This window comes from Vigna unguiculata, chromosome 8 (assembly GCF_037176805.1).
Source record: "Vigna unguiculata cultivar grain cowpea cultivar isolate G323 ecotype 2 chromosome 8, ASM3717680v1, whole genome shotgun sequence".
Lineage (NCBI taxonomy): Eukaryota > Viridiplantae > Streptophyta > Magnoliopsida > Fabales > Fabaceae > Vigna > Vigna unguiculata.
Genome location: NC_140799.1, coordinates 37,587,313 through 37,647,550, shown reverse-complemented (window position 1 = coordinate 37,647,550; position 60,238 = coordinate 37,587,313). Strand labels below are relative to the sequence as shown.

The 60,238-nt window shown below is 30.3% G+C and overlaps 6 protein-coding genes and 3 long non-coding RNA genes across 10 annotated transcripts; 6 read left to right on the top strand and 3 right to left on the bottom strand.

Annotated features, from left to right (window-relative positions):
• The first annotated feature begins 3,091 nt into the window (after positions 1 to 3,091).
• LOC146884453 (uncharacterized) lies at positions 3,092 to 3,725 on the top strand. The gene is made up of 2 exons (XR_014984146.1): positions 3,092 to 3,460; positions 3,573 to 3,725. It is a non-coding gene; the product is annotated as an uncharacterized LOC146884453 (long non-coding RNA).
• A 1,313-nt stretch (positions 3,726 to 5,038) lies between these two features.
• LOC114195576 (uncharacterized) lies at positions 5,039 to 5,792 on the top strand. The gene is made up of 2 exons (XR_003606512.2): positions 5,039 to 5,515; positions 5,628 to 5,792. It is a non-coding gene; the product is annotated as an uncharacterized LOC114195576 (long non-coding RNA).
• A 9,893-nt stretch (positions 5,793 to 15,685) lies between these two features.
• Positions 15,686 to 16,210, bottom strand: LOC114193136 (uncharacterized). Its single transcript, XR_003606227.1, has 2 exons — positions 15,929 to 16,210; positions 15,686 to 15,813 (listed from the first exon to the last, which is right to left on the bottom strand). It is a non-coding gene; the product is annotated as an uncharacterized LOC114193136 (long non-coding RNA).
• Positions 16,211 to 18,815: 2,605 nt separating this feature from the next.
• On the bottom strand, positions 18,816 to 20,200 carry LOC114193420 (protein VAPYRIN-like). Its single transcript, XM_028083210.2, has 2 exons — positions 19,422 to 20,200; positions 18,816 to 19,338 (listed from the first exon to the last, which is right to left on the bottom strand). The coding sequence occupies exons 1-2, from the start codon at positions 20,064 to 20,066 to the stop codon at positions 18,919 to 18,921; spliced, it is 1,065 nt and encodes a 354-aa protein (XP_027939011.1). The 5' UTR covers positions 20,067 to 20,200; the 3' UTR covers positions 18,816 to 18,918.
• A 25-nt stretch (positions 20,201 to 20,225) lies between these two features.
• SYN1 (Rad21/Rec8-like family protein) lies at positions 20,226 to 26,979 on the top strand. Its single transcript, XM_028083209.2, has 21 exons — positions 20,226 to 20,491; positions 20,586 to 20,659; positions 21,028 to 21,096; positions 21,202 to 21,260; positions 21,378 to 21,422; positions 21,554 to 21,573; positions 21,652 to 21,728; positions 21,927 to 22,047; positions 22,153 to 22,231; positions 22,311 to 22,389; positions 22,475 to 22,581; positions 23,437 to 23,510; positions 23,592 to 23,744; positions 23,942 to 24,107; positions 24,236 to 24,315; positions 24,404 to 24,545; positions 24,645 to 24,720; positions 24,880 to 24,998; positions 25,105 to 25,186; positions 25,278 to 25,390; positions 26,620 to 26,979. The coding sequence occupies exons 2-21, from the start codon at positions 20,607 to 20,609 to the stop codon at positions 26,700 to 26,702; spliced, it is 1,797 nt and encodes a 598-aa protein (XP_027939010.1). The 5' UTR covers positions 20,226 to 20,491; positions 20,586 to 20,606; the 3' UTR covers positions 26,703 to 26,979.
• A 1,187-nt stretch (positions 26,980 to 28,166) lies between these two features.
• Positions 28,167 to 29,272, top strand: LOC114193579 (uncharacterized protein At3g28850-like). The gene has a single exon (XM_028083436.2). The coding sequence runs from the start codon at positions 28,299 to 28,301 to the stop codon at positions 29,043 to 29,045; it is 747 nt and encodes a 248-aa protein (XP_027939237.1). The 5' UTR covers positions 28,167 to 28,298; the 3' UTR covers positions 29,046 to 29,272.
• A 7,212-nt stretch (positions 29,273 to 36,484) lies between these two features.
• Positions 36,485 to 40,480, top strand: LOC114195380 (putative inactive receptor-like protein kinase At3g56050). 2 transcript variants are annotated; one of them, XM_028085822.2, is made up of 9 exons: positions 36,485 to 36,954; positions 37,027 to 37,165; positions 37,455 to 37,547; positions 37,637 to 37,780; positions 37,874 to 38,014; positions 38,196 to 38,650; positions 39,088 to 39,278; positions 39,375 to 39,507; positions 39,654 to 40,480. In XM_028085822.2, the coding sequence occupies exons 1-9, from the start codon at positions 36,840 to 36,842 to the stop codon at positions 40,238 to 40,240; spliced, it is 1,998 nt and encodes a 665-aa protein (XP_027941623.1). In that variant the 5' UTR covers positions 36,485 to 36,839; the 3' UTR covers positions 40,241 to 40,480. The 2 variants fall into 2 exon arrangements, with proteins under 2 accessions (XP_027941623.1, XP_027941624.1); XM_028085823.2 differs by having other exon boundaries at positions 36,487 to 36,954; positions 37,476 to 37,547.
• Positions 40,481 to 42,586: 2,106 nt separating this feature from the next.
• LOC114195660 (uncharacterized) lies at positions 42,587 to 48,000 on the top strand. Its single transcript, XM_028086206.2, has 4 exons — positions 42,587 to 43,205; positions 43,732 to 44,217; positions 46,670 to 47,188; positions 47,630 to 48,000. Exons 1-4 carry the CDS (start codon positions 42,666 to 42,668, stop codon positions 47,711 to 47,713), a joined length of 1,629 nt encoding a protein of 542 aa, XP_027942007.1. The 5' UTR covers positions 42,587 to 42,665; the 3' UTR covers positions 47,714 to 48,000.
• Positions 48,001 to 50,038: 2,038 nt separating this feature from the next.
• LOC114195281 (U-box domain-containing protein 1-like) lies at positions 50,039 to 52,241 on the bottom strand. The gene has a single exon (XM_028085699.2). It carries the CDS (start codon positions 52,198 to 52,200, stop codon positions 50,140 to 50,142), a length of 2,061 nt encoding a protein of 686 aa, XP_027941500.1. The 5' UTR covers positions 52,201 to 52,241; the 3' UTR covers positions 50,039 to 50,139.
• Positions 52,242 to 60,238: the final 7,997 nt, after the last annotated feature.

The window sequence follows — 60,238 nt, the reverse complement described above, 5'->3', positions numbered from 1 at the left end:
TGACTATAAAATAGCTCTAATAGCTTTTCACTATAAGAGAATGTAATATATGTACACTAATAATTCAAATTAATAATCTTAGCACATCTTAACAATTTTAAGCAAGTATAAATTCACCTTGAGCATGTGTTCAAGAGAATTTATGAAGACGGATAGTAATAACTTCGTGTTTTCTCTTGGGTTGATTTGCACGGATACTCGAGCGCAGAAAAGCGGGATACATCCACTATCTGATCACGACATGCATGCAAAGATTTGAGGGTGTTGCTTAGCATTTGGCGAGTTCAACCCTGATTATTCAGAGTGTGTGTGGCAGCGGTGTGTGATTGAGTGTATTGTTGAGTGTGTGTTGCAGGGGTGTGTGTTCATCTATTGCAAGGATATTTTGTGTGTGTGTGTGTGTGTGAAAGAAGGTGTTGTGTGTGTGTGCTAGTGCTTGTGTGCGTGAATGAATAATGTATGGTGTGTGTGCACCGATTAGGTAATTGATGTTATGTGTGTGAGTGTGTGTGCTCCGGTAACCAGTGTTGTGTGTGTAATAATAATAAATATATACAATATAATAATTAATAATAATATATAATAAAAATATATATAATATAATAATTAATAATTAATAATAATATGTATTATTAATAATATGTATATAATATTTAATAATATATATATATATATATAATAATTAAAATATTATTAAAATTTAATATTTTTAACTTATTTAAAAATTATTTGGTTTTATTTTTATCATAAGGGTAATTTTAAAATTCTATCTGTTAAAACTTATTTTAATTTATCACATCAATCAAATCACTCATTAACTTTTACAAAATTCATCTCCTGATCCATCCACTTTACCCTTTAAATCTACTCAAAAAATACACATATTCATTCCCTCAAATCAACACAAATTCATCTTCACACTTGATAAGTGTCAAGAATAAGTAATTTTTCCATTTGAAATTGAAACTTATCATGTATCAAATGGTGCTATTTGAGTATAAAACAAATCTCCTTAGCTTAAGATACAAAATGATGTATATAGAATTGGAGCTTTATGAATTATAATGATATTTAGTTGTTTTGCAGTAAAAATAAAAGAAAATATCAAGTATGCAGTTGAACCACAGTACTGTAGTTGAGCCATGGAAGTAGAAAAGACAGGACACCATATTTGGACTTTCTGACTTGACACAAGAAATGGACCTAAGCCTCGTGAGGAAACCCTTCCAAATCCATGAAGCTAAGGAGCCAAAAGAACCCTTCCAAGAAGAAAAGGTCACATGCTAAGCACCGGGACAAGGGGCTGAGATGAGAAGGAAACCCACTTGTGAAATAATCCATGTGGTTGAGCATCGCCTAAAAATTCCTATAAATAAATAGCTTGGGTCCTCATTTCAGGCATTGAGTGGAGACTCCACAATGTAGCAGTAGTGTAGAATAGGGTCTGTGAGGCACGAGGGAGGTGCTCTTAGTATAGATCTTATGTGTAGATGTTACTGGAATTGCATTGTAATATTCTATGAGTAGCTGAACTCCCTCGTGTCCAGGTTTGATGTAATCAATTTTGATTCTATTCACTTATACTTTTTGGGTATTTATATTTGCTTTCATTCAATTGTTTATGGTTTGATTTATGCTTAATAATGACTTGATCAATCATCTATTTAACTTGCTTGGATTGAGTTGGGAAACCAATCTCAATATGTGGTCCAATCAAATCATCATACATGTACTGGATGCTCCATGGCATACCAGAGTGGATGCTGGAGGAGAAAGTCTTGCACATTAAATCAAGGACTCATTCTACCAGGAGTTGAGGAATCACACTGGATTTGGAGTCCTTGTCCTTAGGTTCTAGTGTATCAGGGATGAACCTAGATCTACATAGAAAGAGTACTCCCATGACATTGAATGATTTCCAAAGTAAACAAGATAGTAGTGGTGTAGTAGAAGAAGATGAGATAAATCATTACATAGCCCCTACTCCACTCAATCTATCTAATAACTAATATATATTTTTACTTGCACCCTCTATCATAAATCAAAAACTCAAAAATCAAACTACCAATGTACTTGCTAAATTCTCGTGGATACGACACTTATTGATACTATTACGTACCAGTACACTTGTTGAAAAATGATTGTTGAGAAGCAGTCATCAATACTCTTCTCCAAATCCATCATACCAAAGGAACACGACCTGAATGCAATTAAGTCGCATGCAAACAACGTAAAGCACATGCATGTAAAACTTCTAAAAATTGATTTAAGAAAATGAATAAAAATAAACTTACTTTGGTGAAATTTAAGATGTGACATAATTGATCTACTCTATTTACATATCATTTAGGTAGACTATGATTGTTAAAAAATGAAGCATCATAAAAAAAGAAAAAAAAAACTAAAAAAATAATGATATTTTTAAAGCAAAATTTGTCTAATAATTTTTTTATTTATAAAATTTTTATTTTAATAATAAGAATTTCAAAATTTATTGAAAAGAAATTAGTATTATATTATGTTATATAATGTTATATTTTTTTATGTTAATATTATGTTATATTATACATATATATTATATTTTGTTATGTTATGTTATATTATGTTATCACTATAAGAAAATACATAATTAACAATCAGTTTTATTAACTAAAAGTTATTAGTTACTGTAGTGACCATTTAAATACCAATTCACACAATAAGAAATTATTGCTTATCAAGATATTCACCGTTATAAATAAATAAATTATAATTGATCGCCAAATTAGTCACTAATTAATTAGATATTAATTTATGAACTTTGGTAGCAAAAACTTTGATAACTAATGTTTAGTAACAAATTTCTTTTAATATTTAAAACATTGGTACTTAAATTTTAGAAATCAATTAACACCAATTATAATTTTTTATTCATAATATTAACTAATTTAGTAATCAATAATGTTTTATTCTGTAAATTAATATTTAAATTAGTCATTAATAAGACATTTAATGTATGTCAGGTGTATCATAAATTTTGAAGCTGTTAGTTTTACTTTATATAAAGTTGGGAGTTACTAATTATTTAATTTGATTGATATGATACCATAGATCAGAGAATATTTAAATTCTTTCGATTGTATGTTTCGTTTATAAATTGTTTTTCTTCTTGGAAATTATAGCAAGATTTAACATACAAATAAAATTCTAGGATAGGTTTTAAAGATGGAAAGAAAAGTGATGATAAATAGTAAGATGCATAGTATTGGAGTTGTGATTATGATGATGATTATGTTGGGTTGCACAGGAGCTAAGGACTTTACTCCTAACAAAAAATGTGGTGCAAGATGTTACTTTCGATGTTTAATATCAGATGATCCATCATGTTATGAAAATTGCGAATATAAATGTCACCATCATCCTCCTCTCAATGTTTACGATGAATGCATTAATAGTTGCAGTGTCACCAAATCTAATATAGGTATTCATTGTCTTACAACATTATTGTCTATTTTAATCTTTTATATGTATTATTTATGATTCAATTTTGTTATATTTTTGCATCTTTTTAGTAACTTACTTTTGTGTATTAGGTTATCGTGTTGTTCTGACCGCTGCTATGAACTCTTGCTTACAAAATTGTCATGTCAAGATATAACTTTTTAAACAAGTATGAAATTAAGATTGTTATAAATAATATTACATGACTGTAATACATAAATAAATATGAGTTTGAGTTGTGCCCATTTTTCCTTCTTTATTTCTCAATAAACCTTTGTTCTCTTATTTTCTTTACATTTTTATGAAATGTTAAATATAAATTAAGAAACACTTATACAATTTAATGTATATTTGTTTCATTGAATGAAATATTAACATTTTCCTACTAATAACCCATTATTTTGCTTTTCTATTTTTAAGACAAATAAGACATCCAAAATGTATTTATAATAGTCATGTGGACCCATAAATTAGGCCTAAATTAACCCATATTTTGTATTTATAATAGTCACTATTTTAGTAACCAATAATTTTTAATGTTGTAAATTGGTATTTAATTGATCACTATAATGATTAACTATTTTTTGACACTAAAATTGGTTTTTAATTGATGATTTTCTTGTAATACACATATTCAGTCCATGCGGATATTTTTCATCAAAACGAATACGTGTTTTATTAATATCAATAGAGACAGATTTATTTGTCATCCTTACGTAAAACTGAATTAAACTATTTGTATGAAAAATATATTAAATGGTAATAAATGATTATTTATTAATTCATAATGATGCATTAAATGTTAGTATAATATAAATATAAGAGGATGAAAACTAAATAAATCTTGGCAATGACGTTTTATGACGTGACATAATTGATCTACTCTATTTAGGTATCATTTAGGTAGACTATAAGCATCATAAAAAAGTCAATCAAAAGAAAAAAATTAAAAAAATAATGATATTCTTAAAGCAAAATTTGTCTAATCAATTTTTTTATTTATAAACTTTTTATTTTAGTAATAAGAAATTCAAAATTTATTGAAAAGAAATCACTTTTACTTCATACTTTTATATATATATATATATATATATATATATATATATATATATATATATATATAATTATCTTATATTATGTTATATCATGTTCTATTATGTTATGTTAATATTATACTATGTCATGTGATATTATGTCATGTTATATTTTGTTATGTTATATTAAGTTATCACTATAAGAAAATACATCATTAACAATCAATTTTAGTAACCCAAAGTTATTAATTACTAAAATATTCACTATTATAAATAAATAAATTATAATTGGTTGCTAAATTAGTCATTAATTAATTAAAGATTAATTAAGAAACAAATTCCTTTGGTAGCAAAAACTTTGATGACTAATATTCAGTGACCAATTTCTTTTGGTAGTCAAAACATCGTAGTTAAATTTTAGAAACCAATTAATACCAATTATATATTTTTTTATTCATGTGATAATTTAGTAACCAATAATTTTTTATTTTGCAGATTTGTATCTAAATTGGTCACTATAGAGATTAAGAACTTTTGGTTACTAAAATTGATTATTAATGAGACCTTACGTTATATCATAAATTTTGGAGTTATTAGTTTTACTTTATATAAATTTGGGAGTTACTAATTTAATTTGATTGATATGATACCATTGATCAGAGAATATTTAAATTCTTTCGATTGTATGTTTCATTTATAAATTGTTTTCCTTCTTGGAAATAACATACACACAATTCTTGGATAGGTTTTAGAGATGGAAAGAAAAGTGAAGACAAATAGTAAGATGCATAATATTGGAGTTGTGATTATGATGATGATGATTGTGTTGGGTTGCACAAATGCAAAAAAATGTGGTGCAAAATGTTACTTTCAATGTTTAATATGGTTAGATCCACAATGTTATGCTGATTGCATGAATAAATGTCACCATGATCATGATCCTCCTCTCAATGTTTACGGTGAATGCATTAATAGTTGTAGTGTGACCAAATCTAATATAGGTATTCACTTTCTTACAACATTGTTCTCTATTTGAATCTTTTATATGTATTATTTATGATTCAATTTTGTTATATTTTTACATCTTTTTAATAACTTACTTTTGTGTATTAGGTGATCGTGTTGTTCCGACAGCTACTATGAACTCTTGCCTACAAAATTGTCATGTCAAGTTTTTAAACAATGTATAAAAATAAGGTTATTATAAATAATATTACTTGACTGTAATACACAAATAAATGAGTTATGCATATTTCTCCTTCTTTATTTCTTCAGAAACCTTTGTTCTCTTATTTATCTTTTTATTTTTACATTTTTATGAAATGTTAAATATAAATTAAGAAACACTTATACAATTTAAAATATATTTGTTTCATTTAATGAGAAAATAACATTTTCCTACACTAGAATAATAACCCATTATTTTACTTTTCAATTTTAAGACAAATAAGACATCCAAAAACCGATTTAAAGTCAGTAAACCCATAAATTGGACTTAAATCTATTCTACATTTAGATTTTGTATTTATAATAGTGACTATTTTAATAATTAATAATTTTTAATTTTGTAAATTGGTATTTAAATTGGTCAGTATAGTAGCTAACTATTTTTTGACACTAAAATTGAAGATTTTCTTGTAGTGTATATACTCAGTTAATGCAGAAATTTCTATGAAAACAAATACGTGCACATATATGGATTTATTTGTCATCTATTCATTGATAAAACTTAATTAAACTATTTGTATGAAAAGTATATTAAATGGTAATAAATGATTATTTATTAATTCATAATGATGCATTAAATGCTAGTATAATATAAATATAAAGAGGAGGAAAACTAAATAAATCTTAGCAATGAAGTTTTATATACAAAATAAATTTTAGCAATTCTCTTGTTATGATAAAATTGTCTCAAACTAAGATAATCTCTAAATTGTAACTCTATATCATATTAAGAAATGAGGAAATGTAAGTTTAAATTAATTTTAAAAAAATAACTTATAAATTATAAGATTTATAGTTATGTAAAATTTTAAATAAATTATGAAAAAACTTTCTATGTTAATAAACGATGTGCTTCGTAAATTATTTTAGTATAATAGGACTCTTCGTATTTTTAATATATTGGTTCAATTTTAAATCATATTTCTTTTTTACTATCATGTCTAAAAAATTATATGATGCATTACAATTAATTAATTTTAAAATATCTATTAACGAAAGTAAAAATATAAGATTAGTAAAAACTTTGTAGTCTTAAAAAATTATTTAACAGTAATGGGAGCAAGTAACATTTTAAGTCAAAAAATATTAAAAGTATCAACGGAATTTACTTATTGTTCCAAAAAAGAAAAACTGAGTGTTCTTTTCCGAATAAAAGATTTTAAGAATCCTCTGGCTTAACGTCAAATAAAGATTACTGAACCAAAAATAGTTTTTTTAATCCTGATAGTTAACCTTTTATTTATAGACAAAGAAGTTCCAAATATAATAATTGATTAACCAAAATATCTCTCATATACTAAATATCTTAATAAAATATCAATTGGTAATAAAGAAACTTAAGTCTGATTCCTAGGTCCATAGACTTTCATGAATTAGGTTGGATTCTGAACAATCAGGATGATACACGCCTTGAGCATCAGTATCTGAAGCGTAAAGGTCGCAAAAAGAAATCTTGATTTTGCATAGATCATCGATTTAGACTAGGGGTGGGCAAAAAATCTAATTTTCTTAATCCAATCCACTTTTGCTCCAATCCAATCCATTTATAATCCATTTTATTAAAAATCAAATCCATTTATAATCCATTTTATTAAAAATCAAATCCATTTATAATCCATTTTATTAAAAATCTAATCCATTTAAAATCCATTTAATGGATCTGGATTTCAATCTAATCTACATTTTATATATTTTATGGATTGGATATCCATATTATAAATCAAGATTTTTAAATATGGATAATCCAAAAAATCCAATCTAAAATTTCAATTTGAATTTTTAGTTGGGTTAGACTAAAGGTTGAGATGGACTATGCTAAATTCAGACTAGGACGGGCCTTGCTCGACGACCTATACGGATCGGGCAGGCCCGACGACCATAAGAGGTTGGATGACCTATACGGATCGAGCCCAACGATCCGGAAAATTTGAGTGAGCCCGATGAACCGAACAAGGCAGGTAAGCCTGAAAATCCGAACGGGCCAAGCGGGCTGGAAGACCCGAACGGGCCAAGCAGGCCTGATGACCTGAATGGCTCAAGCGAGCTCGAAGAACCGAACGGGTCAGGCAGGCCCGAAGACCCGAACAGGTTAGCGGGCCCGATGACCCGAACGAGTCAGGCAGGCTCGAAGAATCGAACGGGTAAGGCGGGCCTGAAGACCCAAACGGGTCAAGCAAACACGAAGACCCAAAAGGGTCACGCGGACCCGAAGACCCGAACGGACCAGGTAGGACCAATGACGAAAACAGGTCAGGCTGCCCAAAGACCAGAACGGGTCAGGAAAGCCCAAAGACCCGGATGAGCCCGATGACCCGAACGGGCCCGACGACCCGAACGAGCCCGAAGACCCGGATGGGCCCGACGACCCGAACGGGCTCGACGACCCGTACGGGTCTATCGACCTACATGGGCCTTACGACCCGGATGGGCATGACGACACGAACGGGTCGGACGACCCGGATGGGCCGAACGATCCGGGCGATCCGGACGGACCTGACGATTCAAATGACCCAGATGGGCCCGACGACCCAGACGAGCTTGACGACCTACACGGGCCTTACGACCTAGATGGCACAACGACACGAACGATGCGTCGACCCGGATGGGTCCTACGACCCAGACGGCCTCGACGTCTTGGACGGGGCCTACGACCCATACGGGCCCGACGACCCAAACGGGCTTGACGACCCGGACATGATCGACGACCTGGATGGGCCCGACAACTCGGACGAGCCTGACGACGTTGACATACCCAACGACCTAAACGAGCCCCACGACTCGAACCTGTATGACTACCCGATTGGGCCTGACTGTTTGGACGGGTCTATCCGGGTTGTCCGGCCCGTTCACGTCGTCGAGCTTGTTCGTGTTGTCGGACCCGTCTGGGTCGTCGGTCTCATCCGGGTCATCTAGGTCATCCGGGCCTTAATGACACAAGTTTTAAAAAATTCAATTTAAAGTTCTTTTATAAAAAATGGATTCTGGATTTTGAACTTGATCTAAATATTTGGATTGGATTAAAATCTTGATCTAAATATTTGGATCTGGATTTAAAAAGAATCCAAACTACTTTTGCTGAAGAAATGAATTTGGGTCAAAAATTTAATCCAATTATTTGGATATAAAATGGACGTGGATTGGATCATTAAAAATCTAATCCATGCCCACCCCTAATTTAGAAGGCTCTTTACCGCTTCTAAACTGAACTTGTGTCGTCAGCTATTCACCTTCCCGTATGAATTATTTATGTGGTTTATTTAATGAATTATTTATTATCAATTAATAATCATTTATTATCAGTTAATAATTTATGTGGTTTATTTAATGAGGTATTGAATGCTTACTTCACAAGAATAACGGGCAAATTACAAACCTAATCAAGTAGCAACGTTAATATTAAGACATCTTAAATTCATGGTCATATACCAAAAATCATAAATTTTGTAATATTTTTTCATTCGTGTTAATATGAGATATCATAAATTTGATATTAGAGCCCACATATAAGACTGTATAAATATAACTCTTCTGCCAGTAAATTTGGAACAAAATATTATCAAAATAAAGTCTTATAAGAATTTTAACAGTACCTTTATATTAGAGGGAAAAAGAATACAATATTCTAAAAATTGTGTGCATATTATTAGAGTATATACTATATACTTACATACATCCATATTTTGATATGAAAAGTTTGGTACGAACTTATAAAATATTGAGATATATAATAATGAAATATCTAAATATAAGAGATAATGTAATAAATCTTATATTGAAAAGACAGTTTATCTTATATAAACTTTGATATCAATATTTACAAGTTGAAAATTTCTCTTAATTATCATCGAATCAGATAAATCAAAACTAATTTAGTATTATTCATCATTTGACGCATTTTACAACATGATCGATTGACGATTGTACGTGAACGAATAAAAAACAACCATCAAATGACTTTATATTATTAACTTTTTTTAAAAATAAGGTCAACAAATTATTTATGCAATAATTTTTCTTTTTCAATTGTGAATTTAAACGAAATATGAAATTAAATTAGTATAAATTTAAATGAATATATATAATATTTACAAAATATAAAAAAAGTAAAATTAAAAACTCATATCAAAATAACTTATTATCTAAATTTGTTTTCTCATATAAAGCATGAGAATTACAAATTAAAAAAAAAAAAAACTATAAGAACTTAGGTTACCGACTAAAAAGCTGATGGTTTAAGATAAACTGTATATACGTCACTTGTTTTATTTGTTTTTGTAAATAGTGATTATTTTTGGCATATTTAATAAAGTATCAAATTCTTTCGATATGTTTTTGACAAAAATCTTATTATATGCTAAAGAAATAAGTACTCAAGATTACTCACGTAAAATTCAAAATTTCAAAAAATAATTCCTATATTTATTTACTTTTTTCAACCAACTATCCAATATATTCTTTTTAACTTTTCACATTTTCTAATCAAACTTTACAAATGGAGCTTTTTCAAAACGTTTTTGACAGTGATATTGGAACCCTTTTTTCCTTTTTTTTTTATCTTTTCTCAATCTTTTTTAACTTTTGTATATGGATTGGGTAATCCTTTTGACTTTTTTTATTTGATTTGTTATTGTTGTTTCAGAAGAAAAAACGAAAAAAAAAATTGTCAATATCAAATTTTTTTATATTATTATAATTATTTTTAAGTTAAATTACTCTTTTGGTAATTCTAGTTGTTATAAAATTTCAGTTTGTTCCTTAAATTGTTCGTTGTCTCAATTTGGTTCTCACTTCCTTAAAAATGACTCAATTTGGTCCTCACCGTTAATTTGAAACTGTCAATTTTTGATTTTTTTGAATTTTTTGAATTTTTTTAAAATTTTTTTTGATTTTTTTTTTGAATATTTTAAAAATCATGTGGTGTATTACAATTAATTAATTAGAAAATATGTATTAGCAACTGTCAACATTAAATTAAAAGTATCTATATAAACTAATTAATAAATTTTTTATTTAATAATTTTTCATTTTTTATGTAATGAGTAGAAGTTTTTGTCAGCATTAAAGGTATCAATATAAATTAATTAAGAACTATTTATTATCATATATTAATTTTATATTGTTTATTTAAAAAAATATATGTTATTTCCTTTTAATTGTCATATTTTAAAAATCATGTGGTGTATTACAATTAAATAATTAAAAAATATGTATTAGCAAGAGTCAACTTTAAATTAAAAGTATCTATGTAAACTAATTCATAATTTTTTATTAATACTTTTTCATTTTTCATTTAATGAAGTAAAAGTTTTTGTCAGCATTAAAGGTATCAATATAAATTAATTAAGAATTATTTATTATCATATATTAATTTTTTATTTTTTATTTAATGAGTTATTGAATGAAATTAGATAATAAAGATTTTAAAATTCATTTCAAAGAAAAGAATACATAATCAATCACATATATAAAATTGGTATTCTTTTTGTTGATATTAGAAGCCAATTCATATATTTTAATTTCTAAGATCAATAATAAATATATAATTAATTTTTAAAATAATTATTAAATATAAAATTAAAAAAACTATAAAAAAAGTTTTTAAAATAAGAGTTTAAGATAATTATTTTTAGAATAATAGTTCAAAATAAATTATTTATAAAATAATTAATTTTTAAATGATTAAGAATAAAACAATGTAAGGAAAAAATATCTTATTTATATATTGTTATAGATAATAATAAATAATCAGTATCTCTTACCTTATATATATATATATATATATATATATATATATATATATATATATATATATATATATATTTATATATATTCACATTATTTCTTTAAAATAGTCATTACTTTAAAAAAGAATAATTATATTTTCATTTTCATTATTTAAATAACTATTAATTTAAATTTAATTATTTTAAAATTAAAATAATTATTTTACATTTTATCCTTTTAAATTACATTTTATTTAAATAGTAATATGCTTCCATATAATTTTGACTTAAAATCAACTTTTAATACTTTTACACAAAAAATAAAATTTACTAAGTCTCTTATGATAAAATTATTTTCAAGTATGAAGGAACTTTCTTGTTAATCGATCATATAGTGCTACACTATCATACATGTAGTATACAAATTAAAATAAAATGAATGGAATTCTCCTTGTAAGTATCATTTACCATTAATGAGAATATAAAGAAAATAAGAAGATAAAGGCTTGAAAAAACTCATTGCGGATATATTACTCAAAATTTATGTTTATTTGTGTATTACAATAACATAATATTATTTCTAATAACCTTATTTCGACACATTCTTCAAATAATTATAACCTCACATGACACTTTTGTAAGCAAGAATTCACCTCATGGAACACATGATCACGGTCACCTGACAAATAAAAAGGTAATCATTAAAACGATGCTTAAACGTAATAATAAATTTGGTATTGAGAGATAATAATGTTTTATTTTGAAAAAAAAGATATTTGAATAAAATTGAAATAAATAGAATAGGGATTAAATTAAAATAAATAAATATATGTGCATACTAAATTGAAACAAATACACATATGTAAGGATTAAATTGAAATCAAGATAATAACATTTGGAATGTACTTTGCCATATGGCGATATCTTGTCACGTGGTACTGACAATGTCACGTGTCACACAAAGAATTTGACATGTGACATTTTTTTTAAATTCAAAAGTATTAAAAAATTAAAAAAATCAAAGGCCAATACGTGACACGCCGTTAACTGCATTAATATTTTTTTTTTCTGAAAAGGACCTAATTGAAATACTTTTTTAAAAATTAGGACGAAATTGAAACTTTTTTAAGAAACGGGTACAAAAAACTTCTGAATGAAAGCGACTACTATTTGACTAATTAAACCTTTTATTTATCATATGACAAGTAAAAAGAGAAAAGTAAAAAATTGAAAAACTCATAATTACTTAAACATAGTTATTGAGTCAACGACAATTTAAAAATACACCACAATAATTATTTTTAAATAAAATAAATTCTATATTGAAAATAAAAATAAAAAATCACATTAATAAATCCCTATGAAAAAAAAAAACTTATTAAACCTAAATTAAATATTAATAATAAATAAAAGAAATTAATGTTATAAGAAATTGAATACCTATATTGTTGGGAGTAAATTTGGTGGCAATGCAGCTATTAAAACAATCATCGTATAGAGTGGGAGGAGAACCACGTTTGCATTTGTCCATGCAAATAGCATAACAAATTGGATATGCAAGGTTAGCAAATACACAACCAGGAGCACATTTTGCAGAACATGATTTTTTTTCAGGTGTAGTGCCAATGGCTTGTGTGCAACCCAAAATAACCATCATCATAATCATAACTCCAATAATCTTCATCTTTTATTATTTGTTATCACTTTTCTCGTTGTCTCTACAACCAATCTTAGAATTTTGTATAGTTCTCTAAAATCTGGTTGTGTTTCAAGGAAAATAAATACCAATTTATAGAAGAAAAATACAATCAAATGAATTTAAGTATTCTCTAGTCAATGATATTATTAAATTTTTTTGAGTAAATTTGGTCAACTTGTTTTAAAATTCCAATAAATTTAATTGTTTATTTTTCCTGATATGTCTCTATTATATAATTATATAATAATTATTTGTTTTGCTACTAAAGAAAGAATTTAAAATTACAGTTATGGAATGAAATTACATAATAAATATTTTAAAATACATTTTAAAGAAGAATACATAAACAATCAAAAATAAAATTAGTATTTTTTTACCGCTAAACATAATCGTTTGTATGTATTTTGAAGTAGTTATATTTTTACTTTGATTTTATATGAATGATGTGAAATGAGATAATAATGATTCCTAAGGTGAAAATGCTACTATTTTGATGATGTCCGGAGTATGTTGACTTCAAGATTTAAAGTGAGAATATCCTTACTTTATTAAGTATTGGACTCGTGTAAAGAAAAATATTTAAAATGAGACTTAAAGGGGGTTCTTATAGGCAAATTTGGCATTGAGGATCAAATCTAAGATACTTGGTAGAGGAAGTGGACCTATCATGAGATAACTATAACCATTGAGAGGTAAGGGGAGAATATGATAGGTGTAGTATCTTAGATTTTACTCAATATACCAAATCTTATGAATGTCGTGTCTAATGTATGATTGTGTATGAAAGAGCCATAAGGACCTTTATGTTTGTGATATTCTTTGAACTTTAATTATGGAATGTGATATTTGGATTAGCAATAAGATGCTTGATTTGCAAACGATTAATACTTTAAAATAGTAAGTATGATTTAAATTACTCTAGTTTACATCGTTGTTTGTTGTGTTGTGGTTTGTGCACATGTAATGATCATATGTTATATATGAGTAGATAATAATGTACGTGAGAGAGTTGTGAAGCAATAGGACTACAATAAATATTCGCTCAAGTCCGCATTTTGATCTTAAGAGTTTGATGCAGATTCAATTGGGATGCGAACTTATGAAATTTTAAGAGTCATCTTACAATTAGGAATATTAGGTATCATATAATATAATCAGAGTATGAAATATTAGATATAAGAGATATGTTACATGAGGAGGAACTTGTTATTTTATTTGATTAGAATATAAAGTCAAATGACTTGACGTGATTCTTCTCGGACAATAAAATTACCAAATTATTGATCTGAGAATTTTTCGTTTCTAAATGCGGATATAGACAGTATGTTAAATGAGTGCGAACTTAAGCAAATGTTTATTGTACTGATGGCCTTCCGAGAAAGTAATTATTGTTTATGTACATAATTTTTGTATTGTATATATCTTCCTAGTTGATGAAGTATTATTTATCTTTCAAAAGTTTTGTTTTTTTTTTCATGAAATATTTGTAAATATATTTTATATATTTATAGGCTGATTTATGCTTTTTATTAACTATGTAATGTTTTAAATTAGTAAGGTGAACCTACTAAATTAGGGTGTAACATGTTCCAACTAATTACAACAAAGTTATTTTTTAATCTATTGGATCAATTTCATATGATATTTCTTTTAATTATCATATTTTAAGAAGAATATTGTGTATTACAATTTATTATTTTTAAAACGTGTATTAGTGAAGGTAAAAGTATAATATCAATAAAAAAATTAAGATGAATTGATATTCTATTTACATTTATATTTAAACATTAACATTCAACTATTAAAGAGACACGAAAGAAAAAAAAGATTTTTTTAGTCAAAATAAAAATATTTTTACTTGGACAAAAATAAACTATGCACTTCCATGGATTCTCACCCTACCCATCCACACATAGCCACACCAATCCACACATATACAACACACACACACACAAAGCCATTCACACCACACACATTGCCCCACACACTCACCTCAAGCACACTTACACACCAACCTCCCACAGTCACACCCATATCCAAACATGTACAAATATTCACACATGTCCACACTCACACGCGCGCACACACACATATATTTATACATGTACACACTCAATCTATCTGATATGACATGTTATTATATATTGGGTGAAGAACGTATAATATTGTATATTGTCCTATACAGTAAAAGCATTTTCTCTCTATAAACAACATTATATTTACTTCGGTCCAGACTATTTATACTCATTACTTTGTTTAGTATTTTATTCTATATTTTTATGAGTATTATTATTTGTTATTTGACTTTATAAATACTTTGTTTTATTCGATAAAGATGGCCTTAAAATTAGAAAAGTAAAATAACGGAACATTAATATCTCATTAAATGAACAAATAAAAGTATATTAATAATTAATTGTTAGTTAATTTATATTTAACATTTGATAAGAATATAAAGAAAATAAGAGAAGAAAGGTTTTTGGAGAAATAAGGAGGAAAAATCAGGATAACACATACTTAAGTGTATTTTATAATCATGTAATATTATTTATAACAATCTAATTCTGAGATACACATGGTTTAAAGTCTTATACTTTGTCATGACATTTTTGTAAGCAAGAGTTTAAAACATTCCCTGTAGCACGATCACCTAATACAAAAAAAAAGTTAATTATTAAAAGGATACAAAAAATAAAATAAATTTAATTATGAATAAAAATATAAAAAATAAAAATAAAAATGAATGGCAGAAGAAAAGTGAATACCAGTATCAGATTTGATGGAGAAGCAAGTATTAACGCATTGATGGATGGCACTGGAAGGAGGAAGACGACCACTCTTACATTCATCCATACAAGTAGAATAACACACTGGAAATGCAAACATAGATGGTGCACAAATTTTATCACATCTCGCCTCACATGAATCGTTGGCTTCTGTGAAACCCAACAAAATCATCATCACAATTGCAACTGCAATACTTTTCATCACTTTTCTCTCCATCTCCAAAACCTCTAGCTTACTGTTTCGTAGAGGTGTTAAGTCTTGTTTTGTGTTTCAAGAAAAAAAGAATACCAATTTATAGAAAAAAATATGCAAGTATATGGAATTAAATAATGAAGTTAAATGTTTTCTGGTCAATGGTATCAGTCAAATGTTACCTGGTTAATGGTATCAGTCAAATCAAATTAATACTTATTCATATTGTTATTAATTATTAAATAATTTTAAAATATTAAATTTTAACAATATTTTAATTATTATTGATGAGTATATACACAAATTAATATAGTAATAATATTAATTATATATATTATTATTTTTTAAGAGTATTTTAATTAATATTAATTATTACATATGTTTATATATAATTAATATTAGTTATTAATACTTAATAGTAATTATTATTTTACGTATTATTAAATTATTAAATATGATATACTAATATATTAATTATTATATTTTTAACAGTATTTTAATTATATATATATATATATATATATATATATATATATAAAACTTAGTTTTTTGAATTTAAATTTTATTTTTATCACGAATCATAAATTTGAATCAATTTTATTATTATAGAAATAAAGAGGGATGTAAAGGTAAAACTTTTAAGAATCTATGCAAATCTTCACAGTTTTAAGAGATGAGATTTTGATATTATCCGATAAATTTATTACTGCATTCAATCACAAATTATTTTTATTGAATACAAAATCAATTTCATATCCATCTTTTCAATATTTTTATCACGAATCATAAATTTGAATCAGTTTTATTATTATAGAAATAAAAAGGGATATAAAGGTAAAATTTTTAAGAATCTATGCAAATCTTCACAGTTTTAAGAGATGAGATTTTGATATTATCCGATAAATTTATTACTGCATTCAATCACAAATCATCTTTATTGAACACAAAATCAATTTCATATCCATCTTTCCAAATTAGCTGATTTGTTGAATCTCTTCAAATATATTATTTAAACAACTATTTGACTGATATAAATTAAAAAAAATAAAAATATATATAATTATTCTAAGTTTTGGGTTATTTCTTTAGTGACAATTTTTTAAAGGTTAACATGATTGTTACAAAAAAAGTCATATGAAATAAATAACATGATAAGTAACACATTATTATCATTTTACATTTCAATGAATTCTGAATTTAGCAACCATATTTGGTGAGAAATAAAATTCTAACTACATGGGAGTTAGAGAATAAAAGACTTAAGAGGTAATTCTCAAATATCCGAGTATCGAGAATGGTTTAAATGTAAATAAAAGTCTCACATTGGGTAAAATAGATAAAATTAAATATTATATAAAAATGAAAGGCATGTAATACCACCGTTGCCTTAAGATTTTAGGATAAAAATAATATTAAATACCTTATACATTTTAATTTCTCATTTTCCCTTTTTCATCCAATTTTGTTCTGAGTTATGTAATTACAAATTTAATAGTCTGTGTTGCTTTACAACTGTTTTCAAGTGTTCGCAGGTTTGCTCCTTGACCTAACCTACATTCTAAACGATAATATACATGTTTGAGCTTTGATGTGTGTTTTTTTGGTTAAGTTATTATTGTATAACCTCATAGTGTAGTGGCTTAAACACATTATAAAACTTGGATGTCAAAATAACCAACCAAAATCCTCAATCAGCACCCATAATCAATCAAGCCCTATTGCCTCTACCTATACCGTCAAAACAGTTCTTTAGTTTTAGTTTCTTTTAGGCGTGTATATATGACTAGCTTTTCTCCTTTTTCGTAAACAGTAGAAAGTTTTTATCTCAAAATAGTACCAGTTTGGTTTTACTGCTTTTGCTTCCATGTGCATATCATTCGTCACTTCCGCTGGATCAATTACGTCTCTAATAATGAGAATCAGGTTCTTTAAGATTGGATGAGTGTTTGCCTATGTTGTTGTGACTTCGTGCTGGCCAAAACTTATATACTTGTATTATAGAATTAGGGAGTTGTAGAAGAATTTCGAGCTTCACATGGTTTTATGCCATGTTGATGCTTCAGGAACTTATTCAAACTTCTATAGCATCTACTTTAATTTATGTTTTCAAATTATCTATTTAGAAATTTAGCCTATGAAATCTCAATTTAGTCTAGCCTATGAAATGGGAAATGAAGTTGAGGGTTGTATTTAGCTCAAGCTTTGGAATACTGCAACAGTAAAGGAAAGACATTTTACCATGATCTTAATGCTTATAGAAATTTGTGTGTTTACTTCATCTTCTAACCTTTTTTTGTGCTTTTTTCATTATGTTTTGACAACTTATGTGGTACCATTTGTGTACAGGATGACAACACTAGACTCTCTTGTTTTGGACTCATAAAAAATAGTAGGGATGACAAAAGCTACAATACAAATATAGCAACCTTGACCCTTCTTCTGGTAGAGTAGCACTTGGAGTGCACATTTCAGCTTTTGACAAACAGAACATTTTAAAATTGTATTATTTGATGTTAAAATTGTAATGCACAATTTTTAATAGTTTAATAGAGTTTTACTTTAATTAGTTATTAAATTATTACTGCACTGGACTTGGATAAAACTTTTGTACACTAAACTATTTTGAAATTGATGTAACCCAGTGAGATTTTTTAATTTCTTTTATCATGAATATAACAAAAAAAATAATCATATGAAACAATAGCATAGTAAGTAACACAATTATCATTTTACATGTCACTGAATTTGGCAACAATATTTGGTGAGAAATACAATTCTAGGTGGAAGTTAGAGAATAAAAGGCTCCCCTGTTCAGAAGCAATTCGCAGATATCATGGTGTCCCCAAATTTTGGCCATGTACAAAGGTGTAGCACCCCTCTTATTCACAACATTAAGGTTCACACCCTTCTCAACCAACACTTGCACCGTTCCTACATCGCCGCTCTCCACCGCCATGTGCAAGGGCACGTGACCTTCTTCATCTTCACATTCCAAGTCCAAACCTGCTAATTCAATAAGCACCGTCATCACATCCTTGTGCCCTTTAAAAGCCGCAGCATGAAGCGCCGTCAAACCGTATTGATCATGATACTTCACACTTCCACCACCTTTTCGCAACAACAGTGCCTTCACTTCATTCGCCTCTCCGTTCCTCGAAGCTTCAAATATTGCTTCTCCCAGCTCCACCACTTCTTTCTGAACACAAGAAAAAAAAATGAAAAAAAGCATTTTTAAGTGATGGGCCAATTATTTGGGTTGGGCTTGGCCTCTTCACTTACATTTGTGTTGGCATTTTCTGCCACGTGTACTTCATCGGTGGCGTTGGGGCTGGGGACTATTCTCAAGCCGGCTTCCAGGAGGAGGTGAACCATGTCGTCCGGCTTCAGCAGCTTTGTGGCGGCGCCGAGGAGCGATTCGGCTTCGGCCGGTGACAAATCCGCGAGCATGGAACGCTGTCGTTTGAGCAGGTTTCTAACGGCGTCCAAGTCTCCGCGCGTGACGGCATCGTTAAGGAGGAGGGGCCCCACGAAGGCCACCTTGAGTTTGATGTCCCGAGTTTTGAATCCGTAGGGGCAAGAGGCGAACCACGAGTTGATGGACTCGGGGTGAGTGGACCCGGACGAGTTCGCGGGGAACTCGGCGGTTTTCACGAGGAAGCGGTCGGAGGGGGAGCGAGGGAAGGAGCGAGGGAGATGGGACTGCGGCTTAAGGATGACTTTGAAGGTGGCGAAGGATAAAGGGGGAATGAGTCCACTCGGTGGGTTGACCAGAAACTTTTTCGGCGATGAGGTTTGGATCTTGAAGGCCACCGGTGCGGTTGGGTTTAGAGAGCGAAGCCGCACCGTGGCTCGGCATTTGCAGTTGAGTGCGAACTCTATGCGCACCTCTGCGGGCTCGCACACTTCCACCAGAGCCTCCTCCATCTACCAAAGCTCGATTCGATTCTCTCTGCGGGATTGGGATTGGGCTTGGTGGGTGAACGTGAAGTGTAGATGAGCACTGAAAGTGAGAGTCACGTGACACTGTGTTGTAAACCTAACGTCCCTCAAGGCGCGTGTCCAATTTCCATTTTACATGGTTTTCACCTTTTTCTAACGAATTCACCATCAATGGATAAAAATGAGAAAAATCGTTGATCATGTGGAGCCCACTCTAACAGGAAGAGTGAGGGAGCTAAACAACGTGCTACAGTACCTCTCCATTGACACGTGTTATAGTCACGCTTTGTTTGCTACATTCGTAGTGTTTGTTACTTGCTTGATGCGTTACATTACTACACACTGCATTTTGGCGGGTAGAAAGTGTTGCAAGGCGAAGCGAGCGCATAGTTTTGAGTCTCTTTTGCGAGGTTTACTTTCTAATTCTTCTTTCTATGCGTTTTTTAATTTGAGATAAACCGAGTTTTTTCTACTTTGGTGATACAGTTATGTATGTACATACAGATAGTTGAATTTCTCTTGAAGATGTTTTACTCTCACCAGCTTCTTGCTCGGAAGGCTCCTCTTGGCCAAATATGGTAACTCCGTTTCCATGTATTTCATTTTTGGGCTTCATGTTTCTGCTCTCTGTTTTCTGTTACTTCATCAACGATTCTAATTTTAGTCATCATGCTTGTCCATTTCTTTATTTATGTTTTCTGTTATAAAACATGCTTGTCCATAGTAGTGCGACGTTTCTATATCTATTCTCTGTAAAAATGTGATCATACAAAACTAGTTACGTCGTCGTTGATTTACGAATATTTTTGTTGCTGAGTTTTTTTTTTTTTTTTTTTTCTGTTCATTTAAGTGATTCTGGATTTCAATTTTGTTTAACATCAGCGTTTTGTTTCTAAAATGAAAAATAAAAATATTAGTCGCTTTTTCTCACCGGTTCTTCATGAAGGATGGCTGCCACTATGCACGCAAAGATAAACCGAAGAAAGCTGGACAAGCTTAACATCATTAAGATCTGGTAATGGTTACTTGCGCGCTTATTTTGGTGTAGCCTAGAGTTATATACATTGCCAACTAAAGGAGCTGATATATTGTCTTCTTGTTTCTTGTACTTGTTTTATAGCGAAGAGATTCTGAACCCATCTGTTCCTATGGCTCTTAGACTTTCTGGAATTCTCATGGGTGCTCTCTCTTTCTCTCTCTCGTTGCTATCTTCAGCTTCAATTTCTATTTCAGTTAATGGGTAGAAATGTAGCATATCTCCGCGCCTCTGCTTAATTGTTGTTGCGTTTTTATCAGGAGGAGTGGTGATTGTGTATGAGAGAAAAGTGAAGCTCCTTTATGGTAAACTTTGAATCGCTGTTCTCATGATTAATGTAACATTAAAATGTTGAAAGTCCATTTTCATTGCACAACGATTTTATCAGAATTCTCTACTTTTTGTTTATAATTTTATCTTCCTTTTTTTCTCGCAGATGACGTGACCCGTTTTCTGGTACGAAGCTGAACTTTGACATTTACTGAGAATTCAGTTTTTTTTTTCTTTTTTATATTTTTTCCCTATGGGTACAAGGTTGAGATAAACGAAGCATGGAAAGTCAAGACTGCCCCTGATCCTACATTGCTCCCCAAGGCAAAATCCAAGGCCAAGTTAGTCACATTTGTATGCTCTGTTATTCAAGTTATCCGTAATATACTTCCTTTCAGATAAATATGTGACTCAGTGAGTAATTTCATTATTTTTTTCAAAGATTTAAGGAAAATATATACTTAAATGGGTTGTCTATACATCATTAATCAATATTTAACTCACCTATGCTCTAAAGTAACTCCTTTTCTCTTTGACAGGAAAGAGGCTGTTACTCTGCCAGGAATCCGTGAGACGAACGTGGCAGATATTGAACAGTCCCTTCAGTTTTCCAACACAGGCACCACAACGGGATTCCAACATAACGCCTATTTCACTATGGTATACGTATCTGGTCTCACTGCATGGAATTAGAATGGGAAAGACCTAATCAATAAAATTGTTCGTCAATTAGGTTGAGCTAATCCAAACCCTTGCTTATTGCAGCGACTTGATAGTGTGGATGAACCCTTCATTAGTAATGGAGCAAGAGAGGACCAAGATCCATCTGAATTTCTCCATCAAGGTTTTCGTCCTTGGATTTGCAAAACATATATATGTATAGTTCATGCAAGTGTCAATTTGCTCACTCTTATCATTCTCAGCTGACGTGGAGAATATTACCTTATTTGAACGCTTTGAAACATTCCAAGCTAATGCGGATCCATACAATCGCTTTGAGAGGTTTTTAGTTTCAATCATCTTTATTTTGTATTGTAGTCTTTAGTTTCTAGCGACAATCCATTTATTTTTTGGATGATTGTGGCAGGTTTGATATTGAAGGAGATGAGGAAACACTGGTAAATGTAACTTCAGGAGATCAAATTCCAACTGCGCTTATACCCTCCCCACCTCATCAAGATGAGCCTACCAGAGGTGATTAGGATAACAATCATTTGTCTGTATGTAAACATGAAAGCTTTAAATAATGTTATAGAAAATTATATATTTACGACTAGGTACCAATAATTTTTTTAGTTAAAAAATTGCAACTATGAAGTAGTTTTGGCTGTTACTCTAATGTTATTTTAATTTTTAACATTTTCCCTTTTTAATTATTGGTAGACTTTCCCAACACCTTAACTGCGTTTTTTATTTTTTAATTTCTCAGCATTTCCCTAGTCGGTACTCTACGCATGTAGCTTATGGCACTGGGTTTTTGATGGAAGAATAATGTAACATCTAGACCAAATTGGGCCATCACCTGGTCTTAGAAGCTTGAATAGTTGAGTTTTCCGTATTGAGTTAGGCTACAATTTGAAGTGTACTATAGCTTAAGGATTGTGGAGGAGTAATGGAGTGTCAGATTACTAGTGTTGTACAGGAATAATGGAGTTTCTGTACTGAATTGTATATAATACAACTTGTGTATCTCTCAACGTCCTGTTTTACTTTTCCTACCAGAGAGGAGGTTTAGTCTTGACAAATGACTATGGAAGATAAGCAATTGTCATTTTTAGTTGGTGGCGTGTAGGTAAAAATTTATTTTGGTATTATAAGTTGACTTGTAAAAGGACATCTTTCGCATAGAAACTGAAGTCTTATTATGGAAATTTAGTGATCATGGGATTACATTTCAGCTATATTACCATTTATTGTGAAGATAATATAAGGTATAGTTTTTCCCTTATGAGTCAGTCAAATATTAAAAGTAGAAATAACTAAACACTGTCAATATAAAAATTAAAAAAGAAAGAATGAAATTTGTTTGCTGACATATAACTTCTGCAGCTGATATGTTTGAAGACCTTCATCCTGAACAACAGGACATTCGGCAACCTGATGAAGCCATGCCACCCAGACAGGTTGACTACTATTTAAAACTACAATGACCGTTACAACTGATGAGAAAAGAAATGACTAAACTTAGAAGTGCAATGCAACAGGAACCTAGAAGGCGAGGACCAAATAAAAGGAAAAGAGGACAACGCTTGCATATCGAAATGGATTATGAGCAAACCATTATTCCTGTGCACATATATCAACACTGGCTTCAGAACGCTTCTGACATTGTCTCGCGAAGGGGAAGAAAGAAACAGGTTTTGTTTCTTCCATTTGTTGTTTTCCATATTTGATATTTTAGGGAACCAGACAATTTTTTAAGGAAAGATGAATGAAGAGTCCAATATCATAAAAAATAAGAAAAATAATAAAAGTGAAGCAGATAAAAGTTGAAATCCAATAATATGTTCAATAAAATACTTCCACTATAAACACTATCTTCTCTCTGTTGCAGCAAACTAATGTTTTGTCTTCAACAAAGATAGCCAACCTCATGAAGCTGCCACCTGTTGCGCTCAGTGGTGATTTATTTACAGCTGAAAATAACGATATATATTATCCAGCACCTATTCTTGACTTATGGATTAAGAGCATTCAACCACCCCACGATTCACCTTCAGGTCAGCATAGAGTCTCTCTCTGGGATGTCCGGGGAGGGGGCGATTTAAAATGGTATTAGTTGATCGTAAGAAGCTAGCCAACCTTTATATGGAACTTAGCAGAAAGTAACAAACTCAATTTTATGCAGAAAGGATTTCAGCCCACCATCCTCCAGAACCATCATTTTCATCCCCTCCAGGAGTACACAGTGGAGATTTCATGCAATTTGTTAGTCTTAAACTCCATCTTTTGGTTTGCTTTTCTTCATTTTAGGAGGATATGTAGCTTATTTCTGATAAAATTTCCAAATGTGAAGCCTTCTGAAGATTTTGACAGTAGGCTAGACAACCAGGCACCTCCAGTAGAGAAGCAGAGGAAAAATGTCCTCATGGATGAACTGACGGCTAGCCTTTTGAGAGGGCATGACTCTACTCCGCATGTCTCATCTGTGAAAGCCGGTAATTTTCATTGATTTGTTTATTGGATCTTTCAATTCTCTAATGGACGTCCATGTGTAAGAAAACACGACATAATTGTTCTTGGATATGTTTTTGTAGGAGACAGTGCACATTCCTTTCCAAGACCAGCGTCTGAACATGGTCCTGCCTCACTTTCAGACTTTGATTCCGGGAGGTAGTTGGTTCAATTTATAACCTACCAAATATTGTTCAATAACTCATTATAGTTTCAAATGTCCATTTCACCTTGATATCTAAAGGACAAAAAGATATTATAGTTCTGCACATGTTGAGTAAAATTTGTTGTAGTCTGATGCTTCAGAAATATTAACAGATTCAAAAATAAAAGGTATTCTTCATCAGCAAACAGCAGTGGAGGCCTTGAACCACTAGTAGAAGACGTAAATTTCAAGTTAGCTAGGCTGTATGAAGATGGTCCCACACCTGATCAAGGTATATTACTTGTTAAGGCTTTTTCTAACATTGGACGAGGACCACCTGTAATGGAATATTCTTTATTCACTTATCACACACATCAGTCTCACAAGTTCCTTTTCAGAACTCCTCGTGGAAACAGGACCCACTCAAACTCAAGTAAACATCAATCATCCCAGTGACAAGATAACCGATTCCATCCAAGCGTATGAATCTCTTTAATTAATTATTAATCATAATTACATTTACAGAAGTAGTTTTGGATAATAATAATGCATATTCCTTGTATTTGAACAGACAGATGAAGGCACACTTTGACACTCCTGGAGCTCCTCCCGTTGAATCCCTCCATAATCTAGCTGCTGGAATGACACGGACATCAGCGGCACAACTTTTCTATCAAATTTGTGGTATTTATTCTTTAGTTCCTTTATCTATCCTATATTTAAAATTGGTTAAAATAAGTTTAAATTAACAATTTTTATTTTAAGCATTTAATCTTTTAAAAAAAAATATTTATATAACAAATAAATAAAAATTGATTTATGTATTCGATATTATCTCCGTTAATTCTGTTCCACAGATGTTTGTATGTTTGTTAAATACAAATAGTGTAATATGATCTTTCTAGTGTTGAGATAATATACATTACGACTTTTATGTTTATTAATAGTATATAAGGATGATGTTTGACTCTCATGATAAAAAGGACTAAAAGAGAAATTTAAAAATATTTTAATAATTAATTAGAAAAGTTAATATAATAGTTCTGGCAAAACTACAAAATAAATATTATTTAAAGATTTCATCAAAATCTTATAAATTTTTAGATTATCATATATGAAAAAAAACTTTATGAAATGCTCAAAATAAGAAATTGTCATATATTAATTTAAATCTTTAAATTAATATTTTAATGTTATATTCACTACTTTACACCGTCATTCAAGTATAACGTATGACATTTAAAATGATTATCGTAAACTTTAGAAAAAGCATAATATAACTATTTATGATCGGATAATAGTATAAATATATTTTACAATGTCAATAGACTTTTTTCTTTTCCTCTTGAAACAACGGAAAACATTATCAAAACTCAAACTTTACTTTCTTTTTTCAAATAAATATTCTAAACTTTAATTATTTTTTAAAATTTATTATCAAAAAATTTATCTTTTACAAATAGGCATATTGTATTTAACTTTTTCTAATTTATCCTTACAGTTTATTGTTTTTAGAAATAGACACCTAAATTTTTAATTTTTTTCAAAAGGTATTATTTTTTATGAATAGTTTTTCTTAAAAAGGATTAAAGAATCGTTGATTTTAATCTAAAAGAATTAACTTCGATATCTTAGAAAATAATTATTTATAAAAAGTTAAAAAAGTTTAAAGATTAACTAGGATAACATTAAAACTTCATTTCTCTATTTAAAAATACTAAAGTTTAAGAATAAGTTATAATAAAATTAAGTTTCAATATATTTATTTGTAGTAAAACAAAGTTTAAGTATAAATTAAGATAAAATTAATGTTTAAGGTTTCTATTTATTAAAAAGATTGAAGGATTAAAGTATTTTTCCTAGAATATTCATTCAAGTTATAATAATGCCTAATTTAATTCTTTCATGCATAGTTCTTGCTTCCCGCGATGCCTTGAAAGTGGAGCAAAAGGTGCCCTATGGAGAGATTCTCTTCTCTAGAGGATTAAAAATGTGATGAAGTTTTGGTTCCCCCTCAGTTATCTATATTCTTGTAATTTGCTTCTTCTCCTTTGAACTCTTATTACTAATGCAGCTTGTGCTCTTTATCAGCAAGCTGTATTGAAGTTTAATTTAGTGTGCAATCATTAGTTTCTTTTGCTAGGATTACAAACAAGTTCTTCATTCCTATCCTCACTTTTCTTCTAAATTTTCTCATGATTGCCAGTGCGGTTATCATCACTTCCAAGTTATTTGAAAATTATTTTATCAATTAGAATATTGTTTAAACAAAATACGTTTATTTGATGAAATAGGTTATTGATAGATTGAGACAATTTTTATATACTTGTTATTTATAAGAGGGATGTACCGTAGCGGTTACCCAATTTTATATCTTTATTAAACTCATTTAAACTTAACATATCTTGATCAGATTGTTTTGGCTTGAGTTAGCTACATTTATGTTTTGAATTTCTTTTAAGTATTTGAAATATGGAATAATTTAAGGCATCTGTTATATTAGAAATAAAATTAGAAAAAATGTACAATAATTTTAATATAAATCAATCTACTTAATCATATGTAAAGGAAACTGGATTGACTATATTCTATTTTATTCCGTTATAATTGGTAAGTCGATAGTAGGAGGATTTGTTTAAAATTATATAGATTTTAAATATGTCACATATCATACATTTCATCCATAATTATTCTGCAATCACTCCTTACAATTACAAAAAATGTCACACTATTAGTTTAAAACATGAAACTAAATGTTTAATTATTTTAATTGAATGGAGTCGCTTGCGTATTTCTTAAAAATTGCGAAAAAGTAATTTGGGTTAGACTATCTCACTTCTGAACAATCTATGGTGAAGCTACTCGGATAAATCATATTGATCCACTTTCAATATTATCTTAGTTATATAAAATCACTTTAAATTTGTGGATGGTAAATCTTCTCTATTAAAACCAACACATTAATATACTTAAAACTCGTATTCCATGTTAACTCGTCAACCAAATGACTTTTCTAAAATACCATGGTGAACGTTAGTGGTAGCTTCTGGCCTAAAATCTACGCCATCTATTTCCAATAATATGATTTATAAGATTTATCATATTTGAAGAAAGAATAAAATCATTCAAAATATTTATAAGGAATTCTTTAAATTTATATATACGTGTGTATATGTATATCAATAAGTATAATACTTACCGCAATACGCATGAGATAGATTTGATCCGTAAATATATACGCCCACAAATTTTTCCATCCCTTTTCAACTTATACTATAACTACTACGGTAGTATTTTAAGATTCTTTTAATTTTCCTAACATTTCAGGTTTCACGTGTGAAAGCATTGTGGAAAACTGAAGATTTAAAAACCTTGACAATATAATAAAAAAGAAAGGAAGGCACATGCAGCTGTAGGTAGGGTTATGATTATGCAGGAACAATGATGATGCATCATGGATAACACCAACCATTAATAACCCTTTTTCCATTTATAACCCCCACACTCTCAACGTTTCTTCTCCTTTGCGCAGTACCCTCTCACTCATCTTCACTACCCCCAAAACCCTTTTCCCTTTTCCTAATAACTTCTCATGTGGCCACCGTGGCTTAATTCACCCAACCGGTTCCGCAACGCTCCACCGCCGTCACCGTCGCCCTCGTCATCGCCCTCGCATTCTCGATCTCGCTCATTAAGCTTTTCTTGCTCGTCTTTCAAAGACATTCAGAGCCTCCTCCAAGAAAAGCCCGAATCCAGCCCCGCCGCCCCCAAATCTCCGTCTCTATTCCGCCGCGTCCGGATCTCCACCGCCGTACTTCGTGCCTTGGGTGCCTCGCGCGCTACCGTCCCCGCTGCTCTCCCGCCGGGCCTTGACCAAGGCGTCGTCGTCTACTTCACCAGCCTCCGCGTTGTCCGCCGCACTTTCGACGACTGCCGTGCTGTCCGATCCATCCTCCGCGGCCTCCGCGTCGCCGTCGACGAGCGCGACGTCTCCATCGATGACCGCTTCCGCGACGAACTTCACGCAGTTCTCGGCCGCCGCAGCAACCTCGCCCTGCCACGCGTCTTCGTCGGCGGCGTCTACATCGGCGGCGCCGACGACGTCCGTCAACTTCACGAGAGCGGCGAGCTCCACCGCCTCATCGAACGGCTCCCGCGCTCGAATCAGAACGCTTGCGACTGCTGCGGAGGTTTCAGATTCGTAGTGTGCGATGAGTGCAACGGAAGTCACAAAATCTTCACCGAAAAAAACGGATTTCGAAGCTGTCCGTCTTGCAATCCCAACGGCTTGATTCGGTGCCCTTCTTGCTTCTTCGTGCACCCGCGCCACACCAAATAACTTACTTCATCGGTTAGTTACTGCTCACAGTTCACAGACAACTCACGGAAGAAATTAAATTAATAATTTATGTTTATAAATAATGACTTTCTCACTTGCATTTCATCAATGCGACTACATTACATATATTAATTGAAATCGTGTACTCTGAGGATCTACAAATCTGAATAGGGTTACGGCATTATTAACTGTTAATTAATTATTAATAATATTTTGATATTATTATATGGTTTTAAAGCTCATTATATAGGTTTGATTTGTTGTAATGGCACACTTCAACACTAATTATTCACATTGTGCTTGTCATGCGGAGTCATGTACCGAGTGACAGCACACAATAGTATCTGTGAGAAGTTTCGTTAAGCATGACACCAAATGATCTGAAATTGTTTGTTTGAAATTGTTTGTGTCTGGTGGTGGATGATGCCAAATTTGCTTCAAAGGGTCGAAACTGTTATCAGAGTTTGCGATTCAGTTTTTGTTCTTGTTCATACACAATTATCATTAGGTAGGTCGTGGAGAATTGTCTTGGGAGGTGGGAACCGCGTGTGTTGGACCTCGTTTAGGGTCTGGCCCATTTTCCATTTCCCTGTTTTTTTGGAGTACTGATTTGATCGCTTGGCCCACTTCTTTTATAGTGCAAATTTCTTCATGCTCAATCCTCATCTTTTATCACGTTGACATGACCCCAGCTTGTCTCATGATCTATATTGTTTTTGTCTTTATAATATAAGGACGAACTATGAACAAAAAACGTTTTTTTAAGAACTGAAATTATATTTTGAAGCGTATTCGTGACTTGTGGGATTCATTGTGCACCTTACATCAGAATAAAAGTGGGTGGGAAGTTAGGAACTAGGATGGCCATTGACTATGTTAATCCAAAACCCTCCTTAGAAGAAAAGTACGTTTGGTGCCATGGCCGTTCTCAGGAAATTGTCATATGTTTATTTTATTCAGTGTCCTAATTTTTCTCCGATTTTAGATTTTGTTTTTCACAATGAAATGAGGAACCACAAGATATCTACCGTTATATGCAAAATTTAACTCTTACTGCTTCTCTTACTAACCCGATCTCAACGCTATATTTTAGGTTAACTTTTGAGATCCAAAACTTTTGTAATGTGCCTTGTTAGCTATAGCGTAAGATATGAAGCGTGCGAGAGTAATTAACGCAATAAAATTCTGTTTCCAAATCTGTATACTCTATTCACAACGTGGAATTGGAAAGCCCAAATATGCCTCAATCTCCACACCTCATGCCAACTTCTCACATAATCCAAATAATATTCTTTTCATTATTATAGCTCATCTCAGCTGGAAAGATATCGTTGATCAAGAAATTAAAGTTCTAGTTAAAAAGTAACGCTTGGGAACTTGCTTCTTGCACCCTTAACAGGCATGCCAGGATCTTTAAATATGTTTTCAGATCAAAAGTTAAACTTAGTGGGTCTCTAGATCTTAATGCTGAAACTTGTTCCTTGCACTCTAATATGCATATTTATTTTCACTATTATCTTCCATCACTAATCCATATCCTTTCTGTAGTTTTTTAATTCTTGTCACATGATTCATCAGCTCTCTAGTTTTTTAATTCATTCAACACCTAAAGTCTTAAATTGCCAGCTTAGTCTCTTCACTAGTTCTTGGGAACTGAAATACTCTCAATAACTTGGTAACTTTCATCTGTCCCAGTCGCAACTAGACATTTCTACCCTTAGCCAAGTGTTAATTGCAAGTTGAGGAGCACATCAACGTTACATTTGTGGGTTTATTGTAGTTTCTCACTCTTCCTTGTGCAGTCTTTTTCATAATGTGTAACTATTCTATCTCATGGTGGACAAAGAAACTACTCTCTTGCTCCAATGCCAATGTTCTTTATTAACAGATGAAATTTCAATTTGAAGATCGTTGTGTTTCAATCCTGCACTGTACTGCGACAATGTCATTGTCCTTTACATGTGCATTAGCCTAGTTTTTCCTACCGCAATATTGAACTGGATTATCTTTTTGTACACCAATATGCTGCATTTTTCGATTCCACCCCACATAGCTTGGTGACGTTCCCCCCTAAGGATGCCCTCGTGCATTTTTATTACAGAGCAAATAAGGAAACCCAAAGTAGGTGCAAAATATCAATGGAGAGTCTTTGAATATTAAAAGGAATTAAATGCTAGAAAATTGACTAGATTATTAAATATAACAATAAAGGGAAATTTTCAGCAAAATGCCTATTAAAAAATGATTTTGCGAATCTATGTACCATATGCATAGAATTAGATATCTTAAATGTATTTTTAATGGACCAAAATCTTAATATATGACAAATATTTAGGTGATATTCTATTATAATTAATATTGATTTTAATTTGGTGGTGTCCATCCCATTCTCAATATATTACTTTTTTCCTTAAATTCTTCACCATTCCATTTACTCCCCTACCCACTTTTCTTTCTTTGTTTTTTTTTTTCATATTCCTCTTCAAATAAAATATCACAATAATTCTTTAAAAATTATCAATAACTTAACTTTTCCATCAATTTCCATTTTCGAAAGGCCAAATCTTACGATATTGATATTCGTGTAAATATAAGCTTCATGAAGTGAAACAAAAAGGTCTTAAAATGTTAAATTTAATAATATTAAATTTGAAAAAAGTTATTGTATTAATCATTATTGAAAAATAAAGTCGTGATGTAATATCTTATCAGTTGTTTTAATTACCCTCACTATTTTAAATGTTAACTTGCTGAAAAATATTTAAATAATAGAAAATCCAAAGAGCGACAGTTAATTATAATATTTTTTTTATTATGAATATTACTATTTACATAATTTATCACTAATTTATCAGATCTTAAATGTTAGTTATGCAATATATATAGTATGAATACAATATGCATATAATTCTTCTCTTATCACGAATAAAATCAAACAACTCATTGCATCCTTTTATATAAGATATTTGTTTGTGATGAAAGTGTGAAGTAGAGGATGATGGAGCAGGCAAAAAGAAGAAAATGTGAAGCTGGAAAGAATGAGAAAAATGATTGGTGGGGGAAAAGGAGCACGTATGGGAAGTTTTTGGAAGAGAAGGAATGAGAAGAGGAAAGGAAGATGCAATGAACACAAAAAATATTGATTATGAAGTTGGTTTTTTTCTTTTTTTGTAAATAATATTGTTTTCTGACGGTCCTTTAGTTTTTTTTTTTCTTTAGATTTAAATGTTTTTCTGATCGGTGTTTGTTGTAGTTTGTTGGAAAAGGATTCTTTACTCACCTTTTGGTAAGATGATTGTGTGGTATTTTTCTTCATTGATCAGATATGGTGCCAACTGTGGCAGATTTATATGTAGCTGAATCTTCTTTAATTTTGTTAAAATTATTACAAATATTTGAAAAAAATATATTTTATCTCTTAACTTTATATATTTTTTCTTCTAGTTTTTTTCTCTCTTAATTTTTTACTTTAACTCTGAAAAGTTATTTAAGATCTATATAATTTTTAATTATCATTACTGACTTGGAATCTTAAATCTTTCTATAAATGCAACAAAATACCAATGAAAATAGACATCGACAGTTCAGTAGATGATGCAACTGACTGACGCAACAAAGAGTTTTGATATTGAAATTATTAATTACAATGATATCAAATAGTTATAAATTTCACATATTTTAAGCGAACAAAGTTATCCGAATGCTTTTATTTAAGCAATGGTTAATTCTTTTTAAAAGATGAAACAAAATTAAATTATACTATTTAACAATATACTCATTTATCTTCTCTTTTTTCTTTTTCAAACATGACTGTTTCTTTTAAAATGAATTTTTATATACGAAAGAAAATTCGATTTTAATGTTCATGTTTCAATGTTTTTCATAATTTATTATTTCATATGTTAATGATGTAACTATATAATTATTTAATTTATTTAATGTAATTTTTATATACTTATTAAATTTAATTGTCTAAATATTATTTAATGTATTACATATTGTTTGAGCTTTTCAATTATTACATTATATTATTATTTATTATCATTATTATGATGATGGTAGGGGATAACACTATTTTTTGTAACTTTAAATTTTAAATATTTGTGAGTTACTTAGGTCTTATTTGTTGCCTTTCATTTCTAATATTTCTTTAAGGTTGTGTTTGTTTAGGGTGATGATGTGCAAAATTTATTTGGATGAACTAATTTGATGGGATTTGTGACAAATTTGAAGGTGCGGAGCTTTTTTTTTTTATCTCCCTCTCATGAGTGAATAGATTAAAGAAGAAAATCACGTGACCTATACTTAAAATTCAATTTAGTCAATTCATATATTTATAAAGTAAAATTAAAATGTTCATCTATACTTCACTAAACATTGTTATAAGTTTGAAATTAAATCGTCAATCTATATGATTGATAGAAAAATAAATTAAGCATCCAAACTATTTAAACAATATTGGAAAACATTTAATCTTTAAAACTACCAAATTATAAATCTAAATAATTAGAAGTAATATATAATTATAATAGAAGTTATGAAAAAATAGCAAAAAAATAACAAAAGGTCGTTGGGGTGGATTGCAAATTAACACAGCCCACTTAAATTCAATTAAAGTCAAATGAAATTGAATGAATTTGACATAATTTAAAAAAAATTAAATGTGAATTGGAATATCTCACAGATCATAACATATCTTGACATCTTTAATTCTTATAGTTTTGTAAACTTATTTTTAATGATTTTGGTAAAGAAAGGCTGTGTCGGGTCTTTAAAGGGAGAAGTTCATAAGAGAGATACAATACCAATGACACTACTCTCAACCCAAAATTTTAAAGCAATAAGTTTATTATTCTTCATCCTTTTATAATGTTTTATTTTCTATTTTTACTCGATGTGGACTTATACTCACACTTAGATTCCCAACATTTTAAATTTATTTAGTCATAATTAATTTCATTTTTAATATGCATGTTAGTACAAGTTTCAATTTTAGTCATACAAAAGTTAGATATATAAGTTATATGTATACTTATATGAAGGTTAAATATGTTTTTAGTCCATTAACTGTAAGTAAAAATTGAAATTAATCTCTCTTTGAAATTTTGGTCCAATTTAGTTCTTCAACTTTACAAATACGTGTATTTAATCCTTTTAAGCAATTATTTTTTAAGTTGATTTGATGTTTCAAACGCGTTTCATGATAGCATTTGAGTTGTTTACACCATTTACCATTTTTGATATATTTTCGCTTCAATATTAGTTCAGAACCACATTTGAAAAGTCAAATAAACTCAACAACATTTTGTTAAAATGGCTAAATGCACACATTTTTAAAGATAAAAGACTAAATTAGTCCACAATTTCAAAAATAATCTAATTTCAATTTTTACTAAAAGATAAGAAATCAAAAACATATTTAAATATATTTTAAAATAACTACCAAGGTTACATGTTAAATACAAAACGTAATATGTTATTTTAAAATAAGATCTAATGTAATATTTATATAAATATCATGTTATTACGAAATGATAATAGAAATCATTTTTGTTTCGGGTGTAGGACCAAACACCTACAATCAACACTTAAATTACCTTTTTTCTCCTCTTGTCTGACGTTCTCCTTAACGAGCTTATACAGTTTTTTCTCTTGTCGCTCAGTCGTCCAGTCAAGCTCTTCTCAGATCCGCCCACAGTTAACATCCAGGTCCTGCATTTCCCTCCGTAGCTCGGCTCTCCTCCCGTTCGGCTGGTCGGGCGATCGAGGTACCTGTCTAAAAGGCTCCGATGTTTAAGTCATTTAAGACCGATCGGTAGGTAGCAGTAAATGTTGTAATAAAATGCGAGTTGAAGGTGCTTACCAACCTACCTTGGGCTTCTATTTATAGTTTTTGGTTTGGGCCTGTGATTAGGGTTTCTTAATCATGACCCAATTGCGTTTTAAACCTGATTATTGATCTAGGTTTTGGTGTGGCCGCCCGACTGATGGGTCGTGCATCCTGTCGGTTGTCTTCATAAATGAGGGTCCACCTGACCGATGGTCCTTGGTCCGCCTGACCGATGGTACTTGGTCCGCCTGACCATCGGTCAGGCGGTAGGCCATACTGTACAATTTTAAAAACAAGTTTATGAATCATCATTCATATTTTTTAATTAAAGATTTAAAACTAAAACTTACTGTATTTATTGGATTAAAATCATACTTAAAAGTTAATTTATAATTATACTATTATATGATTAATCAATAAATTAGTTCCTAAAGTAATATTTGTATAATTTGTTAATGAAAAAAAGTCTTGGAGAAAGGCATGTCTTAGTATGATCACGAACACATAGCTAAGTCAAGTCATGGAAGCATAAACATAAATGGCACCAAAACATCTTTCTCACATCATATCATCCTTATCAAAAACACAGCCATTCATTTATTCTTTTATGTCCATTTAATTCCTTTTTTTTTCTTCGGCTCTTAAGACTTGACTAAGACTTGTGTTTCACTATATACATGTATATAAATATATTAAACCAAGATTTAAACATGGTTTATTCCTATGTAAATATAATTTTATCCAACTTTATTATTTTAAGAAATTTTTTTATATCTTGACCTTTTTAAAGTTCCTATCACTAATTAGTTTAATTAAAAATAGAAATTTTAGCTACAACGATTAAGATGATAAAAAATATTTCAAATTAAAATAATTATATTATTTTTAAGTTTATAACTTCATTAAATAATATATTTATTGTTTTATAAATGATATGGTTACACACATTTTTTTAATACATTTTAATAACAAATATTATATGAATTTCGTTCTTTTATATTACTTTTATTATATAATCATTATTTCTTAACAAATATAATTTAAAGAAGATAGTTACATATAATCCTAAAGTTTTATATATTGTTGAAAATACACGAGGTTGCAAGTTTAACTGCTTAAAGGATTATCAAAATTATTTCTAGTTAATGTGTTAGCGACGTTGATTCTATAACGAGAATAATAAACCGCGAATAACAATTAACAGAGATTAAAGCCTTTTAAAATTCCAAATATAACTCCATTAAAATTAACATTTTTGTAATGACTTTTTCCTACATGAAACTATTTATAACAACTAAAATCAAACAGAATCATATTTATAGAGTTTTAAAATAGGTTTATGCCCGAAATATATTTACAAATATCAGTAAACAATAAAAGAAAAATCGAATTTAGTGAAAAAAAACCCTGATATTTGATATTTTGTGGTGGAAAGGTGGAAGAGTGAAAATATCAAAATATACAATCAAACTCTACAAACAGACAATAAAAATATTTTAAAAAGAATTGAATTATTAAAATCATTTTCCATAATTAATAGCATCACAAGATTTTCTTTATATATTTCCGTGAAATTAACAATAACGTAATAAAAAGGTTATGTGAAGATGTTCTGTCCTTGGCTCACTCCTTGCACCGTTACTACTATTATGACTTGTTAGCTCAGTGACAGCGAACGCGCTTTCAAGTCTCTTGGGTCCATTCACTCATACAAACACAGACACAAACACAAACACAAACACCAATCTCAACTGAAGCTGTCATTAGATGTTACCTTAGAACTTGGAACCAGTCCATGCTTTACTTTACTTTACCTTATACATCACCCTTTTGCTTCTTCCTTATGTATCTTCTTCAACTACATTTTTTTTTTATTCTTAATACGTTTACACTTTCCAACTTTGCTTCCTTTGGATATTAACCTTTAAAATTCTTGCAAGAAACACGCTTTTCTTGCAGCAAGAATGGAAAAGAACAGGAAACTCACCCGGTTGCAGGATCTTTGTATAGTTTCGCGCCTTGTGGCGCTTTTTTTCTTGTTTCAGAATTTGGGTTTGTGCTGTTCTTTGAATGAAGAAGGTACTGGGATTTTTGGGTTTGTGGAATCTGGTGGCTGCTTGGGTGATGCTGAAACGTGGTTTCTGTGTGCAGGTAATGCTCTTTTGAAGTTCAGGCAGAGAATAGTGAGTGACCCTTTTGGTGCTTTGACAGATTGGGTGGATGATGATGCATCTTTTGACCCTTGTAATTGGTTTGGAGTTGAGTGCTCAGATGAAAGAGTTGTGGCCTTGTAAGTGCTGTTTTTTTTTTTCTACCATTTTTCTCAGAAACTGCTTATTATCTGTAACCAATGCTGTGGTGTAATTCATGGCCACCAAAGAAAAAAAGAGGAATATTTATGTCTTTTTCTTTTTCCTATTTCTAAGTTCTTTCTCTATCTCTTCATTTGTGTCATCAAATTCATTTGGCTCAACGAATTTGAACAGTGTTTTAACTCAAGTTATCAGCTTCACAGACAGTGGCTGTTGTCATATCAGAGTTTTTCATCATTAATTAGTCTCCTGTGTTTTGAAATTTAGCTTGAGTGATTTTTTGCTCAGGAATTTGAAGGATCTCTGTCTTGAAGGAACTCTGGCACCTGAGCTTGTGAAACTTAACCACATAAAGTCCATGTAATTTTTGTTACCTGGTTTCAGTTCCTTTCCTTCATTAATTCTATTCTGGCCTTTCTTCGAATAATTGGAGGGTGAATATGCTGCAGTGTTTTACGGAACAACTCTTTCTCTGGAACCATCCCTGAAGGATTTGTGGAGTTGAAAGAATTGGAGGTTTTGGATTTGGGATACAACAACTTCAGTGGATATCTACCTGCCGATCTTGGGAGCAATATCTCACTAGCAATCCTGTAGGGTGATGACCCTCTTTGAACAGTTCAATTTCACTTATTTTTTTAAGAAATTTTTTGCATATTTACTCACTCAGTTTCTTCTATCTGTAGCTTGTTGGATAACAATGAATTTCTTGTGGGTTTCTCCCCGGAAATCAATGAACTGAGGATGCTTTCTGAGTGCCAAGTGGATGAAAATCAGCTAACTAATGCTGCTAAAATGCCAGCTTGTATAGAAAGAGCCACCACATGGTATGTTACTAATTAATTAAAAGGTGGTCCATCTCTGGAATTATGTACTTGTATTTTGTATTCTTAGTTGTGTCCAATGTATATACATATATATATATATATATATATGCTATTTTATATGATAGGGTCATCCTGTTTCTTTTTTCTAAAAAAACAAGTTCACACAATTTTCCTTTTAAAGGCATATTGGTGAAGGTAAAAGTACTAGTCGTGGCCTACTGGCACTGCAACTCCCAAAACCATTGCATCGTGATCATGAAGATGCTCGTAATCGTGCACCACAACAGAAGCCTTCACCTTCTTCTCCTCCTTCACCAGTGCCTCCAAAACCATTTGATCGTGATCATGAAGATCCTCGTAATCGTGCACCACAAGAGAAGCCTTCACCTCTTTCTCCTCCTTCACCAGTGCCAAAGCTAACTCCCCCTGAGAAAAAAGCTGCATCAGGTTCTGGACCACTGTCTAAAACTGAAAAAAGAACTTCACCGAAGGTTCATATTTTGGTTGGAGTTATAGGTGGTACAGTGTTTCTTCTTTTTTCAACCATTGGCTTATATGTTTGTAAAACAAAGGTGGTTAATGTCAGACCTTGGGTCACGGGACTCAGTGGACAGCTGGAGAAGGCATTTGTAACTGGTAAATCTAAGCAGCACATTTTTTATCATGATAAAACTTAGATACAATTCTTAAGTGTTTTAATGTTCTTCTTTCTCAAATCAAATTTGATGTTTTACTTGATATTACATGATCTCTCGACTGAATTTTACTTCAAATCTAAAAACAGAATACCACAAAAGTCCCTAAGGAATTAATTGCCTTTAAATTTTGACTATCATGACAGGGACCTACATTATTAGGAACAAGATCTACTACTTATAAATAAAAAATTGTATTTCTGTTTTCAAGAAGGATCATGTCTTTTTAATAAAAAAATAGAAGGTCTAAATCCATAATGCATAGCAACTCAGGATTCCTGAATCACGACAAAGAACAGGAACTTAATTAACTTATTTTCAGCGTTCTTCGGTCATCTAATTGATCTGGCTTTGAATGACAGAGTTCTACATTTTCAGGTGCTCAAAAGTTAAGAAGATTGAATCTTGAAGTAGCATGTGAAGATTTTAGTAATGTAATTGGTACTTCGCCTATTGGCACAGTGTACAAAGGAACTTTGTCTAGTGGCGTTGAAATAGCTGTAACTTCTGTTCCGGTGACATCATCCAAGAATTGGTCAAAGACTTTAGAAGTTCAATTTAGAAACAAGGTATCAATAATTATCATAACAGAAGAAGACCAAACAAACTTAACAGTAGAATTGCAATCTAAGCATTGTAATTATAACTAACTTTTCTGGTTTCAGATAGATACATTATCGAAAGTGAACCACAAGAATTTTGTAAATCTTATTGGATACTGTGAAGAAGAAGAGCCTTTCACCAGAATGTTGGTTTTTGAATATGCCCCAAATGGAACACTATTTGAGCATTTACACAGTAAGTGTTTTACCATTTTTAGAGTAATTATCACCAAGTATAACAACATATGCATTCTTTAACACATTATTGGTTAAATTTGTTGAAAACCATAGAACTAGTTATTGTTGTGTTTGAGTTGGTAAATTTGTTCTTGTGAATGCCAGTAAAAGAGGCTGAGCACTTGGATTGGGTAACAAGGCTTAGAGTTGCAACGGGTATGGCTTATTGCTTGCAGCATATGCACCAATTGGACCCTCCTATGGCCCTTATCAAGCTGAATTCTCAAACTGTTTACTTGACCGATGACTATGCTGCAAAACTCTCAGATTTGAGTTTCTCATATGACATAACCTCATCTGAGACAAAAGCCATTGACATGCCAAAAGCAAGTCTAGAAAGTAACGTTTATAGCTTTGGTGTTTTGTTATTTGAGATGGTTACTGGTCGTCTCCCTTATTCAGTGGAACAAAGGAACTCACTTGAAAACTGGGCATCACACTATTTACAAGGAGACCAACCCCTCAAGAATATGGTGGATCCAATTCTTGAATCTTACCAAGAGGATCAGCTTGAACAAGTTGCTGCATTGATTAAATCTTGTGTGCACCAAGATCCAAAGCAGAGACCAACAATAAAAGATGTCAGTGAAAGACTAAGAGAGATAACAAAGATAACACCTGAATCAGCAGTTCCAAAACTTTCTCCACTGTGGTGGGCAGAGCTTGAGATTGCTTCTACAGAAATGTGTTGAAACCAGTGAAGCAGATTGTAGTTAAGTTCCAATGGTTTTTGACGTTGTGATCCTTTTTCTGTAAAATGTTGTTAAAAAGTATCTATTTTTATGTTGTAGAACATGGTCGCAAATGATGTTCTTTCGGTGCAGTTTTTAATTGTAGTTTATGGAATTGCACAGAGAATCAGTTTTTTGTGTATCAGTTGATTTCAATTCAGTTCATGAGGCGAATCAAGATATTTGCAACTCTTTCATTCTCTTCAAATGTGTCAAACAAACTATCAGTTTCTAGAATTAGATTTTGTTGGGATTTTTAGGGCTTTTGAAAATATAAGAGATATAAGAGATATATGTGATATGTTATACGGAGGAACATGTTTTTGTATTTTATTGATATACTTTATATATAGAGCAAAATATAACAAATATCAAGTATAAAATATTTAGAATATCTCACTCCTAATCTAAAATAATAACAAATTTCTAAAACTGACACATATCTCTAAAACTGAAATATTTTCTAAAAACTAATTTAAATAAAAAAGATATTAAGTAATATTCTCAACAGATTTGTTTTCTGGGATTTTACACAATCTTAGACATTTGTATGTTTTCTGGGAAAATTCCATGAAATTTCGTATTTCAATTCATTTTTTTTTTATTAGAATAAACTTCAATTTCTATCAAAAACAAAAACTCAACCATAAAAACACATGTCAAAGTTTTTTCACATTACTTGTATGGCATGTGAAACGAAACGAGCTTCTCTGGGCAAAAGGTTAACGGCAAAGCTTCTTTTGAATCATTTGTCGCTAAAGATTCAATCCTTGTATAGTTTTCATCATATATGAAAAGACTTCTGAATTCACGATATTTTTATTTAGCTTTTGCAGGACAACTTTGATAATGTCATCAATCAACTCAAATTCAACCCTATACAATGATAAATAAAAAAGTACATATAATAAGTTAGTAATTAAATTTAAATTTTAATAGAAAAGACATCAATATTGAAAAGATATAGAGTGAAATAAAAAATATGACTTAAAATACATTTTTTTAATGTCCCAATTTAAATGGAGATAAATACAGTAAATAATATACAAGAAAAAAAATATAAGTAAGCTGGCTGGTTGAGATTGTTTTTAGATTGTTGAAAACTGCTTAATTGTTATGAGTTAACAACAAAAAAAAAAAAAAAACATGAGCAGTATAATACAAATGCCACACCTGTATCCATTATAATGAAAAGAAAACCAGAGAAATTGGATGGCTTCAAACAGAGTGTTCTTCCATTTTTTACATCTCCTCCAAACTCACCTCCATTATAATGAAAAAATGGACTATGCCATCATAATTTTTTTCATTTTTCTTTAATTTATGTATGTAAAATTGATTCTTTCAACTTTACATTCCTAACTGTTAATAAAAAAATATTTTTATAATAATTTTTTTCTGATTATTTACTATCCTTATTAATAGTCTATTTTATTTATTAATTTTATTATCGGTAAGAAATTATCTGATTATTAATAATTCATTTGTTTAAATACGCTTTCTAACCATTTTTTTGTTTATTTCTGTGTAAATTTTATTGAAATATTTTTCTTTTTATTATATTTTTGTTATAAAAAATAGGCATGCGTTCAATTGAGCCATCTCGAATGCACGTGTTGTGTTCCTAATAGATATAAATAAATACAAAAATCTTTCGCGTCGACTGATATTATTTGTGATGTTGATGGAGCATATGCATGCAAATAATTATCATTTTTAATAAATATTTACTTTTTAAAATTGGAAAATTATACTTCCTTGTTTACAAAAAGCATTTTTTTAGTTTAAAATTCACACGTTGCATTGCATTGATGCGGATAAATTTATTTAAAGTGCAGATTAAATGTATTTTATATTTTAATATAATTTAATGTGAATAAATTTCTTCATAACTGAGAGTAACATTGTTCTTACAGTTTCCAATTAGTTCCAAACTGATAAATTTTAATTGTTATTATTTATTGAAGAATGTATAAGGAGAAATGAAGTTGTAAACATCACTATTTATGATTACATTCACAAGGTTATTTTCTTTTTCAAAATTATATAGTTAGTGTTGAATTAATAATTCTATATCAAAATCAAATGTAAGGGATAATGCTATTGAATTAAAAAAAAAACATAATTAATTAGCATCTGTGGCTAAAAAGACAGTATAATTTAGCCTAGTTCAGAAAAAGTGAGAATAAACTTTTTCAAAGACAATTATAAAAAACAAATTTGAAAATGAAAATATTTTATAGATTTAATGTTATTTAGTGTTTTTGTTCTTTGTAGAGACTGAAAGCATTTTAATAAACTAAAGAAACGGCTATACTAAGGGTGTCACAAACTGAACTGAATCAACCACTCCTACTCCCACTCAATATTCTTTTGGGACTTGTCGATGCCAATAACAATGACAAACTCTGAAGAACCCTCTCTTCCCAACCCTAACGATAACACTCAACACTCCACCAACGACGATGAAGAACCTCACCACCATCACGATATTGAAGAGGAAGAAGAAGAGGATGACGAATATGACGAAGACGTCATTCAGCAACCAAATCGCAGAATTCCCCAATCCGCAGCGTCCAAGCTGCGCGAACAGCGTTTCAAGGTGGAAACCCTAACGCGGCGGTTGTCGACGGAGCTGGTTTCGATCCGAGTGCACGACGTGGTCATAAACGGCAACACTAAGACTAAGGATTGGGTTATTGAGGCGGAGCTCAGAGGCATAGAGAACGCCACCAGCATGCAGGAGCTCGTGCAAGTTTCGCAAATCGCCATTTCCAGGTTACAGGACCTCGAAATCTTCGATTCCTGCACGGTTCGCCTCGAGGCTGGACCCCGAGAACTCCCAAACACGGCCAATGTCATAATCGACGTTGTCGAAACCGGTAACAAAGTTTCAGCCAAATTCAGCGTTTATAACAAACCCTCGGTACCCTTTCTTCCTATCATATTGATATAATGCATTGACTTGAACTGGATGAATGTAACTTTGATTGAGGCATTGCATGTATGTGCAAATATACGAGAGCCTATCAGGGGAGAAATGAAGAAAGTAACTCTGAACATTAGTATTGCTTAGCTAGTCAAACATAGATTTAATTGAAACTAAGCTTGACAGTCTATGGCAGATTAGATGGTCATGCTTTCAAGCTTTTTATGTATATACTACTACATCATAGTAATTAGACAAAAAGCTTACTCTAGGTTCCTAAGGTGTTGTCTCTACTATTTTTCATCAATTTCATATTCATATCGGTATTTGATATAATTCTTTAATATAAAGCTTTATTATGTGGATTACTGAGATGAAACTCTAATAATGATGAGAGAACCATACAAACAACACCTTTGGAAATGTTTTGTCCGACCATTGTTTTTCCTGCTAGGTTTTAAGTGTCAACAAGAGCAAAGGAATCTATTTTTTATGTGTGCTAACTTTTTTGTGTTGTTTGTAGACTAGTTCTTGGACAGCTGAAGGTGCTCTTAAGTATAAGAACTTCTTGGGCTATGGTGATCTATGGGATGCTTCTTTGGCCTATGGTGCCAACCAAGCGACTGAGGTGAGCATCGGGGTGCATGCCCCTCGAGTTAGAAGGTTTTTAACTCCTTTTGTGGCACGGCTGTCCATGCTTTCCCAAGATTGGCAAGAGACTTCCTCCTACAAAGATCATTTAGTGGGTGCATCTCTTGGATTGATCTCGACCAAGCACCATGACCTAGCATACACTCTTGGATGGCGTACCTTGGCAGATCCATCACAGATGTCATCCAGGTCTATAAGAAGGCAGCTTGGTCATGGTTTAGTGTCTTCTTTGAAGTATACATTTAAAATTGATAGGAGAAATTCTCCTATCAGGCCAACAAAAGGATATGCTTTTCTTTCGTCCACACATGTTGGTGGCCTCACTCCAGATCCCAGGAGCTTGCGGTTTCTGCGCCAGGTGTGACTAAATCCTTTTATTTTCCTTCAATTAATATTAATTTGATACTCTGTAAAGTTAAGTACAATGCTTAATACATATTAACACTCATGTTCAATTCTGATAAAAAAAACACACTCATGTTCTATGATTTTGGTGTAAGAATTATTGAAATAATATTGGGAGTGGCTAGAATTTACAAATTGATGCGATCAGAAAATTTTAAAATGATTTGATAGAATAAATATGTAGAGAAATATATGACCAAAATTTTATATTTTTTTTATATGGAAGGAGTTCATCTCCTTTGTCAAAGATCTCCTCTTGGGAGAATCTAGTCTCTGCATTTGGAAAAACACTAAAATTGCTTCTTCTTTTCTGTTTTTGAGTTTGTTTTTTTTTTTTCAAATCTATGAACAAAAAAAAAAGGTTTTATTACTCTTTTGGTTTCTATTTAGTCCAAAAATATCAAATTGGTCATCCAGTTTTTGTTAGTTTCAATTTGGTTCTGATTTTTTTAAAATTGATGCAATTTGGTCCTTTTTATTAAATTTCTTGAAACGAATCAACGATTTTTTATCAAAATTGACACTATGATTATGTTAATTACATCAATAAAGCAAATCATCTTTATTAAACATTTGAATTTTGATGAAAAATTCTTAATCCGTTTCAAGAAATTTAACATTTAATGAAAAGGACCAAATTGCATCAATTTTTTTAAAAATCGAGACCAAATTGAAACTTAAAAAAACTGGAGAACCAATTTAACATTTTTGAAAAAAAAAATAGGGACCAAAAGAGTAATTAAACCAAAAAATAAACATTTTTTATTAAGAAAGCGCACAAACAAATGGCCCCCTATAAGTCATTTGTTACCATGTTGGCATCATTCAGTTGGATTTTGTTGTTTGCGATGATAAAAGGGAACAAGCTACCAATGAAGCCCGGACACGCCTCATCAATGGTGTCCCCCGTGTCTGACACGTATCGGATACCGACACTCGTACGACATGTATCAGTAAAGTGTCCAGTTTGAAAGACATTTCTTTTTGTTTTTAACATGATTTTGACATGACTCCAACACAATGTTAATAACCACAAGTTCAATGATTTTCTAAAAAACTCATAAACTTGTAAATTTATCACATAAGTTTCTAAAAAAGTATTATATGATCACTACTTTTAACTTTTTTGGATATTAGATAGATAAATTAAATTCATTTTTGTGTTATTTAACAATGTGTTAGTTGAAAGTTTGAAAATAATATGTATATACATGTCGTGTCCTGTATCTTGTGTTTTTTCAATTTAACGTATCTTCTTGTCTGTGTTGTATTCGTGTCCATATCCAGGCTTCATAGCAAGCTACCCTCCCTTGGGGCAATGCTTATGATTAATGATAAATTTGTTTATTTTTTATTTTCGTAATTGCTTTGTCTCTAGAACTTGATTGGTTGCTTATAGCGTTATTATTCATTGTTGAGTTCAATATCCCTAGTGTGACTAAAATCTCAGTGCAAATGTCCAAGGAAGGATTTCTCAAGTACGCGGTTCAAGGAACTCTTTTCCATTTGCAGCCTATCCTGCATGAATTAGATGCAAAGTGCTCTCTAATATATTAACGTTTGTCATATCAGTTCTAGACGCTTTGTGTTTCTTGGATGATGCTAATAAGTGCAACTTTCATCTGATTTTATTTTATATGAAGCTAAATTTACTGGGTAAATCTTACTGTTTTTATCATTAATTGAGACCTTGAATAAAATAATACAAAATACAAACAAGAAATACAGGAATGAATAATCAAACTACCCCAAATAGTTTTCTGTGTTATTGGCCTTCCATTGGACTAGCATTATGGCGCTGTTTCTTCTTTCTTTCCACTTGTTTTTTCTAGGAGTTAGTTCATGGTAAATTGAGTTTTTAACTTATATTTCTTTTTCTTTACTTTTACGTCTCTTTAATAACTTTAACCGGTGGTAGGAAGATGTTCATTTCCGTCCTGAAATTATATAGTGATGTTATAATAGTCTATGGGTTTTAACGCTGGGAAATAAGTCCCTGCGTTTGTCCCTGTTGTTAGTCGTCCACTGATTCCTTTGGCCAATGTTTCATGTGGTACTTTATCTTCCGTTTTGACAGCCCTGACATTTTACAATAACAACTGACAATGTAAGGAAGAAGTAGCCATTACTACAAATAACTGGGCATCCATGTTTTTGCCAAAAGGGCAGATAACACGCCTCATCAAACGTTGGTTAATAAAGTTAGTGAATGACTATTTATAAAGACAAACTTGACTAACAAAATTCAATTTCTGAGACTTATTTGCGAGAAAGTTACATACAGAGACTATTATGATAGTGCTTTACAATTTTGGGGTCAAAAATGACGACATTTATTTTCTGTGCTATGTTATTTTGAAAACTCTTTGTTGAGCAACTCTGTTAACTCTAATGTTGTAATGCAGGAGTTTGGTGTTCGCTTTGCTGTCCCTTTTGGGTTTTACAATACAGCACTAAACCTTGGGATATCTGCTGGTGCTGTTTTTCCATGGGGACATGGATTCAAAACCAAGCCATCTCCCCTTCCAGAAAGGTTTTATTTGGGTGGTGATTTTTCTCCAGTTTGCACCCTAGGAGGGCCAACAACCTTATGGGGATTTAAAACTAGAGGATTAGGTCCTACTGAACCTCGGAGGCTAAGGCTAAATAGAGATGAATCTGATGATGACAGCAATGATTCCTCTGGATGGGACTTCATTGGCGGAGATCTTGCTGTTACTGCTTTTGCTGATCTCTCGTTTGATCTTCCAATTAGGTGGTTGAGAGAACATGGAATACATGGTCATGTTTTTGCTGGTTCTGGGAATGCTGCTAAATTAACTCAGAATGAATATAGGCACTTCTCTCCTCGGAAGTTCTTGGAATCCTTTCGAATGTCAGTGGGATGTGGATTTGTTATTCCTACTAACCTCTTCCGCCTAGAGGTCAGCATCTATTTTAAATTCTTTATTTTTAATTAAAATGATCAAACTAACCAAAACATGAGTTTGACGGAGTTTGAAGTGAAATGTCAGTGATGACAAAATAGAGGATTTGGGGTAAACATGTTATATTTCGACAATAAAGAGTGTGAAGAAAAGAAAAGAGAAGTATAGAATTTTTTTAATCTTGAATTCTTGTTACTGATATAAACGATTTTCCTCATTTTGGTCTTCTCCCACATTTAATTTTGAACTAGTATATGGTATAACTTGATATTTGAATTTGGCAAGGTAATTTAGGTGAACAATCTGTGAATTGATAGGTTAGCATTGTGAGGATTAGTAAATCTATTTTTTGTGGTACCCATCTCCTGCACTCCACCTTACCTTTTTTGTTTTATTTTGTATATATGTATTTCTTCACCAACTTATATCTTGTTTCAGGGTAACTACTTTTACATACTCAGAAAGAGTGAGCAAGATCGTGGGAAGACTGGATTTAGGTTTAGTTTCTCAGCTCCTTTGTAGCAGCCGTGTTCTCTGCCATTTTTTATTCTATTTTGATGTAGTTCACCAATCATCAAATAAATTTTTGCCATCTAACTCAGCACGGTATTTTCATTTTCTTACCTTAAAGCCTAGCAAATAAGAGGGCATCCAGTCATAGCATATTTTCTTCCTGAAAATAACGCACTCTATACTGCAATTTTAGATGCAATTGCCACTGAGAGTTCTTAACCTTTTCCGGCTTGCTTGGATTGTAAAGTGTATACCACTCTTTTATTGGTTGAGGTTTGTGGAGATTTTTTTAGTCATATTTTGTAAGTTTAATGCTGTTACAAATTTATGTTTTCTAAGTTTAATGCTGCTCTAGACTTTATCTCTTTTAGACTAAATACATTTTTAAATGAGTTATTTTAGGATTAATAATATACTCCCGATCTTTCATAAATATATTATTACCAACATATCGATTTATAGTTATTCTTGAGATAAAGGTTTGTGGTTAATATTTTAAAAGTATCTAACTATAACCTAAGGCTATAAAAGATGCGATTAACTTTCATTATGAGAAATTCTAATTAAGAAAGAGAAGAGAATGAGTAGTTCGTAATGAATATGGCTGGTGAAGATGAGGAAAAAGTTCAAGTTAGTAATTCATAGGGAGGCAATTTTATTAATGAACTGCTCCATGATGCGTTGGTATCTGTTTGTTAAAGGTTTGGAAGTACCTTGCTATTTGGTTTTTCCTTTTTTGTGTGTATAATAAACAACTCCATGTAATTAGAAGTACTTGATAAATTTAATATTAAATTTGAAAAAAAAAAAGGTTAGATGGCATAAAAAGGATATGAAGTTTTAATTTATATAAATTATGCTCTTATGATAAAATAATTTTTGTGGTAACTACAACTTTATTTATTTTTTTGCATATACTTTTAATTCTTGCCAAATTCTTTTGTAAAGAAAAAATATTTTATTAAAATTAAAAAATGAATAATATAATATAGACGTACCTTAAAGATGTTGACATCATTAAAATTTGAAAAAACTAAAATAATTATAATATTTGAGGATCAAAATTACAATTAAATAATATATTTATCCAGATATTACAAATGAGGATGTTTGAGGGGTCTCAATATCCAGTACTGCTTATTCGACTTGCTAGTTAGGCCCGTTAAACAAATATATATATATATATATATATATATGTATATATATATATATATATATACATATATATATATATATATATATATATATATATATTAAGAAAGTGAAAATTCTCTCGTAATCTTTTATTTAAACCAAAATAATTTTGTTCATATTGGAAATATTTATTCATATTGGTATAAATATTTTCAAACAAATTTCCATTGCCATCCAAGGAGTAAAGCAATAATGTTTTTAAAATTGAAATGGGAATTGAAGCAATATATAGTAGTGATTCAAGATTTAATAGTTAAATTGTTAATAATTTAATACAGATTTTATTCTTAATATACCACATTAAACAGTAATAAGAAAAAATAATGAACTGTTTGTAACTTCATGATGTCAAAATTAAACTTCAATTACAAATATTTTCACTTCTAAATATAAAATTCAAAATAAAGCCAAATCAAACATATCATATCATTTAAGTGTATATAGAAAAGAAAAAAACATATAATACCCATTGAATTTTAATTTTAATATAATTACACAGTGAAGAGACTACCTCAACCACATTAGTTAATAACCTCTACCATCTAAATTTTAATAGTGTGTCACATTGTGTAGAATAAAAGACGTATCCAAAATCTTCAACACCAACATATTTAATAATTAAGTGATACTCGTTTACTAAATTTCTTAATATCGTAATCAATATTCATCGGTAATAATTTGATAAGATTAAATAACTACACTGAAATTCTCTTTGCATTATTAATTTAATTTAATACAAACTTCATTTATAATTATTAAAAAACAAGTAAAAATAAATAATTAGCCACAGAAATTATAATATTTTTGTATCCAAACGAATCATTAAAAAAATTATTTATTATCATAAATCACTTAATGAATACAGATTATTACTCAATAAAGTAGAATTTGAATTTTTTTTTACTTAAATATTCTGTATTATTCCTCTACATCATAAAAAATTTACTTATGAACACAAATTTTGATGTTCTAAAATATAATAAATAGATTTTTAAAATACTAATATAAATGTATCGTTATGTTGAACATGTATAGTAAAATAAAATCCTAAATAGAAAATCTCGAGTCAAACAAGAATCTTCTTTAAGTTTTATCTTAGTTTTTAATAGAAAGAGATAAGATATTCTTCTAAGAGGTATCATTGAAACAAAAAATTGTAAACAAGAAATTAACGATGACCTATTTCTGAAGTATACCAATTGATTCACAAAATATACAACTGTGAAGTGATGTGAATATGATCAAACAGAATGATGAGGCTGAGAGCAGCACCTATTGAGGAGTCTGAGAAGTGCATCTGCTTTTCTTCTAGCTCTCAAAGATCCATCACAAACCAAGCTTTGAAGAGAAGGAACACTTCTTGGATTTGCCAAGAGCCTTCTTGCCACCACTTCACCCTCTTCTTTGCACAGTCCTAGCAAAAGGGTTATTGAATTTTCCTTCCCTTTCACTGAACCAAATCTCAGAAGATCAATAAGAAGTGGCACCAATGCTCTACTGTTTCTTATCTCTTCCAACCCTTCAGAGCAACCAAGAAGTGAAGCAAGCACTGCAAGTGCATCATCTGTTATTCCAGCCTTGTCATCCATCAGCAGTTCCACCAGCACAGCAACTGCACCACCCTTAACAACACTAACCTTGTTGGGATTGTAAACTGCAAGATTGAACAGTGCAGATGCAGCATCTTTTTTCCCTATTGAAGTGCCTTCTTTCAAGAGTCTTACTAATGCAGGTATTGCCCTTGCTTTTCCTCCAATCTGCACTTTGAGTTCATCCACCATAGACAAGCTGTATATTGCTGCTGCTGCATTCTCCCTTGCCTCCATCGTCTTCCCTGATTCAAGTACTTCCACTATGCTATCTACTGCTCCTGCTGCCATTATCAAAATCTTGTTGTTGTCAAATATGGAGAGGTTGAACAACGTTGTCACTGCATGCTCTTGAATTCTTGAATCTTGAGATCCCAGAAGTGTTACCAGAAAGGGAATGGCCCCCACTTCAGCTATGACACTCCGGTTAACCATGCCGGTTTTTGCAAGTAACCGAAGTTCATATGCAGCTTGCCTTTGGATATCAGCAGACCCAGTTGCCAATTTTCCGACAAGAAATTCTGCTGTCATTTTGACAGCATCTGCAGCAGCTTTGTTTGCAGAAATATGGTCGATGGCCTCCTCCTTCGTGTTCTTCTTCTTCTTCGTGTGGTTGTTTCCTTCGGTCGTAGCCTCATTAACCGGGACATTGTTGTCATAGCACCATTGCTGAACAAGGCTCTTCAATGCGTAGTTGGGTATTAAAGCAGTGTGAATCAACCTTTGTCCACTTTTGGGGCATGTGTGATGACCAGAGTTTATCCATTGTGCAATTGATGTTCTATCATATGTGTGCCCGGATGACACAATCACAGGGTCTCTCATTAAGTCAAGTGTTATTGGGCAACGAAATTCATCAGGAACATTGGGTGTCATGGACTGAGAAGATGAAGAACTATCATGAACTTTGTTATGCAAAAACGAAGATAGTGGTTTACAATGTTCTTCATTTCTACCACTCTCTCCATCTCTGAATATCATGGATTTGGAACAAGACACCAACGATATGAGGTTGTTTATGTTGGAGACAATGATGAGTCCTCCTGTGCCAGCTTGGTTCTGAGCTTCAGCCTCCAACTTTGATATTTCTCCATCATAATCTGATGGGGTTCTCAGACCAATGCTGCTGAGTATTTCTTCCACTTTTCCAAAATCAACAAACCCTTTGTTCTTCTTCTTCATTGAACTGTTGTTGGCCATTGCTTGCTTGAGTTGTTCTCTTCGTTGAAGCTCTCTAGGATCGATGAGTAACTCAGCCCTCTTTGCTTGCTTGTGAAGAAGCTCAACTTGTTCCCTAATATCAGATGTTACATTGAGCAAACTCAAGGGAAGAATATCAAGTGCTCTTCCCATTTCCTTCACCAGCACATAAAACTGGTTGGAGATGAACTCTAACTGTATCAGACTCCAAAGAGAGCTTCCATCTTTGCAGTCTTGGATCAGAACCTTAACTCTTCTTATCACAGAGAAGAGTTCCGTGAGACACAGGATTGAAGAAGGAGGAAGTGGAGTACCCGATTCTTGAATCTCTTCAAACAAAGAAGAAAGAAGCTTGATCCTTCTGATCATGGATGAAACGTTTCTTATGTGTACGAAGGGAAACTTTTCCGTTGAATCAACTTCTTTGGATATGTGAATCAAAGAATCTAGCAGAGACCCAGATGGTAAAAAGCCTTGGGAGACCATCATAGCAGACAGAACAACATCATTCATTGTGAAGAGGATGTTTTCTTCATTGTCATGTTTCACACAGGTTTCTCTCTTCAAGGAATTGGATTATTCTGAGTCTGAGACCTTCTTTAAGGCATTTTTTTACATTAAAATAATTGTCAGAGAGGTTAGCTGTTTAATTATTAAATGCATCGAATTTTTGGCTCTTTCTATTTGTGCAGTTTGTGGTAAAGACAAGAACAAAAGTACTAAAGCGAGTTGAGCATTGCTTGGGGTGGTGCCATTTGGAGGATTCTCCGTGCGTGGAAGATTAGTGGTATTTCTGAGACAGTTTTTTATTCAAAGATGAATACTTTGAGCCATTTTTGTATTGAAGCGTGAATAGTTTATGATAACGAGCCTTGTTAAACAGCTTTCAGTTGCTTGGTTTCTCCACCTTTGAAAATGTTATTGACGATCACCAAATGAATATTTTTCATGCAACTTGATATTTGATAAATGCGTGCTAACAGATGCATAACATTTCATTTTCTTGATCTGTCGTTTGAGGAAAGTTAAGCATTATACGCAGATTATGACTCCTGAAATCCTCAACGGCTCCTTCTAAATCATCGTGCCATCCACTTACCATGAAATGATGTCATGTTTGTCTTCTCTACCATAGAATCCAAAATTTCACGCTCTATAATCTTCTTGCTTTTGCATCATGTACTAAATGTCAAAGGGCCGAAAGAGGCAATAGTTTGTTTATTACAAGTATTTGCTTCTCATGAAATCAGCATTGGTAAAAGGTTATAAATTTTTATAAGGATTAAATATATTTTTTTCCTTAACTTTCAATAAATTTTGGAATTAGTCTATTTTAAAATTTTGGACTAATTTAATTTTTCATCTTTCAAAATAAATGAATTTAATCCTTTTAATCAAATTTTGTTAAATTTATTTAACATTTCAAGCGCGTTTCATAATAGTATTTGACTTAACATTGAAGCAAAAATGTGTCAAATAATATAAACAACTCAAATACAATCCTGAAATGCGTATGAAATATCAAATAAACATATAACAAAATTTGATTAAAAGGATTAAATCTATGTATTTCGAAAAATGAAGGACTATATTGGTCCAAAGTTTCGAAATAGACTAATTCTAAAATTCACTGGAAGTTAAAGGACTAAAAACATATTTAACCCTTCTTATAAATAATATGAATTTAAGATGATTTAAAAGTCTCCATATAAGTTAAGATTAATAATTAATGTAAGTGTAAAAACTTGTATATATTTTTTTTTTCAATTTTCAGTCAAAAATTATCTCAATTTTTATATTCGTTAAAAAGTTCACTTTAAATCTAATTCAACTAAACTAGCAAAGATAAAAGACTCATATAGATGATAAAATGAATGAGTGAAATTAGGATAAAAGTGTTATGGAATTTTGAAGCAGGAAAAGGTCTCTCTATGACTGTAGCCAAAAAATTATGTTTGTGGCCGGTTCGGGGCTATGTAGGTCAAACTTTTTGGCAACAGTTTGTATAATGATTTTATGATTACATGTGAGAAACATGTGAAGCTAATGTAGTTTTCTATATAGCTATGTGGGTAGGATAAAGATAGGGAAACCTTATTTTAGGCAACTAAGACCACTTCACATGTCAATTTTTTAAGTTTCTTTGTCTGCATGACCCGGACAATAATTTTAACTTACAACTTTCAGTGTACGAGTTTTTAAATATGAACTGATTAAAAAGAATAACAATTGAAAATTAGTCTAAAAAATTGAAAGCGTGATCAAAACACTTTTTTTTTTAATATTTTTCTCTTACTAAACTATTTGTTTGGATTTTGGATGGAAAATTAAAAGTTAAATAAAACTTCTTATTAAGAATTATGTATAACTATATTTTATTTGATTACAATTTGTGTACATTGTCAAGCATCTTTTTAATTTTTAGTTATAAGGTTACGTAACTTATTTATAAATATAAACAAAATTAAAGTTATAGATAGCAATAACCATTCAAAAAGGTTTATGATATATTTTTTTATTTCAAAAACTTTATAAAAAATGTTTAACATTTTTTCATACACAATGTTTTAAAATAACAAAACCTACAAAAATATATCCAAATTGGACCATTAAATATTAAATTTAAGCCAAAATTTTATTTTTAGTTTAAATAATTATTTAATAAAAAATAAGCAAGACCGAGAAACCAACCTCTAATTCAATGTGAGCCTTTGGAGTGAAACATTGATGAAACTTTCCTTAGCTCCTTGCATTTGCATAACATCACCTCCATTTGATGTCTATGTTAAATAGTCAGAATTGTTATTTAATTTTATCAATAGAAGACAAAGTAAAGAAGATAAGAGATGTGACATTGTATAAATATTGAAATACAACATTTTTTTAGAAAGATTTTATTAATCTCTCAAAGTGTCCTAAAAGACTTTATATCAAGAAATCAAAACAAATAATAATTACTAATGGAAAGCCCAAGTATTCAATATTTTCAAAGTTAAGAATATATTTAAATTATTTTTCATTAAATATTTTTATTGAATGTTAGTATTAGGGATGAAAAAAATATTCAAATATTAATATAATGTATACTAAATTAATATAATGATACTTCGTTATTTATTTAAAAATTATAAATTGAGACTGATTCAAAAGTAAAACAGACAATTTCTTTTTATAAATTATTGTTATTGGATTTATTAGCGATTGTCACTTTATCTGTGACTAAAAGAACATGCAATAGATATTACTAGACACATATTACAATGATGTTATCTATATTGTACTCTTTTGTAAGAGTTTATTAATTTTATAACACTTAGTGTTAATGTCAGTCGATATTTGAATACTAAATTGTATTACGTTATTTTTATCATATTTATTTGCAATAAACCATGTATACATGTTGCATTACAATAAACACAATATAAATTTTATCATGCCTTGTGATCAGGGATGTCAAAGAGGCGGATAGGGTACAAGGTAGTAGGTCCTTTGTATCTTATCTGTTGAATAAATATCCGTTTTGTTTCCTATCTATTGTCTTGTACTATATCTATGCACATGTCCGTTATACAAATATTTGTATATTTTTTTAATATTCATCGATAATCACAGATACCTATGGGTATTTATAAAAGAAAATTTTAATATTTAACAATATATTTTAATCATAAATTCAAATAAAAATACAATGCATAACATTTATAAAATTCAAACAAAATGAAAATAACTCATTTAAATAGTGTAGTGTTGAATGACAATTTACAATTAATTTAGATTTTTTAAAATCAATTGATAAAAAATAACTCATGCAATTTCAATGTGTTGATGCTTTAATCATATTTTTTTATTTAAATTAAAATATAGTGTGTACGAGTATCCACGGATACATATGTTATGATACCCATACACATCCTGTTAACATGTGGATATAAAAAATATTCGTATATATTATCCCGTGAATACTCATTTACGATATTTATTTCCTATCCCGCTTTTATCACCAAACACCCTTAAACCAAATAAAAACACACTTTTATTGCCTATTAAAAAAACAAGTTTCCTCAAATGTGTCATTAGAAGAAAAAACAAAAAAAATAGCATATGATGAACTTAGAAAATATGGTGTGGCAATGAAGTGCCTTAGGCCCTTTTAGATTGAAGTGAGAGTCTTATGAATTTTGGGTCACTATAGTTTCAGCCCAGAACAAATATTAAATATCACTTACCTTTATTCAAATATTCCTAGTAAAACACATGTTGTTAAAACTAAATTAAATAGAACAAGCAACATAGCTATAATAGATCATAAGCATGAATAAACTAAAAAAGAATTAGTTGACAATTAACCATAATAAATATTATCTAGTATTTAATAGTAAGAAAAATGTAATTGCAATTAACATTATTTATATAATAACTATTTTGACTTATCTTTACCATCCAGAAAGAAAATTTTCAACTTTATAGACTCAGGTCGCATTTGGACATTTAAATCTCTTTATATGGAAAATTCCTTTTTCAAAGAAAAAAAAGTGAGGAAATGCATTTCATCAATTCCAAGCACGCATCCATAGTTCTATTTTTTGGGCAATAAATATGCAAAGAAGATAAAAAGAAAAAAGAACAAAAAAAGGAAAGCGTCTATCTGTGTAAACGCTTAATTATTAAAAAAAAAATCCTGAGATATTTCATATACTATTCTCATTCATAAGGAACAATGTAATTGGATTTATTTTCAAAAATATTTTAAATAAAATTATATTAGACATAAATATGAATTTTTTGAAGATATTTATTATTATTTTTAATTATAATGTTTTACGAACTTAGTTGACTTTAATATAGCGCTATGTATTTTTTTACTGTAAAAATCTCACTTCATGCATAGATTAAGCGAGTGACATTTATTTTAAAAGCTACATTAAAGACCATTAACAATAAATACACATTTAAATGTTTCATAAAAAAAGTAAAAAAAAAAAAGATATAATAAATTAAGCTTTTATTTTCAATTATTTATTCTCATTTTTTATATTAAATACGGATGAAAGATACTTTCTAAAATATTATTTTTACTACAATTAGTAAAAATAAGTTATACTAATTAGCTTTCTTGATTAACATAATATATAGTTAGATTTATTTACATTTGACTTTAAAGAGAATATATATATATATATATCCGTTTACTTTGTATAGACATGATTCATGAACATGTATCATCACTATTGAAAGCATATTTGATGCAAACTTTAAGGTGAGTCAACTTGTGATTCCTTGAATCAAACCTACTACCTATGGAATTTCTATTACCAAAAGCCTATGCATACCCATTTAAGAACCCAAACTACTAAAGTAAAAATGTCAATACCAACTTTTACAACCATTTGACTTACGTTCTCAATCATTCCCATTTTCTTCATCTTCCTTAAAACTATTTCTTTCCACTTTTTCATTCTTCTCATCAACTTTTCATATTTTCTTGTAACAAAAAAGAAAAAAGAAAAACCTTTTTTTTTCTATCTTTTCTTAATTTACTAAGGGACCATTTAGGTTAACATTAAGGTAAACTAATTAATGAACACTTAATCTTTTCTTTTTTGAAGTTGGAAGAAAAGGTGTATATTATTGAAACGTCCATTTTGTTTTATTATAGAGAGAATAATTGATTTCAAAAATTCAAACCGAAAAGACTTCAATATAATGTTTACAGTGAAAAATTTGAAAGAATGCACAATCTCTCCACTACTGTGTGACAGTCACTTTCGAAACTAAAGAAAAAAGAAGGAATAGTTTTTGCATGCCATTGATATGGTAAGCAGTCAAACACTTCATGATATTTGGTTTTACTTTAATTTTCTTGTTTCACTTTAACGTTTTTATCTCTGAACAAAAAAGTAGCAAACACTGTGTTTATTATTTAGTAAGAGAAAAATTTGGAATACCTTTAGTAAACTGTAATTGGTCTGGCTTAGTACCATTACTCTACCTCATCTTTGGCTGATATGTTTTTTCCTTCACTTATTGAAGACTCCAGAAAGATGCTCCTTTCTCCAATAAAATATTTATAATATATATATATATATATATATATATATATATATATATATATATATATATATGTGTGTGTGTGTTAGGAATCTAAGTCTAAGTCTAAATCTCACATTGACTAGAAATGAGAGAGTATAACATTATATAAGAATAAAGACTCATAAACCCATTGTCTGAAGGTTTTGGGTTGAGAGTGGTGTTAATATCTTATGTGATTGGACTGGTTATCCCAGTAAAACTCTTTTCATAAATCTAATAAGTAATATCAAAGCTTCTCCCCAATAAAACTTCCTCTATAAACCTAAAAAAATAAAAAAAAAAAAAAATATATATATATATATATATATATACTATTTCTTTAATTTCTAAACAATATTGAAACTCTTAAGATTTTTAATCGATAAAATTAAGAAATTTTTTATCTTTTAACTTCAAGTACGTTGAGATATCCTTTGCTTTAAAATTTAAAATTTATGTATAATAATTTTCTGTTTAAAAAATTGTCTCAAATAATTGAAGAAAAAAAAATATTTAAATCGTTTTTAATTTTAGTTTTTAAGTTATATAAGATTATTGGATGCACCGTTATCATATATATTTAAAAAGATAAAAAAAAAACGAATATATTGATCATTGAGGAAAAAAAAAAAAGATGCGTTTAAGAGGAAAAATGTTCAAACTTTAAACGTTGTACTTTTGGGGTTGTGATAAAGACAAGTTCTAACAACTTGTGCCAGTAAAAAATACTGGATAATTTCTCCCATTCTCATGTCTAAGAGACAGCTAGTAACGAAGACAATATCTCCATTGTATAATTGTGTAGAACTATCTTAAGATAAAAAAACAAAAAGTATTATTTTGTTAAAAACATTTATGTTTATAACATTATTAGTTAAACTTGTAGATAATTAATGATATAAGAAGTAACAAACTAATATAAAAATAACAAATCTTTTTAGTGATTGACTTCCATCAAATTAATAATAACAAAATAACAAAAGAAAAATACAATGTAATAAATCTCTATGCATAGTAATAGAAAAATTAATGTTATTAACTTGGTTTAGATTAGTCAAATTTATGAATAACAAATTTAATATTTGAGTCTATTAAAGAGTGAACTTGAAGTCTAAGTCAATCACACAAAATAACTAGTAAGATGAGATTTATACTCTTATATATACTCTAAATTTAATTTATCTCTAGTCAACGTAAAATTTTTAACACACCTCTGTATTACATTAATTTATGGTTCAACAATAATTCGATAACAGATAAAATAATATATCCAACAAATAACAAATCTCGCTAAAATAGATACTCACCGTGATACCTTATGACATGTTAATATCAAATTTGTGTTGTATTCAATAAAACAAATTTTTAAGTACTTTATTTATTCTATATATGAACCGATCCGGTTAATCTAAATTTATTGATAATTTATAGTTTTTTTCAATTTGTCATTTGAGACAAAAATGGTAATTCAACTGGTCCCGTGAATTTTCAATAAAACAAAATAAATAATAGAGAACCTGGTTTAAATAATGGTATCATAGTTTAATAAATTGGAGAGAGAGAATGGTAGGTTGCCGCTCACAAGCTTTTGACCGAGTCAAGCTAGGGCCCTTCATTCATATACACCTCACATCTTATTTATTCTTGTCTACACATCTTCATTTAAAGTGGAAAAACTATTGCGTCTCAAACTTAGAATTTAATAATTAAATTAAGATTTGATTAAATTAAATTAAAGTCCTAATTAAATTTCATGTATCAAATATATTCATATATTTTTAATTGATTTCTTACTTAAAAAAATTGTTGAGTATTTAGAAGTGTCTTTTATTTTTGTTTAAGTATTCTTTTATTTGATTTTTATTGTAAGGATGGTATAACTCTTACTTTTATCTTTTCGTATCCAATTGTTATGAATAGTAAGTAACTGTGAGTTAAAAGTCTCACATTGGATAGAAAAGATAAAATTAAATACTATATAAGATTAAAGACATGTAACAACATTGTCTTAAGATTTTGGGTTAAAGTGGTGTCAAATGATTTATATATGTGACTAATGTCATATAATCATATGGAACCACAATCTCTCAATAACTATAAACATAACTCATATATAACCAAAACATATGAAAGAATATATAATCCAACACCAATTCACAAATTAGTTTTTTTTTCCTCTCCAATCTCATTTAACTTATGAATCAATTTGTCCGTTTCCTTTTCAAGAATGAATTGATTGACGGGTTAAAATATATTAAAAAGAAAAATAAGTGAATTAATTAACGGGTTTGAGACAAAAAATAATATCAAACTAGAGAGTATTTAGACAGAAATAAAAAAAAAGTAAATAAAATGATTGTTTTTTAACAAACATTGAATTAAAAATACTCTAGATACTTAAAACTAACCAATGAATTAAATTTAAAAAGTAAGTACGAACTCATTAAGATGATAATTAAACCACATTGAACCATTGATGTGG

Excerpts from the sequence above, each read along its gene's own strand:
- LOC114193420 (XM_028083210.2), bottom strand. The coding sequence starts at position 20,066 with ATGGAGGAGGCTCTGGTGGAAGTGTGCGAGCCCGCAGAGGTGCGCATA. Across the intron at positions 19,339-19,421 it reads CAGAAAATGCCAACACAAAT|AAAGAAGTGGTGGAGCTGGG; the intron begins GTAAGTGAAGAG and ends TCTTGTGTTCAG.
- SYN1 (XM_028083209.2), top strand. The coding sequence starts at position 20,607 with ATGTTTTACTCTCACCAGCTTCTTGCTCGGAAGGCTCCTCTTGGCCAA. Across the intron at positions 21,097-21,201 it reads CTTAACATCATTAAGATCTG|CGAAGAGATTCTGAACCCAT; the intron begins GTAATGGTTACT and ends CTTGTTTTATAG. Across the intron at positions 24,721-24,879 it reads TCAGACTTTGATTCCGGGAG|ATTCAAAAATAAAAGGTATT; the intron begins GTAGTTGGTTCA and ends AAATATTAACAG.
- LOC114193579 (XM_028083436.2), top strand. The coding sequence starts at position 28,299 with ATGTGGCCACCGTGGCTTAATTCACCCAACCGGTTCCGCAACGCTCCA.
- LOC114195380 (XM_028085822.2), top strand. The coding sequence starts at position 36,840 with ATGGAAAAGAACAGGAAACTCACCCGGTTGCAGGATCTTTGTATAGTT. Across the intron at positions 36,955-37,026 it reads CTGTTCTTTGAATGAAGAAG|GTAATGCTCTTTTGAAGTTC; the intron begins GTACTGGGATTT and ends TTCTGTGTGCAG. Across the intron at positions 38,015-38,195 it reads ATAGAAAGAGCCACCACATG|GCATATTGGTGAAGGTAAAA; the intron begins GTATGTTACTAA and ends TTCCTTTTAAAG.
- LOC114195660 (XM_028086206.2), top strand. The coding sequence starts at position 42,666 with ATGCCAATAACAATGACAAACTCTGAAGAACCCTCTCTTCCCAACCCT. Across the intron at positions 43,206-43,731 it reads GCGTTTATAACAAACCCTCG|ACTAGTTCTTGGACAGCTGA; the intron begins GTACCCTTTCTT and ends TGTTGTTTGTAG. Across the intron at positions 44,218-46,669 it reads GCTTGCGGTTTCTGCGCCAG|GAGTTTGGTGTTCGCTTTGC; the intron begins GTGTGACTAAAT and ends GTTGTAATGCAG.
- LOC114195281 (XM_028085699.2), bottom strand. The coding sequence starts at position 52,200 with ATGAATGATGTTGTTCTGTCTGCTATGATGGTCTCCCAAGGCTTTTTA.